We start from the raw sequence: 72,089 nt of genomic DNA on the forward strand, positions 1-72,089 counted from the left end.
TGGGGATGGGAGAAATGAAGTCAACCAAATTCGTTTCTTTCGTCCCATCATAGGAATTTTTAATTTGTAGTCCACAGGCTTCCAAGGGATCTCTGTACTTGAAGGCAAAAAAGATTGAATCTTTACTAACTTCTAATTGAAATGTAGCATTTCATTCCATAAGAGACCAGGTTACAAACCACAAGAGTATTAATAAAAACCACAAATTTGTCAACACCTTTTTGTATGATAGTGTAGTTATTGTAAATATATGAAGTGTTATTTACTTCATACATTATGTTATAGTCATACTTAATGTTCATTTCTATTCATCACTAATTTAAAATTAGGTAGTTTTAGATTTGGTGCTATATCTTGTTATTTAAAAAGAAGCACTATTATTACCTTATGAATATGTTTCAAAATATTTGGGTAACTATTTTAACATAATTCATTTTCTTTGTAATCATGTGTTTTATTTTGTGTCTAAACATCATTCTGACTAGAAGCCCATAGACTTTTATAGATGGGCTGAGGGTAAAATAGATGAGGAGTCCATGTTTTAGTTATATGTAATAAAATTCCTGGCTGGAGTCACCTCAAGAAGAGAAGAGGTAGCAATAAGGCAGTCCCTAGCTTTTCATTTGCAGCTCCTCCTCAGCTGGATGATTTGAGGATGTAACCTGACTCTGAGAGAATTTGACCTTCCGCACTCATTTCAGGCCCAGTGAACTGCAGGAGCTCAGCAGTTTGCCTATCTGCTGTGATCGTTTCCATCAGGAGCAGGGCTCTCTAGGTCTGGGGGCTGAGACTTCTCTGCAAGGTTTAGCTGATGACAGAATTGCCTCCCGTCTCTCCTGATGAGCTGCTGTCTAGATGACTTTCCACATCAATGAAATAGCTTTAAATCTGACATTCTGGCCTGCGGCCTCTTTTCCATTTAATCAGCACCAATTCCATCTCCAGTCTTGGAATCCATCACACTCAGGACACAGGGCCTGTATCATCTCCCTGGTCTCCATCTCCACCTCTGCCCTCGAGGTCCTCCTCCTCCTCCTCAGTCCATATTCTTTCCAGCTGTGGCAGGTGATGATGCCAGGAGACTGGAGGCTTCCAGCATCCCAGCCCTGCAAGACCCTGCTGAGACAAGCTATCAGCTTCCACTCTTTGACAAAAAGAGAATGGTAACAAAATCAAGCCCAAAGCAAAGGGCGTGCAGAGTTGGAGTCTCTGATCTTGTCATTCTTTGAGCACAAAATTCTCTGACCCAGAATGCTCTTTTTCTCAGACTAACCAAAGACAAAACTTTTTTTTGGTCTCTGTTATCTGAAAACATTTTATCGCATGCACCTCTGTTTCTCTGTTTAACCATAGTTAGGAGAACTAACGTTTCACAGTTTGTGAAGTGCTTTTTTTTTAGTTACGAATTCATTTAATAATCAGAGCAATTGTGTACCTCAAGTTTTCTTGTTTGAAAAATAAGATGTCTATCTAGGCCCAGAAAGGTTCAAGGCTAATTCCATAAATGTTCTAGAACTCAGAGCTAACCTGGGACCCCTGCCTCCAGGAGCAATGTTAGCTCTACTGCCCTGTGTTTCCTGCTATAGGAAGAGATAAATGGGCCAACACATAGGAGAGCGCTCAGTCTCGTGGCTTATACGCTTTTTGTGTTCTGCATGTAGGCTTTGTTTCTTTCAAACGGTGTTTTTAAATAATTTGTATAAGTTCTCAGGGTTTAAATATTTGAAAAATTTTGCAAAATATAGATGTCTGATCTTTCTCCACCTTCAAATGAAGCAGGCCTCCATGACCACAAAGCAGCCATTCGCTTGTGCTGAGGGTTGGTTCTCCTTTTAGATGGAGTGTGATTTTCTGACTCTGTAGTCCCCACCATTCTGTATTGCTCCCCACGTTGAGGCTGAGTGTTAGTTATCATTTGTTATTGTCTCTGTGCCGTTGTTTTTCTTGTAGCAAAGTTAAAAGAGGAAAAAATAAAAACATGGAACATATTTCCATCTTCAAAGTGGGAAAATATCTAAACCTTATGATGGTTAATCTTAGGTGTCTACTTGACTTGATTGAGAAATCTTTAGAAACCTGGAAATGCATTACTTTGGGTGTGTCTGTGAAGGTGTTGCCAGAGGAGATTAGAAGTAGGAGAGAAAGATTCTCCCTCAAAACGGGTGGGCACCATCCAGTTGGCCAGGCAACAGAATAAATACAGAAAGTAAATCAGTACCTCCCCCTGAGAGCAGGGCATTCTCATGTCTTGCCTTGGAAAGGAGAACTCCAGGCTTACTGGCCTTTGGACTCTGGGTTTTATACCACCGCCATCCTACTCTCCCAGGTGCTTGGAGTTTTGGCCTCAAATTGAGTTACGCCATTCGTTTTCCTGGTTTTGTACCCTATTTAGACTGGGACTGAGCCATGCTACTGGCATTCCAGGGTCTCCAACCTGCAGATGATCGGTTGTGGACTTCTCAGATGCCATAATTCTATAAACCAATGTCTCTAATAAATCTCCCCTCCTACATCTGGATACATACTTGATTGGTTCTATCTCCCTGGAGAACCCTATGACTAATTCAAACCTAGAGAACTTTGTGTTTATTATTTTTAGCCTGATTTGCCAGAGCCCTGTAGCAATCTGAATTTGTCGTTTCTTACAGAAGCAATTTATCTCTAATCTGGATGTTCACTGTTACCATTTGGGAAACTTGGAAAAATACAAGTCTCTGGGTTGTTACACAGATCCATTGAGTGATACTTTTCAGAAGTGGGCCCTAGTAATCTGTAATTTGAAAAACTCCCCATTTTATTCTGATCAGACAACCATTGATTTAACTTTCCTGGCTTCTTCTTTGGGATATCTCTTATGGAAGGCAGATTTAACTTTTCCCTGAGCCTCCTTCAACAACTCTGAGGTAGAAAACCCAAGTAAGCAGAAACTGACTGATGGATGGAGGCCGTCTGGTGGAAACAGCCCATCTGGAGTTTGTAATGGGTAGAACCTCACTTGCTTCACTGATTTGCCTCTTAGGTCACTAAGAAAAAAGGCATCAGGAGATCATATCAGTTCTGAATCTCATTAAGGAACATGCTTACTTACAGAAGCATGTCCTCAGTCATGCAGAAGGGGCTATGGCTTGATGGTGCCCTCCAAAATTCATAAGGTGGAAAATTAACCCATGATGCAGCATAAAGGGAGGTGGGGCATAAAGAGAGGTGTTTAGGTCACGTCCTCAGCAAGGATTAAAGCTACTGTAAAACGGGTTTTCAGGCCAGGCGTGGTGAGGGCTTGCAGGAGTAGGTTTGCCCCTCCTGCCTTCTGCCATCTGAGGGCACAGACTTCCTCCCATTCAGAAGACAAAGGTACAAGGCACCATCTTGGAGCCAGAGACCAAACTTGCCAGTATCTTAATCTTGGACATCCCAGCAACCAGAAATGTGAGAAATAAAATTTCTATTCTTTGTGAATTACCCAATCTATATAGTATTCTGTTGTAGCATCCCACAGTGGATTAAGACAGGGACCTAAAAAAGCATTCTGCACTTTGAAATATTACTTCTACTTACTGCCTTTAGCTTCTTCATCTGAAAAACTGAAGTGTAGGAAGAGATAGAAACAGTTAAACAAAGTCAGGACTTGAACAGTGTTTTCCTAAGCCCTAGACATTATTCTACCAATATGGATTTAATCTCATAGAACTGACCTTTTTTCTCTGAGATTTTTTTTTTAAACAAGATCATGATGGCTTAGGGGTGTGTGTGTGTGTGTGTGTGTGTTTCTGTGTGATTCGCCTCAAAGCAAAAAATAAAAAGTGGGACTTTCTTGTAATTTACTTGCTACCACTTTTTTATGTTAAAGATGAATTTGCTATAATGTTAAATATTTTGTTATCTGGGCCAACTGTTCAAGGGAATCAGAGATATGCTTTCTTTCAGCTTTTTTTTTTTTTAGGGAAATAAAATTGGTGTTAGTAGTCGTGGATATGCTTTATTGAGCATTAATTCTGTATTAGGCACTCTTATTCACTTTCTACTCATTACCTTATTTAATATTTATAATACCTTCTGCAGTAAGTCTTTACTCCCATAATTTACTTATGAGAAGTTAGAATGGAAGCTCTGAAAATAAAGTCAGTTTGTTTGCTATTTATTACTATTCATTGGGCAGCTATCATGCCGTAGCCACCTCGTCGTAAGAGCTAGGGTTTGAATCTCATATTCTGATTTGCAAACCCACGGAAACTTTGTTTTTCAGGGCATTTCCCCATCTTTTCATTGGGTCCCCAATTGTTCTTTATTTCAATTTTGGTTCCCATAACATTTATTTTCTTCATATTAATCTCTCTGATTCAATACTGTATATATTCTATCCAGGTCAGGTCTCCTGAGGTTGGAACCAGTGTGTATGGTGAGGTGAATCGGAAGAGGACATGACCTGAGAACACTTGCCAGGAACAGTCAAAGGGAGGCTGCTGTGCTGGAGCCAGTGCCCCCGAGATGTCTTCACACTATCTGGATTTACCTCTTGAGAACAGTTAGGTGGGACCATGATGCCATAAATCTAGCAGGTCACTAGACAAGAAATACTTCCATTATTTGGAAATGAACTATAATGAGTGAAAAAATAAAGGTAAATATTAATTTATAATTAGTATTTTCATTACATCTTGAAGTTACTTTTCAAAGCATTTTCACATATATGATTTTATTGCATGCTCAGATAAATCCAGTAGCATAAACAGAGTCTGTACTTACAAAATCAGTCACAGCATATTGGTAACTATCAAAGTTATGCTCCCCTTATTGTCCGAGAACTGTGTTATCTCTGAGTAAAGCAAGACAAATAAACCATGTCCAGACTAGCACAATTCCTGAAACCAGTTGAGTAGAATACTTAAATTATGTATGCATCATGGTTTCTGGGTGGGAACAAGAGTGTTGTTGTATTTGACAATAGATAAACTATGGAACCAGGCTAGTTGTTCATCAATAGATGAATGGATTTAAAAAGTCATATATACACAATGAAATTTTTCTTTTCTTCTATTTTTAATTTTTAATTAATTAATTAGTTCTAATCAGTTATACATGACAGTAGAAAGTTGTTCAATTTATTGCACACAAATGGTGCAGAATTTTTTACTTCTCTGCTTGTACATGAAGTAGAGTCACACCATTCGTGCAATGATACATGTACCTGGAGTAATGATGTCCATCACATTCCACTGTCTTTTCTACCTGCTTTCCCCCACTCTTCCCCTTTGCCTCATTCAAAGTTTCTTCATTTATCCCATGCACCCCCCCATATGGATTAGTATCCACTAATCAGAGAAAAATTTTGGCCCCTGTTTTTTTTTTTTTTTTTTTTTTTTGAGATTGGCTTACACAATACAGTTTTATTCAACTATAAAGAAAAATGAAATTATGTCATTGCAGGAAAATAGATGTAACTTGACACCATTGTGTTCAGTGAAATGAACCAAACTCAGAAGGTCAAGGGTCATATGTTTTCTTTTATATGTGGAAGATAGAGAGAAAAAAGGAAAAGAAAGGGAGTGATCTCATGAAAATTGAAGGGAGATCAATAGAGTAAAAAAATAAAGGAACCAGGGAGAGGGAGGAAGGGGCAGGAATGAGAAATACTGGGGAAAGATATTGGCCAAATTGTACTGTTATAAATTTGTGTACACAAATATGTAACAACAAATCCCACCATTATGTACAACCATGATGCATCAATAAAAAAAAGGAGTGTTGCATTTAAAAATACAAATTTGGGCTGCCACTAGTTGGTGTAAGAATGGAAAGGCACTGAAATTATGGGAGACATTGCTAAACAAATGTAAAAAATAGTTGGAGCAAAAAATTTCAGTGATGTTGGAAAGAAAATAGTTGAAAAGGGATTTATTTATATGCCAATGAACAGGATATTGGAAAATAATCACCCAGATTATATTTCACAATATGATCCTTTGGGAAAACTTCATGTAATATAGCTTCTGTAGGTGTGGATAAACCTGAATCATTTTAATGAATTTTTGATAGAATACCAAGCTTAGAAGTGTCAGGGCTGTGCTTCTAGAAGAAGTAATTCTCTTTCCAATCCATTTTTCATTTTAATGTGCAATATGGTGTCCTGCTTATCACTCTTTTCTTTTTCATGTTCATCTTAAGTGCATTTTTCCAAAAACAAACCCCTAAAATCAACAACAAACAAACAAACAAAACTCAAAAACATAAAACAGTCACTGGCAACTCCAAAGCCACTGAGCTGATCTCTTACCCTGCAAGTGTTTCAGGTGATGCTGTCCTTAGTATTCTATGTCATCTTTCTTATGCTTTCATTTACTTTCTTGGCTGCCAAAAGTCTCCCATTTATCTGTCTCTTTCCTCTTCTGTCAGACCATTCTGAGAGGTAATTTTTCATCTTGTCTCTTTCCTTATCCCAATGGTCCATTCATTTCCTTCAACCTCCTTTTCCTTCTTCCTCTATACCCCCTTATGACAGCACTTTCTCTTGTAAAGTTTTAAAGCATTCAAAAGTTGACAGCTGAAGGTGGTAATTAGACTAGAAAGCAAAAGTGAGTTGACTTAATAACTATTCCAGGGTTTCAAATCTGTCAGTGCTCTTGGTTGCCAATGGTGGGGACTCAAGTGAGCTTAAGGAAAGGAGAATACATTGGTTGCTCAACAGAAAAGGACGTTGGGACAAAGCAGAACTGAAGGTAGAAAATAGGACCTCAGAAACTGAACCAAGATTCAGTGCTACCAGGTCACTGCCTCACTTTTCTCCCATTTTCTTCCTGATTCTTTTCAAGCTTATGGCCATGGACTTTCAGCTCCAGATTCAGAGCCTCTAGAAGGCAAAGGCCTTCCCACACCCCACTCTATAGATTACTCCAAGGAAGGGCATCTGATTGGTTTTGCCAGTCATGGTCATATGTTCTCTTCTGCGTCTTAGCCAGACCTGAATCATGAATTGGAATGGAAAAGATTTTAAGACATGGCACCATGTCTGACAATCCCACTGGAGCCATTGATCAGAGTGGCTTTCCCAAGGAAAGGATGCTAAAGAGAAAAAAAAACCAAAACAATGTATAAGTACTGCAGAATTTTAAAAAAAATATATTTTCCCCCCAGAAGTACACAGGAAGAAGTCTCTTTCTCAGGTGTTACACTGAATTATAGTGAAAAATTACTTTGAGGAAAATTATAATATAGGGGGTTCCCAAATATCTTTGTTAAACCATAACATTGTATCAGTTTCTTTTTTAAATGTCCACTATTATGCCCTTCAATGAATCCATTATAACTACTGCTTAAGTAGTTGCCTTTCATATTTTCTCTGGGCTTGGAAATTGAATTTACTTTGGCCATTGGGACAAATATGATGCAAAACAGTTGTGAAACGTGCTTGTGCATTGGATCTTGTTCTCTCCTGCTGCTCTTGACAACCTGGGCACACCTGTGTTAGCCTGCTAGATTTTAAGTAGCTCCTTGTGTGGTTATATCCATTGTCCTTGACAATAGCCACCCCAAACCAGGCATGTTAGTGAGGCCAGCAGCTGACAGCTGACCACAAACACAAGTGAGGGCTTAACTGTTTTCATATAAACATGGGTGGCACATTGTTGCTAAGTTCAAGGAGCCTCGGAGTGTGGTGTGATTGGAGGATTTGGGGAAAGTATTTAACATTAAGCATAGAAAGTACAAGGACTAGTCAAGGGATTGACCAATAGTGGTTTGGACTAGTGCTGAAGGTAGAAACCAATTCTCTGTGTGTGGCAATGAGGGGGTGAGTTTCTCATCGTCACTGATCATAAATGTTTATCTCCTCTCTCAGGAAAGTGAAGAGGAAGAGGAGAGAATGAAACTGTAGGACACCCTGTTGGTTGATATTTGTACAAATAGCTATTTGACCTGAAGATATGAAGATGGTACAAAAGAGTGCTTGCCAGATGTGATAAGGAAGAGGTTAGTCCAACTGCATGGAACCTAGGTGAAAGCCTTGAGCATGACCTTGGCATAGAGTGCCAGCCCTCTCAAGAACTTGATAGAGGGGATTTCAAATGGAGTTGTTCTTTGACAGTCAAATTATACAATTACAAATGGATAACTCTACAGAGGGGGTGGAATGGTTTCCTAAACCAAAGCAAGCTTTAGCTATCACCAGTTGATGATGATAATGTATTTGAAGAAAAAGCAGATCAAGTTGTCAGGAGAATTACTTCATTAGCCACAGAAGTGGGGAAAACTAACACTGGCAGTGGAGAATCAGTAGCCACAGTCTAGACTCTATGACAGGTACATCCTCATTACAAATGACGTCATTACAACATTTAATCAAATATTCATTTTCCCCTTGCTCAAATCCATGAACACTCAACACTTTTCTGAACACAGTTTGTATATGAAGTATATATTGTGTATAAATATATATATGTGTGTGTGTGTATATATATATATATATATATATATATATACCATACATAATATATAAACACAGTTTATATATATATACACCATATATATACATATATACCTCATATATATACACCTATACCATGTATGTGTGTGTGTGTGTGTGTATATATATATATATATATATATATATATATATATATATATATATATATATACATACATATATACACACACACACAATATATAGTAGTTGTAGAACATTCATTCAATTCATCCATTCAGGATAAAATACCAATTATTTACTTTGGTTTAGGTATTTTTTTTTTGTTTAGGTCTTAGAGATACAGACATGAATTAATGAAACAATCCCACTCCTCTATGGTTACTTGAGTTGTGGCTATGGAGAAAAATAAAGTAGAAGAGGGAGGGAGGAAATGCTGAGACTCTTCTGATTTTTTCTTTTTTTTATTGGTTGTTCAAAACATTACAAAGCTCTTGACATATCATATTTCATACATTTGATTCAAGTGGGTTATGAACTCCCATTTTTACCCCGTATACAGATTGCAGAATCACATCAGTTACACATCCACGTTTTTACATATTGTCATAATAGTGACTGTTGTATTTTGCTCTTTCCTATCCTCTACTATCCCCCCTCCCCTCCCCTCCCATCTTCTCTCTCTACCCCATCTACTGTAATTCATTTCTCTCCCTTGATTGATTTTTTCTTATGGTGGTCAGGCAAAGCATCTTTGAGAAAGTTGGTGTAAGTGAAGATTTGAAGCAGGTAAAGGAGTGAAATTTATGATTATCTGAGAGAAGACCATTGCAGGCAAAGGAAGTAGCTCATAGAATATTCTGGAAGTAGAATGGCCTTGGCTTATTCCAAGTATGACAAAGAGGCCAGAGTGAGTGGAGTGAGCAAGAGGGAGGGAAGGAGGAAATGTGTTCAGAGTGGTAATGGTGGGTAAGGGTGGAATGGGTAGCCTGGGACTTTACAGGCCTTGGTCATGACTGTGGTTTACTGTGAGTGAGGTGGGAAGCAACTGGAAGGTTTTGAACAGAGAAGTAATGTGATCTGACGAAGGTTTTAACACGATCACTCTGGCTTCCATATTGGGACAAGTTAAATGGAGAGGAGTGGGCTGGTGGAAAGGGAGACCAGTTGGGAGTTATTGCAATGATCTAAAGAAAGAGATGGAGAGATAGGGACTTGAACTTGGATAGTAGCAAATAAAGGTGGTAAAAGTGGCTGAATTCTGGCTATATTTTGGAGGCAAACACCAGGATATGTTCAAAAGTATGAAACGCTCTGTGTGAGAGAAATTGATGAGTCAAGAATGATTCGGTGTTTGTGAGTCTGAGCAACTGGTAGGATGGATTCTCACTCTGACAGTGAAGCTGAAGGACTCATTTGTGGGTGAGCTCTAGTCAAAGCTATTAGACATCCCAGTCTAACAGACAAACTGGCAGCCGGGGGTTCAAGAGAAAACCACAGCTGGAGGGAGACATAATGTTGAGAGTCGTCAACATGTAGATGGCATTCAAAGTCATGAGACTAGAAGACCTTATCATGGAATGTAGAAATAGAAAAGGGAAAGTTCATGGACAAGCCTCAGAGGCATACTAATATTAAAAAGTGGGAGAGGAAGAGGATTCGCAGAGGGTATCTTGGGAATGAGTTTCTAGTAAAGTAGGAAAAATAAACATCAGAGAGTAAGACCAAGATCCGCTGCCAGATGCCACATTAAGAATTGGTTTCAAAGATGAATAAGAGGTCAGTTGTATTAGCCAAAAATATGCTAATTAGGACAATAAAATCATTATGGGCCATGTGACAATCAGAGTTATCATTATAAATTAATAAGTAAGATTTGTAATTTAAGTCTTCTGTGGGCTAGACCCAGAGAAATGAATCTGCTTTGGGCTTGCTGACCAGATTGGCCAAGCCTGAGCACCTGGACCAAAGTTAATCCATGTCACCTCGTGAAGCTGTTTGGCAACTACTCTGTACTCTGGTTTTAGTGACATCTAGGCTTTGTCACATGCAGAGTCTGAGTGGGAATACAGTCTGTACATCTGCCTGTAACCAGCCTGCCTTGTCAGAGCTAATCCATCAGCTATCTTAAGAGTCATCCCCTCTTGGATTGGTCTTTCATGGATTCACCATCGTGGATGGTGAAGTAGAAACTATGGACTTTGGTCCCAGAATTGAATTTGTGTAGCATGAAGAAGCCTTGCCTAGGAACTGGAGAATTTTGTTCTTGGTCCAGGTCACTTAACTGAATCTATAACTTAGGGTAAATTATTAAACTTCTCAAGGCTTCTATGTGTTATCAGGGTAGGGTAGGTAACACAGAAGTCATAAAAATCGACACTGAAATCTTAGGGGCTTAACGCGGTGCACAGTACACAATCTCTTGGTGCTGGTGTAGCTACCCCAGGCCTGTGAGAAGGCTCTGCTCCTGGCAGTCACTCAGGGACCCAGCCTGATCTGATGGAGGTTGTGCTATCTGGTAGTTTCTATGGCACCCCTATCATCCTTTATTACTGGAGGGGAGAGAGAGAGAGAGAGAGAGAGAGAGAGAGAGAGAGAGAGAGAGAGAGAGAAAGAGAGAGACTTACACCTGGGTTTTTCATTACCTTTATTCAGAAGAACTGTGCTTCACTTCTCAGAGTCCATTGGTCAGAACCAGTCACATGGCCTCATCTAATTATAGTCCATTGGTGAGATGTAGAGGAACAAATTGTCATCTTCAATGACAATTATACTCTAGGTCATATAAAATTTCCACATTAATAAAGTTACTGCTGCTGATGCTAATAATAATAATAATAATAATAAAAGTTACCTCATAGAGATGTTGGGAGGATTAAATGAGATAAAGTATATGACGTGCTTAATTTTAAAGCCTGGTCTATAGAAAGTGTATCACAGATTTTAGCCATGACAAATGTTAAGTGGGCAACAAATTACAGTGTTATCATTATGTGATTCTCCTAGGAGCACAAAAACTGGGGCTAAGCTTTTTAAAATTCATTTTTAGTGACACATAATAACTGTACATATTTATGAGGTACATTGTGATGATTGGATGTGTATATACATGATGTAATGAACAAATCAGGGTAATTGGCATATTCATCACCTCATCCATTTATCTTTTTTTTTTTTGCAATGAGACCATTCAAAAACTTCTAGCTATTTTGGAATATGCAATATATTATTGTTGATGATAGTTACCTTCTTATGAGATTAGAACACTAGGACTTATTCCTATGGACTTGTAACTTTATACCCATTGACCAATCTTTCTCCATCCTCTTCTTTTCCCTCTCCACCTTCCCAGTTCCCTAGTAATCACCTCTCTGCTCTCTACTTCTGTGTGGACAACTTTCCACATATAAGTGATATCATATAGTATGTGTCTTTATCTGATTTATTTCACTTCCACTATAATGTCCTCCAGGTCCAAACATGTTGTCACAAATGAAAGAAATTTGGCCTTTTTTTTTATGGTTGAACATTATTCCGTTGTGTATATACATCACATTTTCTTTATTCATTCATCTGTTCTTGGACATTTAGATTATTGTGAATATGAATCCCTTAAGCATTTGGGTCATTCCAAAGGCATTCTGCTAAAAGCTTCAGCTCCAGGGCCATTGAGAAAGAATTCCAGGAAAACTAATCGTTAAGCCAGCTGCTCTTCCCTCACCCTCTTGGTTTACCCATTTTGCCGGTACTCCTGGCCAAAGGTGCCTCTGAAGCAGCTCAGCAAAGAGTCTGAGGACATTAGAAGCCTCCAGCTCATTCTTCTGAATGGTTTTTCAGGGCCCAGTGTTCTTCCCATGCTCCCAGGCTATTAGAGCATGAGACCCTGCTGTGGTCTTGAGAATCATGTTGGAGCAGCTCAGTTTTCCTGGCAGTAAGTAACCAGAGCGTTTATAAAAATGGTCCTGCTCAAACAGCAGACTTTTCTGGGTTTTTTTTTTTATTTTTTAGCTTTCTATTCTCTGTTTGGTTTGTTGAGATAATAAAGACCCCATGTAACCTGATGAAGAGCAGAAATCAGAAAATAATGATGGAGGAGAGGCCATATTTGTTGGTGGACATGAAAATATACAACAGATTATGCTAAAGAAAAAGCTAGGTGGCCTTTGAGTCTAAGATTTGTAGAGAATCCAAAGAGAGTGCTGAAGCCTGAGAGCTGGTTCCGTCCTCTCTCTGCCCCCTTGGCTTTTCTCCCTCAGAAGCAGGCTTACAAATCCTCCTGTTCCTCACCACATCCATTCCTTTGCCTATGTTCTTTCTCCAGGATCCCTCCACCCTCCCTCTCCTCTAGTCCACCTGTTGAGTGAGATCTTGCTCATTCTTCAAGCTCTAGCTTAAATGTCACTCACTGCTTCCTCATGGTCTTCCAAGGTCTGATTGCAAAATTAAGCCTTCGTAGGATGTTGGCACCCAGCATCGTGTCGGTGCTCAGTAAATGTTGAGTGGAAATCCCTGTCTCCTTTATTAATTTTATTCTTTTGGGTACGTTTATGGAGATTGTCAACCATGACAAAATTTTGTGGAAAGTTGCTTCTGCCCCCCAGGGTCCCTTCAAGAAGTCTTAAGTGCTGAAATTTTCTAAAACTTTTAACCTCATATTTCTTGAAATAGTTCCCAAAACTCAACCTTAACTAAATTGCATCCTCTTACCTTGCTGAAATTGACTTTCAAGTCAGGCCTGCCATCCTCACCATCTAAGTGACTTCTTCCAGGGGAAATCTAAGCTACTGCTGTTGGAACTACATGGGGAGCTTCCCAGGTTGCAAAGCCCATGAACACACATGGCCTTGTTCAGAAGGAAGCATGATGACAAGGTTGGTAAAGCAGGGGACAATCTGAAGTGCTGCTGAGGTTGAAGTGTTGGCGAGGATGTGGGGAAAAAAGCAGTCTTACATTGTTGGTGGGATTGCAAATTGGTGCAACTAATCTAAAAACGCAGTATGGAGATTCCTTGGAAAACTTGGAATGGAACCACCATTTGACCTAGCTATCCCACTCCTTGGTTTATACTAATAGGACTTAAAAACAGCATACTACACTGAGGCAGCCACATCAATGTTTATAGCAGCACAATTCACAATAGCTAAATTGTGGAACCAACATAGATGCCCTTCAATAGATGAATGGATAAAGAAACAGTGGTATATATACAGGATGGAAATATTACTCAGCAATAAAAGAGAATAAAATCATGGAATTTGCAGGCAAATGGATGGGATTGGAGAATATAATGCTAAGTGAAGTAAGCCAATCTCCAAAAACCAAAGGCTGAGTGTTTTCTCTGATTTGTGGATGCTGATTCATAATGGGGGTGGAGGAAGCACGGAGGAATGGAGGAAATTTGCATAGGGCAAAGGGGAGGAAGGGGTAGGGAGGGGGCATGGGGGTAGGAAAGATGGTGGAATGAGATGGACATCATCACCCTAGGTACATGTATTAAGACATGAATTGTGTGACTCTACTTTGTGTACAACCAGAGAAATGAAAAATTGTGCTCCATTTGTGTACTATGAACTGAAATGCATTCTGCTGTCATGTATAACAAATCAGAAAAAATTTAAAAAAAAAGAGTGTGGAATGTAAAAAAAAAACAAAACAACGATTTAAGGCCTGAAGAAGAGCTAAAGGGCATAAAGTCTCTACCACGGCCACACACTGTGCTTGAGTGCTTCCTTTGTGCCTGGGCCTTCCACAGAGGAACCTTGGAAGCTTCCTCCAGGGAGAACAAGACTGGTTTCTAGTTAGAGGCAGAGCTGACAGTGAACTCACCTCCCTCTTATTCCAGCCCCATGTTCTCAAACACAAGGCCAAGCCCACTGGATGAAGAGAGGCTATGCCCAGGCTGTTCTGACGTCCACTGTGGTTGTACGGCTGTTGTCCATTTGTTGGTGCCCTTACTCATTTTCATAGCATAAAGAAACTGTCAGCCTTGGGATCATTAGAACGGGACATGAGGACCCCTTTGGCATGATGCCATCTAGAAATAACGCTGTACCAGTTTGCCTAACCTGGAAAGCTTCATGCCATCCTTGAATAGTATTAGAATTTCCCGCTGAACAGCTGTCGGCCAATTGAGAAGTAATTAGTCCTAGAGCATAAGTAGTAGCTGATCACAGAGGGCACTTCCTCCCACCAGCTGGGGCTCCAGATGCTGGCCCCGTATTTCAAACAACCACTTGGAGGATACGGCTCAATTCCGGCGTGTGAACATGCCCTGTCAGAATTGGCTGCCTCAGAAGTATAAAAGTGCTTGTGGGCAGCGCGGATTCCTGGGCCAACCTCAGTCTTCCACTTGCCTCTTGTGGTCACTGACATCTGAGAATCCCTGCATTATTTGGCTCTGGAGATTTGAGGAGACTTTGGACTCTAGGTTAATCTTTCTCGAGTCCTGTTTCTCAGTGGGTCCAGAATGCTTATTCAACAGTTATCACACAAAGTTTTAGCAGGGCATGAATGAAATCAGGTAAGCATTCTTTCAGGGGTCTGGAGAATCAAATAAAAGCCTTGGAAGAAATTTGGATGGTGTTCTTAAAGAGGAAGCAGTCAGCCTGTGGCCTTTGACGCAGTGACTGAGGAAAGGGCCCGGGCAGCCTTGCTTCAGTGTCATTAATTGCTTTCCTTATAGTCCTCATAGTTGACTCAACAGAAGCCACAGACATGAGGAATGTTGGACCTGTCTGCAGATGGGTGTGGCCTGTGTGGTGTTGAAAACAATTTTTGAATCACACAACACATTTAAAAATCAGGAAATCATGAGTATTTACATAAAAATCAGAATCCCCGAAGTCTGTTTTTCTCTCTTCTCTATTTTATATTCTTTGTCAAAAAGAAACTCTGCTCAATATGTTCACTAAACTCATCGAAACAGTTCAATAGCAAAACCAATGAGTTTTAAATTGTCTTATTTTATCTTTAAACAATTTTTAATTTTTAATTGACATAGTAATCATCCATATTTACAGGGCACATTGTTTTAATACATTATTTCAATACATGTATACAATGTCCAGTGATCAGTTCAGGGTAATTGGCATATCTGTCACCTCCAATATTTATCATTTCTTTTATTGGAAGTATTCAAGATCCTCTCCACTAGCTATTGTGAAACATTCAATTAATTATTGTCCTTGCTAGTTATCCTTTTTCATATGACATTAAAGTTACTCCTGCGTCCCTGCACCCATTAACTATTCTTTTTCCATTCATCCCTCTTCTACACCCTTCTCAGGATCTGGTAATGATTATTCTGTTCTGTACTTACTTTGAGATCAACCTTTTAGCTTCCACATGAGAATGAGAACATGAAATATGTGACTTTCTGTGCTTTATTTCACTTAATATCCTCCAAGTTCTAAGTTGCTACAAATAATAGGATTTCATCCTTGTATGGCTAATATTCCATTGTGTATTTATAACACTTTTTCTCTATCCATTTGTTTCCCAAGGGACATCTAGGCTGATTCCACATACTGTGAATAGTGTGCTACAATAAAACATGGCAGTGCAGATGTCTCTTCAACCCTGATTTCATTTCCTTTGGACATATGCCCATTGGTGGGATATTTGGGTCATAAGGTAGATCTATTTTAGATTTTTGAGGATCTTCCTTACTATTTTCCACAATGGTTGTACTAATTTCTGTTCTCACCCATAGAGAATTCTTTTTTTTCTCCTCTGTATCCTCACCTAGCATCTCTTGATAAACTCTATAATGTGGTAGTGTGTGATCTCCTTTTCTGAACCAGCAGTTGAAATTTTAGCAGATGCTGGTGTTTGCTCTTCACCCTTCTATCCAGTTCACCCTTTCCTCTTGTACACCTGGCCACTTATTTCCATTACCTTCTCAGTCTGTCTACACATTTGACTTATAAACTGAAGCACAACTGAAAAGGCAGGAGGAGGAATACAAGATGGGAGCATCTTCTTGAAATAACCTTCCTATTCCCAATAGCCAAGACTTTGAATTGACCTAAATGTCCATCAACACTTAGATGGATGAAGAAAATATGGTGTGTGTATACACAATGGACTAATATTTAGCCATAAAGAAGGATGAAATTGTCATTTGTGGCAGCATAAATGAAGCTATAAGACATTAAGTGAAATAAGCCAGGTGCAGAAAGACAAATTACCCATGATTCCACTTGTATATGGAATCTAAAGAAGCTGATCTTACAGGAGACAGTAGAATAAGAGTGGGGGTTGGAAAGTAATTAATTAAATTATAGGTAAATGGGAAGAATACACTGGATTTCTATTGCCCAGCAGAATGACTATACAATATTGTTATATTGTATTGAATATTTCAAAATGGCTAGGGAGACAAGGATTTTCAATGTTTTCACCACAAAGTGTTAAATGTATGTGAAGATGTATTAAAAACTCTGAATTGATAATTATTCAGTGTGTATATGTGTATATTTATATACACATATATGTATGCATACAAAAACTCATAATAGCACTGTATCCATAAATAGGAAGCACTATGTGTTAACTAATAACAAAAAACCCTTCCTGACCTCCCACCGATTTAGAATTCCCTTTGCAAACTTGTCATTTGACTATAAAGTTAAGAATGCTTGGAGTGTGAAGGCAGGACTGAGACAGGAAAAGGAAGGCAAAAGTGGCTCCTTTTTTTTCAAAGAAGTGCCACAAATGCAGTGGCACCCAGCTCTATTTGGGAGACTGCTCAGGATTGCTTCTTGTCCTTAGAGAACACGGAAGCTTCCCCATATATGACACCTAGATTCCAGATTTTAGAAAAGATGAGTTGTAACAAATATCCTTATAGGATTTAGATACTACTTGTTTAGATATTGTGACTATAATGAAAAAAGAAGCAAGCTAAGGGATGCAGCTACCAATTCCCCAGCACCTACCTTTTTAGAGCCCACTCACTCCATCCTGTTGTTTTCATACAGATTTAATACAATTCTCCCACAATGTTGGTCTTGCTATTCAATTTTATGGATAGAAAACAGGGGTGAAGAGAAGAGGTCTGATTAGGACACACCAGAGATGTAATAAAAGTGAGTTTTAACACAAAGTGTGCCTGCTATAACATCAGTGACCTTTTTTAACAGAAGATCTAATTTGATATCCTATTTAAAAAAAACATGATTTCAAGCAGCACATTATAAAGATGATATATATGTATATATAAAATAAAATACATATATAAAATGCCACCATTGTATTTAACTAATATATCATTGAACAGGGTGTTTTCCAGTGGTACAGATGTTCTACCTGCCTTTGGGCTAGGATCTTCTCACAGGTAGCTACTGAGGGACCCCTTCTAAGAATTTGTGACAATTTTCCATTTACTTTGCACTATTAACTTTTAAAAGATGTTTTCCAATCAGAAACTCTTTCCTAAGATGGTGTGAAAGTATTGACAATTACCTCTTAAGCCATTTATTATTTATATGAGGGAGCTCTAAGAACATTTAATCAGAAAACCTGACTCCAGTGTGGAATGAAGTGTTGACCAGCAGAATTTTCCTTGAGGAATTTACACTTCATCTGTAATCTAAAAGGTAAGTAGGACTTGGCTGAGTAGGAGGTGAGCAAAGGGCTCTACGAACAGGGAACATACTTGTCCTGAAAGGGAGATACTCTCTAGAGGGAGATGATTCCTTAGGCTTCTTCTGGCATTTCATTAAGATTCCCCAGTATCCATAAATTTAATCTCTTCTCTATATATCATCCCACTCTAAGTTCCTATTTTGAAAACCCCACTTTTCCATTATGAATCTCTCGATTTAAACATCCATACAATAGCCACCATTAAGTGCCCGCTTTTCTAGGCATTTAACATGCACCCTTCATTTCGCACAGTCTTCACAGGGCTCAGCAAAACGGGGAAAACTGAGACCCACGGCCACATTAATGGTAAGAGTGAAGCTTCAAATGCTGGTCCATTTAACTACAAATACTAGACATCTTTCCAGTTGACCTGTCCTTGTCAAATTCAGGTAATGGTGGCATTATGCCAGGGATTTTTCTTCATCACATAGTATACGTAATTTATTAGTATCAACGTTACGCAAAGGTTGTGGCAGAAGAACTGTGATCTTTATAATTCCTTCCCTCCATTTAACCATTGTGGTTATAAGGCAAACAATAAACCATAGGGACATTTCACAGGGTGTGGGGCCCAGACATAAGTATCTTTTGAAGCTCCCTGGGTTGGCTGCATAGGCAACAATGCTGAGAATCCATTGGGACCTGATCTGGCTTGTAATATCTCTCACTGCATCTCCTATTACCATTGCCTTGACCAGTCACACTGGTTTTGCTTTATCAACAAGCCGAGCATACCTTTCCTCTAGCAGGCCAGGCCCCTCTGAAACATCTGGGCCCTATATACATCCATTTGTCTAACCATTCTTTTTTTTATTTTTAAAAATTTATGACAGCAGAATGCATTACAATTCATATTACATATTACACATATAGGGCACAAATTTTTCGTATCTCTGGTTGTATACAAAGTATATTCACACCAATTGGTGTCTTCATATATATATGTACTTTGGATAATGATGTCCATCACATTCCACAATCATTTCTAACCCCATGCCTCCTCCCTTCCCCTCTGCCCTATCTATTCCTCCCATTCTCCCCCCTCCTACCCCACTATGAATCAGCCTTTCTGTATCAGAGAAAACATTCTGCATTTGTTTTATTGGGATTGGCTAATAGTATTCTCTAACTCCATCCATTTACCTGCAAATGCCATGTTTTTATTCTTTTATTGCTGAGTAATATTCTATTGTGTATATATGTCACTTTTTTTAATCCATTCATCTGCTGAAGGGCATCTACATTGGTTCCACAGCTATTGTGAATTGTGCTGCTATAAACATAGATGTGGCTGTGTCCCTGTAGTATGCTGTTTTTAATTCCTCTGGGTATAGACCAAGGAGAGGGATAACTGGGTCAAATGGTGGTTCCATTGCTACTTCTCAGAAGGTGATATACAATCAATCAACAAATATCTGAAAAAATGCTCATCATCACTAGCAATTAGAGAAACACAAATCAAAAAAACTCTTTTTAAGATTTCATCTCACTCGAGTCAGAACTGCAGCTATTATGAAGACAATAAATGTTGGCAAGGATGTGGGGAAAAAGGTACACTCATACATTGCTAGTGGGACTGCAAACTGGTACAGCCAATATGGAAAGAGATATGGAGATTCCTTGTCTAACCATTCTTCAAGTCTTTGCTTAGAACCTCACCTTTGCTAAGTAGCCTTCCCTGATCATCCTAGTAATACTGAACACTATTCTAGATTTCTGACTTAAGTTGTTATTTATCTCCATGCCAGGATGTAAACTCTTTGAAGGCAGAGAACCTTGTGTATTTATGGATTCTAAATACCCTGCCAAGATTTAGAATTGCCATAAGACTGTATACACTTTTAATGCCATAGGAGAGCTGTGTGGTCTGATATAGTAGCCAGTAGTCAATCACGTGTAGCTACTGACCTTTCAAAACCCACTTAATTTGCATGAGAAATTATTCTAGATAAGATGAACAATACGGCATTTGGTCATGTTAACTTTTTTAGACAATGTTTTCCTGGGAAACCAAATGAACTAAATAACTGAATACTCCAATTTACAGCTTATGACACAACTTTTATTAGAAAAGTTATACATAACATAGCATCAACTATTTTCAAGAACAATATTAAACCCGATAAGCAACAAAAACCAGACTAACAAAATGTGTAACAAGAAACTAATGACCTTTCTATAATCAAACATTCAATTATCTACAATGTCTTTTTACAGAGGGGGAAAAATCCATGGTTTACAGGCACATTATATTGAAAATAAAACGGCAATAGCAATTTTATACAATTACCATTCTCAAGAAACTGAATCATTAAAACAGTAATTACGAGTTTACAAATTTAAAACATTTCACATAATTTTAAATTACTGGGTATACACTGAAGTCTGAGTTTTGAAAGTGAGTCTTTTTTTCCCACAAAAGTGCCAACACTTAAACTAGAACTTTCAGTGTAATTTTTCCCTAAAAAGTTAAGACAAGTTTTGATAATCATAATAGTCACATAATTTCTGGTACTATCTGGTCTGTTAATATTAAAGCCTTTATTTGAATGCTTTTCTTCATTTAAATTATAGGAAACCGGATATAGGATTTCAGTTGCAAAGCTATTAAAAGTTCCAACACAGGAGTGTGCAGCATTGGAAAAAGAGATCAGTACTAACATTTATAATAAATATCAGAGAAGCCATTAGTTTTTACAGCATTGTCTGCTTAAAGGTTAAGTCAATCTGGTGTATAATTTCCCATCAGTCTGCCCTTTTAGTAGGGAGGGGAATTTCTATTTTCATGATCTGAACACTCAAATATATCCAACCACATTTTAAAACTCTGATTTATAGCTCCTGGAAGTCACAAATGTTTTTAATAGTCATTCCATTTTAATAAGTCTATTTCTGTTCATTTTGGAGCTGCACTAAAACAACAGAACTCAGGACAGCAAAGTTCTTCATAAAGACTCAGATGGAATGATTTACAAAGTAGACTGCTTTAAACCAAGCCAGTCCTCTTGTTGTAGCTGACGGGGATCAGTCACAACACAAATTCACATACATTTGCTCATTATGGAATTATGCTTTCAAGAAGATGATCTCTGATGCAGGTACCACTGCTAAGTACAGTGTTTAACCAGATTGCCAGTTTTACTGATGAGAAGACATTTTCTTTCCTGTCAGAGACATTATACCATAGTTCTTAATTAAACTGTCAGGCATTTTCCTAGACAGGTTTTCCTTTTCAACACAGTGATGGAGAACTAAGATAAAAATATGACTTGTCGACAGTTATTCAACATTATTACATGCACCAATATTGCACACATCTGTCCTGAACTGTTAAAATAATCTTCTGGGTCCTTGGGGGTGCTCTTTTCTCCATCAGAACACAAATACAACTCATATAAGCAATTTCCCTTAAAGATGAAATGGACATATTTAAAATACTGGGGAAAAAAATGAAGAAAAAAAAGGTAGAGATTTTGGATAGACAAGAACCTAAAATTTTTCTTAAAGGGTTTTTTTGTGTGCCCTACACATGGGGGCAATTTGTATGTACTAGTGAATGAACACTAGCTATAATGCTTCTAGCTCTTCAAATAATATGGAACCTTGGTCCAGGTGTTGCAATGATGTCACTGTATGGTTCTTCCTGTGTCAGCTCAATAGCTTGCTGCTTTTTGAGAACCAAGAAGCTGTAGAACTTTGCTGCAGCCTGTTTTCTGTTTGTGTTTCGACATAATTCAAGCAAACTGATGGATTCAGCTCCAGTTTTGGCAAGAGCTCGCTGAAATAAAACAACAAAAGTGAATTGAAGTAACACACACTATATAGTAGTCATTTAAAAAGGATGCCAATTTTGGTACTGGAAAAAGTGTTGTTCTTTTGGGGGCTAGGGTTGGAAAGGTATGTGAGTGATTCTCATGTTAAGCTGGAAAGTAAAGGGCGAAAACATATAGTACTGTTAAACTCAAAAGCCCAAGGAACAAAGTTGGCCCAGTATATATTATTAAAATAATGTTTTTATTTCGACATCTAATATGGTAATAACAGTAAAATCTAGTACTTAAAAAGTGAGAAAATAGTTTTAAATGTCGGCCTTTAAAAAAAAAATCTATTCTAGGAAATTATAAGCAACACACATGGTATTTCATAGATGCTCAAAACGTCTTATCTGTACCTGGTACATTTAAGTCCCAATGGCAATTGACATTGTGACATCTAATGCCACAAAATGGGAAAATATTCTTCTGAATACTTTCCAGGCTTACTCTTGGCCCAACAATTTGTTTTTAACGAAAATATTTTAAATAATGAGGTTCTCAAAAAAGGTTCACAAAGCTAAGTTTTCTGGTTATAACATGAAACTTTATTTTTGAAGGAACAATGCTAAAAGTATTTGATACAGAATTTTCTTCTAAAATGACATTGGCATACCTGAAGACCATGAAGCATCTGCTGAGTCCTTTTGTTCCATCTCCTTTCTTCTTGATCCTGATCACCCCCTGAAGCATCTTCATCCTGAATGAAAATAACCACCCAAAAAGCTAACAACACTGCTCTGCTGAAAAAGGAATTATTTCCATAGCTCCTGGATGATCTTAAGTTAACTTGGACCATGTAATCTAACAGAAAACTCTACTAGATGCTAAAAAAAAAAAAAAAAAAAAATCACTTGGCACTAGTATCAACTTTGAAGTTTGTCTACTTAAGTTACAAAAGAAAGCCCTCTGTATGTGCAGGCAAACATTTAGCTGAATATAAGGTTTTATATTGCTCATGAGGGTGTGGTGTACTGCAGTGTGGTCCATAGACTGCTGCAGGTCATCGGTTTTTGGTTATTGGTACTCCTGTCAAGGAACTTTGGTAATGATATAAATCAACTATGCCATTAACTAGGACATTTATTTCAAGTAAATGTGTGAAATGTGTGTGTGTGTGTGTGTGTGTGTTTGTATTTGGTAGCATAATTCTAGGTGATTTATATTCTGGCATTTTACCATCATACTATCATGGACCAATACCAAAGGACCTGCAGACTGCTGAGTAATTAGTATTGATCTATATGGTGTATTAAAAAATGATCTACAATCCTTATTATGTTTTACTTTAAGACTGATGTCTAGCCAGGCGTGGTGGTATACAACTGTAATCTTAGCAACTTGGAGGCTGAGGTAGAAGGATTGCAAGTTCAAGCCCAGCCTCAGCAACTCAGCAAGACCCTGTCTCAAAATAAAAAAAAAAAAAATTACAAAGGGATGGGGATGTAGCTTTAGTGGTTGAACACCCTTGGGTTCAGTCTTCAATTAAAAAAAAGTCTGCTGCCTAAACAACTTCTTGAATTCATTCTAAAGTTGGTGTGAATGTGGGGAAGCAGTTGTGATATTCTCTGGGTACTTTAGCACATAGGCTGGAGTAGCTATGAAACTAAATTTTGGCTTTAAAATAATGTATTTATATTAAAGATAAGCATAACTGCTATGACTGACATAATGATAAATTATAAATATAAATAAATACCAGTAAAGCCATATTCAATCCATAAACCATTTGTCTTGGAAGAAATTTTTTGAATAGTTTCAATGCTACCTGAAAAACGTCTTAAACTTAACATTTAAGGAAATTAAATTCTAAAGTACCTGTTTTTTAAAACATAAAAGTTCCCTAAAATCTTTATTCAGACTACTTTAGCTGAGTCATTTCCTGCCCTGATCTATTTAAAATAAAATAAAAACACAGCCAAATGGAAGATGTTTGGTTATTTAATTTCTAGGCCACAGACAGAGAAGAGGTTATACCAGAGGCAGATGATAACAGAAGAAAGAATTGACCACTGATCACAAGAAAATGAAAAGCAACTGACAAGCAATTTAGAAGTCAAGCAAGAAGTCAGTGTAGGGACAGTCCATGTCCTTCAAAAGCCCATGAGGGAGCCCATGAATTATAGCACATCAGAACATTTGATATACCTAATGATAAATCTATGCCACTAAGAATTTGTTAGTTGAATTCTGACTCTATTTTTCATCACTTTGATGCCCACTATATGAATTGAAGACAAAATATACAAGAAGGTGAAGACTTTTGCTAAATTTGGAATGAATGGGAATTTATACACCAGATATCTCTTTTATAATTTTCTTACCTCTTCCTCTTCATCATCCTCTTTCTCCTTCTCTTTCTCCTTTTCTTTTTCTGGCAGAAGTTCTAACTCTGGTATTAGCTGACAAATATTTGGAGGTTCTTCTGGGGGCAGCTCTACAGGTGGTATTTCCATCTGTTCTACCTGCTGTGGCTTAAAGCAATAAAACATTAAGGCATTTTAAGATACACATTTTAAGAATAGCATTTTAAAACATTCAAATATAGTTAAGGTTTTCCAGATGGAAAGATTATATCTCCCCACTTTCCTACTATCAAAATTGATCTGCTTCTTTAAAATTACAAAGTGACAACATTAAATTAGCTTTAAAAAGAAATTAGCCTTTACCCTAAAATGCAAGTGTTTATTTTTTGTACTTTTTAGGAGTCATGGTTAAAAAGTCTATATGAGAAATTTAAAGCCAAGAAAAAATCATAGGCGTTAAAAATAAAATAAAGCAAAACCCATTTTCCAAAAAACCACATATGGACTCCATGGCAAAATAAAAAGTTAATTATCCCAGGACTATCAAAGGTTACTGCATGAAATCCTTAATGGTAGCAGACAGCAATAAGGAGACCTTTTCTGGGTCTGTTTCCTGTATTTCCTTCCTTTTAGGCTTACTGTAAAAGCTGAGAAACATTAAAAACAAAGTCTTTAAGAAACCAAAGAACTATCAGAAGGACAGTGATACTAGAGTCACATACCCACTACTGAGCTCATTCTGAGCTCCCATTCTGAGCTCATAAAACTGGCAGTTTCTACTACCAATACCTCTTAATGGAGGCTGAACTAGGAATCCAAGGTTACCAAAAAAGGACCCCTTTACTCAATTTATCCTATAACTTGAGAAGCCTAAATCAGACCCCTCTATACTTTGTTTTCCTGTCCTAACTGAACTTAATGGTAGCTAAGTATGAATGAAGTTGCCAGTTGCTTTAATTTTTTTGGAAAACTATATGCTGATAACTTAATAAGACACCTTAAAACTGCCCAGTATTGGGAGACTGCCAGGAAATGTTTGCTGAAGAATAAACCAGAATCAAAGTTCAGAGTCAAGGATTCCACACTGGCCAAGGTTTTGCTCACTTTGGACCTCTTTGAAGCAAGACTATTCAAAAGGAGTCAGGCAGATTCTGTAGACTCCCAGAACATCTTCTCCCACTTAAGGCAGACTACATTCATATCTTCAGCTCCCATCCCTTTCCATTTTCTGTCTAACCCAAGATAATTCAAAAGGACTCCTTAAATACCACTTGCTATGGACTATAAACATCTTCTAATGATGTGCTTACTTACAGGTATCACAGGCTCTGGATCAACTTGTCCAGCTTTTCGCTTAACCCCCTGAGGTGGTGGTGGGGGCATGGCCGACTCATCCAGGTTTGTTCTGCTGGCCTCCATCACTGACTCTTGGAGGCGGCTGGGCTCCTCCAAAATAGGCTCATCTGCAATTAATCATATGAAAAGACTTAAGCCATATAGTTCTGAATAGCATTTTGAGTAATTTACTTTCAAAATTGGTACACTTAGGCACAGGCATAGTTACTCTCAAATTAAGATAGCAGAGGTAAACTTTTCTCTGCTTAAGACTACTTAGTTTATAACATATATGTAAGGGGGGAAAAGGTCTTAAAAATCCAAATCTCAGTCCTGAGGACAATCCTTTAGCAGACAATCAAGTCAATTCAGACAAGTCATAACCCTTACACCTTTCTGAACCCAAAGCTTCATATCTAATAAGGTAAATGAGATCCAGTGCACTTCCTGTTCAAAAAATAAAGGTAAATTCTGGCATTTAAATTTCTGAGAACTATCCCAAAAGAACAGACCAATAACATCTCGCTGTTGATGCTGCTGCTGCTGGTCCTCTCTAGGAACCTCTGGATTTTCAAATTCTTTGAGGAACTCATCCAAATTATCTGCCTCTCCTCCTTTTCTCCTTTTTCTAAGATCTTCTGGTACAAGTGGTGTAAGACAGCGTGTAAAGAGCTATAAAAGAAAGAAAAAGTAAATATAAAATAAATCACACCAATGAAAACAGATTGACATTTCTAATATTCATTAATGCTTTAATAGTTGTAATCAGTATGCCATACCATTTTTTTTTACCTAGCATTATATTTACACTCTAGTCTACCTTAAAATGACTCCAACGTCAGTTCTCAAATTGTCAACTAAAGCATTCTTCAGAAAAACTGAAAGTAATTTATCCGCTCCCACCCCTTGAGGTTTTAAATTTAAATATTTGTCTATAGTTTATTTTCACATTCATAAAGTGAAAATTCAATCCAACTTTTACCATAATAGTTTTCCATTATGCTTTTCACTTAACATATAGAATAATCTTAACTATCATTTAACTATTTTTAATGGTTATAATATTCCTGTGTTTGTGTGAGAGAGGATGTTTCTACCTGAAGAATACTATTTCATATTTACTGTATTAATATTTTAGGTGACGAACACCTGTAATCCCAGCGGATTGGGTGGCTGAGGCAGGAGAATTCCAAGTTCAAAGCCAGCCTCAGCAACTTAGCAAGGCCCTAAGTAACTCAGTGAGAACCTGTCTCTAAATAAAATATAAATAAGAGCTGGGGATGTGGGTTCAGTGATTACCCCTGGGGTTCAGTTCCTGGTACCAAAAAAGGTTTTACCATAAATTTCCTACACTGGAGTATTTTATAGACTCAATCCCAGTGACTTGGGAAACTGAGGCAGTAGGATCACAAGTTCAAGGTCAGTCTCAGAAACTTGGTAAGAACAGCAACCTAGCAAGACCATGTCTCAAAAAGGACTATGGATATAGCTCAGTGGTAAAGCACCTCTGGGTTCAAGGCCCAGAATCACTAAAAAACAAAAACTTTATTTTGGAAAGAGCTTGAAATCAGCAGAGGCAGAGAATATTATATTGGTTAGGAAAAAAAAATTCTCTTAAAGTCAAAACTTTCTACTGTAGCAAAAATTAGAACTATCTCATGGTTTACTCAGAAAATAAAGAATGCAGACTTAGGCACAATACAAATTAAGGCATTATAACTAACAGTTTCTTTTAGGAAGCTGAAAAGAGAACTATTATTAAAAATGTCAGTGGCTTTTTCATATCAGAAACATTCTATATCTATCTTTTAGAAATGCTGGTGTCACTCATCACTATTTCAGATGAGGTCATGGTCAGTATATTGTGATTTATGGATGAAAATCAAGAAAGATGCCATGTTGTTGAAAAATATTTGATCAAAAATGATTCAGAGGTTTAAAACATTTTTTAAAAAAATATTTATCTGTTAGTTTTAGGTAGACACAATATCTTTATTTTATTTTTATGTGGTGCTGAGAATCAAATTCAAACCCAGTGCTTCACGCATGCTAGGCAAGCACGCTACCACTTGAGCCACATCCCCAGCTCTAAAATATTTTCTCCCTAAAAAAAAAAAAAAAAAACCCCAGCAGAAAATATATATAAATAAAAAATTCCATATTACCTTCAGTAGTCTGTTATTCCATAAAGGCTGAGCAGGTAAAGAGAAAAGTTTTTCCACTCCTCCTGTTTCTTTCCACATCATCAATTTCTTGGTAGGTGGTGCCAGATCCAAAGTAGTAACAATATCAGAATAATCACTAAGTTGGGCTCTAATTGTCTTGCTATCCAACTCTTTGACACTGTCAACAATTAGCTTCCTCTTCCTCTTGGCTTTTGTTTCTTTGACTAGAATAAAATATAGTCATTTTCTTCAGAGGCAAGGATAGAATACACCGCAACTAGACTTGGCATGACTATATCCTTCTTTTCTATGCACAGGGCCCTCGTAGGAAAATTAAGCCTCATGAAGGCAAATGTTTTAACTAAGATTCTCTAAGCACTATTTAGAACAAAGGATGGCATATACTAGGTGTTCAATAAAATCCTGCTGAATGAAAATAATATGCACTGAGTTTTAGCATAAACAGTAAAATAATGCAAGGGATAATACACTTTAACCCATATAGCTTTATGCTAAAACACTGAATGTACTACACTGGATTCAAAGTTGGGCTCAAGTCTTAGGTTCTGAAATTTCTTAGTTTCTGAACCTGGAAAAATGATTAACTTCAGCTTGCTTAAGTTGTCTTCTTTTTTTAAAAATCTGAAATAAGGCCAACCATTTACAGAAGTTGTAAAATAGCATTGCACAAATGGTTATAAATATTATTTTTATTGGAAAAGTTCTAATTTATATATATGGCAGTTGTATAAGCTGCTTGATAAAGTGAACCAAGTCCAAGCCAAGTGACATGGACCTGAAACTCCATCTTAAATAAATATTTTTTCTGTGTGTTTATTTCTTACAACTATGCAAAACAGGCAAAATTATCTACACTTAAGAAGCTCGTGGGATTAAATTTCTCAAGATTTTACCCTGCCAGATGTTATACTGCATAACTTTTTATATATAGAACATTTATGAGGTTCAAATAAAAAAAATGTAAATATAAGTGATAGTCTGTTACCTGTCCTTCAGGTACTGAATTCCCCTTCTTAAAAGTAAAAGTTCAAGATCTTATAATTATCCATGTTTCCCTAATTAGCATTAGAATCCCATGAAAATAAAGACTTTTCACCTTTATAGCTTAGTTCTTAAATAGAACTAAGTGAAATGTCCTAAAAGATCTGGAAATGATTTCAAGTATACTTGCCCTACCATCTCCATAAGTCATCAATAAGTTTCACATCCGAACTATGCATCTTAAATTGCCTCTGTTACTCAGGAGCGGTTCTCCAAGAAAATATTGTTGCCCAATGTTTCTCAATGAGCACTAAATTCAGAAAACTGATTTTACAGAGTAGCTGTTATTTTCACTATTTTTTTAAAGAGTACTTTCAGGTTGTTCTAGATCGTAGCCCAAATGTACAGAATCTAGAACTTTGGAAGATAAATCGTCAATCTTGTACTTTATTGCAAAATGTCCTGCAATGTTTTCTAATTGTTACACACAATTAGAAAGCTAATATCTTGGGAATTCTATGACACCAAAATATACACAATAGAAGAAAGCTTGATCTATATTTTCATACTTCCAGTAACCTGTATAGGTAATTCTACAAAATACTCAAACTATAATTGGATAGAATAAAGACTGTGATACTGACTACGCCAAAGAAGAAAGAAACTTAGTTATCTTCAACACAGGCAGCAGATGATCAGCAGGCAGACAAGAGCCAGAAATAAGATCTTACACATTCTACATGACCGTAAATATCTGAAGGTTTGCTCACCAGTTATATCAATGGGTTCCAAAGCAAATGCTTCTTCCTCATTTGGAACAAGTGTTGTCTGATCAGTCATAGTTGGCATTGGTTCAACAGGATCCACTGAATCAGGACTGTCAGGCCCACCCACTACAAAAACAAATATGGTTACAATAGGCTTGGGTATAATAATATATATCCCTACAAACAGAAAAAGAAATGTCTCTTTGAAACTAAAAGAAACCCCACTAGTACTAAAATACTTTTTCATTTATGAGGCAGTTCCTCCAGAGCTGAACTGCAGTGGACAAGAAAGGGGAGGGACACAGGGTTAAACACATGAAAATTAGAACTAGTCATCAACCGTAAGTACTATATTCAAAGACATTTATGGTTCACTGAAAACTAAACCTTTTGGTGTGGTCTATGTTAAATTATCTTTTGGATGTCATATAATCACCCCAAGAATCACTGCTGAACATGAAATGCTTACTTGATACATTATCGTCTTCATCCATATCATCGTGTGCAGGCTGCTCTGGCAACATCACCCCTGCCTCAGAGAGGGCGGGGGGATCATCAAAGATACCGCCATCATTATTACTAATAAGTTTGTCATCTGAAATAGGGAATGTAATTTAGCTAAAATTTGAAAAGGAAATGCTACAAGAATAGTCAATCACTGGAAAAAGAAAAATTATGTTAAAGTAGATGAAATTTGGGGTATTAAACCTGAAATACATTTATATGTGTTTCTCAAGGTTCTTTGTAAGCATATAAAATGTTCAGTATACCAAGAATTTGTCATTTATTTTTTAAATTAAGTATCTATTTCAAAATGTTCACTTAACATATATATCAATATAAATAGAGCAGTTTAAAGAAATAGCAAAATTTAGAATTTTTAGATAAACATCTTTTAAAATTGAGTTATTTTTACATTTTAGGCTCATTGTACAGAACTTTTACTGAATCCATTGATCAAATTAACATATGTACCTAGCTGCTCAAGCAGAATTTTCAACTGCTTCAAAACATCAGTGAATACAGAAATTAGAATAGCCAACTTTCAGTGACCTACCTAATATTCCACCATCATTTCCTTCTCCAAAATTATCATCTTTATATTGGTCTTCATATTCTAAATGGTTAATTTTCTCATTCAGATTGCTGGTGCTCTGTTCAGGTTCTAGGAGTAGGTTAGAAGCACTCGTGCTTACTAACATGTCATCATCCTCAAATGCACTGCCTTCTCTCATTATCTCACGATCATCCATTCCAAAGTCACCTAAACAAATTTTGGTAAAGCATTAAATGAGAAAGGTTGGAAACACCACTGTTAAAAAGACAACAACTGATTTATTAGAATTATGTTACACTTGTTTACTGAAATCTTTGAATATTAAAACATAATTTTTCTTTTTTAAAAAACTAACCCTAGGGGACATGACTAGAACAAAATCAGATTTACATCCAAATTTAGGTTACCCTAAATATGTCAGGTAAACCCAAATATATATTATATGTTAGGGTTCATTAACATTCAGACTTAAACTTTACAATGTTTTTTCATCAATAAAATGTGGCTTGTTATCAGTTTTGAATACCTAAGTTTTGGACAGTGGTTACAAATACAATAAATTGTTCCAAAATGATTATTTTAAAAGTGAGCATTAGTTCAACACTGGATCTTTTCACACAAATCAAAACATAGCTTCTTTTGTGTATGAGGAGCAGGAGCAGGCAAAGAGTGAACTCTCTAATAAACTGATGTGTTAATGGAATGAAGCTTAATATGCCAACAGGAAGGCAAATTCTTTTCTTGATGAAAATGAATTAGATGAAACTTCAAGTCTTTGTCAGCATGAATGTAATATTAAGTACATTTTTAAAATTGCTAGCAGTGTCACAACATAATTATAATATTATAACTAATAGCAATTTTTTTCTTTTACCAAAATCATTTTCTTGTAGTATACTGATGTTCCCAACTTCCTCTCTCATGGTTATCTCTTCCACTCTACTCTGGTTCAGGCTGAACTGCTGGGCTACATCAATGTCACTTTAAAAGAAGTTCAAATACATGTTAGATTCAAGTCTCATAATAATGTATTTATAAGGGAAATATATACCCCAATTCTCCCTATAAATACAAACTATCTAGTTTTAGAAGTCTGATATTTAAAACTCAGCATTATTTCAAAATAATTCATGCATGACGAGATCTAAGTTGTATTTAAAGATTTTAAATCACTGATGACCAGCAAGCAAAATATGCTGAAATCACTATCTAAGGCAATCTAAGGCAATTTGCATATACTCTTAGATGAAAAAATTAGAAATGATGGGCTACATAGGATGGGTTTTCATCAGGGCCCCACAACTTATTACTACCTGTGAGAACTCTGAAGTTCTTTGGCTTTTCTGAGACTCAATTTCTCTATCAAAAAATAACCACCTCATGTAGTTTAAAAATATAAAAAGTATGTAATGTTCACCAATCTGAGATACTTCTGGCCAAATCTAGATCATAAACAATTTACACAAATGACTGTTTGCTTAGTAAATAAACAGGATGCAAACATAAAAGGGATGCAAGATTCCTTAGAATCTTAACATTTGTGGGACATATTAACCAAATGCAGTCTGTAGACTTTGTGTAATCTCAAACTGAAAAGAAAAATAAACAAACACACCCAAAGAGGAGAAGGATAAGAAAAAGTCTATGTGTCAACTGAGGACATTAAATTCTGACTGGATAGTTCATTTCGGAATTACTACTGTTTATGAGGTGTGAAGTCACAGGTATGTTTTAAACATCCCTTATCTTTAAATCCAGAAAAATTGAAATATTAGCAATGAAGTTAGATTATCTTATTTAATTTAAAATAATCTAGTGGGAGTGGGAGGTGAACTTGAAAAATATAGATGAAAAAAATAAAACTGGCAAAATATTGATAAAGAAGCTATACATGAGGTATATAATAGTAATTTATTAGTTGTTCAAAAAATTGCACAAGATTTTTTTTTTTTTTTAAATAAAGGTATAAGGAGTGGGGGGAGGCCGAATAAGTGTTCAGCATAACAAACACACATACAAAATGAAAACAGATCAAAAAATGTACTCAAATTAGGAGTCACAGATCATTTCAAACACCAGATAAATCTGTTATAAAGTGGTATGGAGGGGTTTCTTGATTAGAAAACCGGTCACATACTCCACATCAAGGTAAAATAACTGCATTTTAAGGACCTGAGAAAAGGGAAACATTATACCACAGGCCTCTGCTATATATAACAGCCACCTCTATGTAACTTTCCCTGTTAAGAGCAATTTTCTTGCTCTTCATAGAAAATTATGTTTATTTAAAAAAAAAAAAAAATGTGGATCTGAGAATAGTTTGGCCAAGAAGATGATCAGTAGGTGACTTTTATACCTCTGAAAAAATTGATATCATTATATAAAAGTACACCCCTGGACAACTGTTTAGTTTAAACAAGTTTTGGCCTTGTACAAGTACATCAGAATTCTCATGTCTTGGTTGTGTAAAAGTTCATGTCCATGAAATTCTTATAGAAGAAGCACTTTCTAGTTTATATATTTCATATGTATACACAATCCTAAATGAAGCATATTCATTTTATCTAGATGTTAACTCAATGCTGAAACATTCCAAGGAAAACTATGCATGTGGAAGCCAATAACATGCTTCTTTTATAAGCCAAGCTAACAATAAAAAAAAAAAAAAAAGAAAGAAAGAAAAAGAGGGGGTAGTACATACTCTAAGTCTGGCAGTGGTTGATCAAAGTCATGAAATTCTTCAGGTAAAGTAATGGCATTATAGGCTGCCTCCCGATTTTCTTCAGGCAGGTCAACAACACCTAGAAAAGAAATACTAAGTTTCAAGGCCTAGCTATATCACAGAGTGGATCAAAGAGAAGTGGAAATAATTTCCTGAGGTTATATTCCAAAAAGGTTGATAACATGCAAAGCAATTTGAAGAACAAGTAAGTTTTTATATTATCATAAACACAGTACTATTACAAAAAAAGGTTAAAGCACCAATTATACATTAAGCTAATAGGCCTACAGAAATGATTACAAAAGAATACAATAAACGTTTAAAAGGAGTTTTGGTTCTTTTTGGGACAATAAGAATAAATAATTTTAGCTAAGCTTAAAAATTTTCATGATAAAAAAATTCAAATAAAATGACAGGCATAAGCAGAGAAAAAAACCAAAAGTTACCTACAATAAACACACATTACTTTAAAAGAAAAACAAAACTGCTGGGCACAGTGTCACACACTTGTAATCCCAGTGGCTTGGGAGGCTGAGGCAGGAGGATTGCAAGTTCAAAGCCAGCCTCAGCAATTCAGTGAGACCCTGTCTCAAAATTAAAAACAAGACAAAAAACAAAACAACAACATGCGGGTGTTGCGGGGTGCTGGGGATGTGTGGTTCAGTGGTTAGACATCCCTGGGTTCAAGCCCAGCACCAAAAACAAACAAACAAACAAATGAAAGACAAAACTAAAAAACATGTTGTTTCAACAAAATGCACACAGTGGCCACATGTTAGAAACTCAAGCATCACAGAATTTGCTTAAATACTTTAAATAAAATCTGAAATCTCAAACATTTATTGTTAATGTAGTAAAATGATATACTAGAATATAACCTCAGTAGAAACTATTCACAAATCACCTGTTTTTTACATTTGGATTATTTCAAATAGAATAAAAATTTCATCAATGCTCAAAAAGTTACAGAATTATTTATTCACAGAAATACTATGGTAAATTGGTATTAAGATTATTTGGGAAAAATTTAAAATCTTAAAATTATCTTTTCTCAGTTATCTTTAAGAAGCAAATCATCACATAATAATTAATTTTCAAAATTTCAACCTCTGATGACAGTTTTATGTATACTGTTGAAAAAAAGGATAAAAGAATTACTCTACAGACAAGACAGATGAAGTAAAATAAGTTTCCTTTGAAGCAGTGCCTCCCCAAACCTTGTGCTATCTTTGAAAGGTTCTTGTATTGCAATAAAAATAAAACATGCTGACCTAGAATGTTTAGCAGTTTTCTTCACAAAACATGGTAAATTCCAAAGTTTAAAAAAAAGCAATAATACCTGGCCGAAAAGCCATCTTTATCTTAATGAATGCTTCATTACAGTCTGCAAGCAGATATTTGGCTTTCCTGTGATAGATTCGAACTACTCCCAGTAAGAGATGTCCTGATGTTCGCAGTGCCATCTTCACCTTCAAATGAAACATTAATATTAATCTAATTTATAGTTAATTCTATAGTTTTAGAGATAACAATGCTTTGAAGTTTGTACTTTGTTATGTACAGGGAATTTTTACTTTCTCTTTATACCTTTTATCATTTAAAGTTGCCTCAAAATCTCCTGATTTTATTTTTTACTGTCTTGACCTATAAATTTCTTCAATGTACCCCAAAGTTAGATTAGACAGATGAATAGTAGTAATTTATAATTTAACATAGACATGAAGATAGTTATGAAACAGGAACCATATCATGCCACAGACTATGTCATTAGCACAGTTTTGGCAATTACGAATAGGTTTTTGTACAAATGCAAGTTTTGGACTGCTTAAATACCAAGAAGCCTGACTGTTGTACAGATTCATATGAAATTATCAAACTGTCTTATTTCATCTTACTGGTCCTGGGGACTGAAACCAGGGGCACTTAATCACTGAACCACATCTCCAATCCCATTTTTTACATTTTATTTAGAGACAGCATCTTGCTAAGTTGCTTAGAGCCTTGCTAAGTTACTGAGGCTGCCTCAACCACTAGAGCTGCTGGGATTACAAATGTGCCCTAGCTATCAAACTGTCTGTACAACATCTGTACAACATCAAATCCCAAGGAAAATGAATGAGATTTTTTTGTTGCTCCACATCCTGACCACCATTTGGTGTTATCAGGGTTTTGAATTTTGGCTATTCTAATAGTGGTATCTTGTTTTAATGTGCATTTTCTTGATAACATGATATGGCAAATATACTGGTTTTCTGTGCATTTTCTTTGGTAAGCTGTTAAAAGTTTTCAACCCTTTCTGAAATAATTTTTTTCCCTATTGTTGAGTTTTAGGAGTTCTTTGTACATTTTGAATAATAGTCCTTTAACATATATTTTTACAAAGATTTTCTTTCTTTCTTCTTCTTTTTTTTTTTTTGTTCAAGGAACTGAACCCAAGGCACTTAACCACTGAGCCATAGCCCCAACCCTTTTTATTTTGAGACAGGGTCTGACTAAGTCCTTAGGGCCTCACTAAATTGCTGTGGCTGTTCTTGATCCTCCTGCCTCAGTCTCCTGGGTCACTGGGATTACAGGTGTGAGCCACCCTGCTGGCTTTTTTTCTCTATCAGGATTTCATTCTCTTGACAGTATCTTTGAAAACAGCAGGTTTTTTTTTTTTTTTTTGGTTAGGAATTGGACCCAGCAACTCAAATCGATAAGCACAATGCTTTATCTGAGCTTCACACCCAGATTCCAGAAATTTGAATGTTAATGAAGTGTAGAGAATAAATTCTTTCTTTGATGGATTATGCCTTCAGTGCTGTATCTTAAAAGCTATCATCAAATTCAAGATCATTTAGATTTTCTACTATGTTCATTTCTAGGAGTATTATATTTAGTATTTTACATTTAAGTCTATGCCCCACTTTGAGCTTTTTTTGGGGGAAAGGAGTAAGGCCCTATGTCTAGGTTCACTTTTTTTGCATGTTGATGCTCAGTTGTTCCTATTCTTTTTTTTTTTTTCTTGAGAGAGAGAGAGAGAGAGAGAGAGAATTTCAATATTTATTTTTCAGTTTTCAGCGAACACAACATCTTTGTTTGTATGTGGTGCTGAGGATCGAACCTGGGTCGCATGCATGCCAGGCGAGCGCGCTACCGCTTGAGCCACATCCCCAGCCCATGTTTCTATTCTTTGAAAAAACTTTTTTCTCCACCATTTCATTCTTTAATGGTTGCACTGCATAAGACCAGAAATAAATTTCAAAAATTAAAAATAATGTAAACTACTCAAAACAAAAAGAAAAAGGTTAAATAAATCATGTACAAACAAAATAATAATTTATGGGTCCATAATTCCTTATCTAAAGTCCTAGGGGCCAAGTGTGTTTTAGGATTCAGAATATTAAAGGTAATACAGTATATATGCCATATATTACAAAATTCCCAGGAGGGTCTAGAACAGCCCCCATGATCACAAATAGTAGTTCTTTCTACAGTGAACTTATAAATACTTAAGTTACTTCACCTTAGCTGAGGTCAAGTCTGTTTCAAATTCTGCATTTAAGTTCTTTGTATATAAGACTAAGACACTATAAATCACAAGCATTAAATGAGGTAGAACTATGAACATATCTGTTCCTGAATGCAGTATAATTACAGAACAACATAATTCAGTTTGTTTGTAAGGTTTTCATTTCACTAAAATTTTCAAATTAATACTGTCTTGAAACATAGGAATGTCGAATGTCTTTAACACTAATAAATCCCACAGCTACAACTCTAAAGCCAGATAAAATTCCATATACAGAAAATAAAATATGTATTTTCACAATTTTTCAGAGTAAGTCCATATACAGACACTTTAATTCTAAGCACAAACTTTCACTTCTCCCACTTAAAAATATGTATTTTTTCTTTGCAACCTACACCTCAGATACAGCCTTTATCTCTAAGATGTATAAAGAAATAAAAAAAAAAAAACACCAAAAATCAAAACAAAAACAAAAAACCCAAATAACCCAATCAATAAATGAGCAAAGGAACTGAAGAGACACTTCACAGAAGAAATATGATCAGTCAACAAATATATAGAAAAAATGTTCAACATGTCTAGCACTCTAGCAATTAGAGAAATGGAAAATTAAAACTACAATGAGATTTCACCTCACTTCAGTTAGAATGGCAATTACCAAAAAATACAAGTAACTATAAATGTTGGGAAGGATGTGGGGAAAAGGTATACTCATATATTGTTGGTGGGACTGCAAAATGGTGTAACCACTCTGGAGAGTAATAGATTTCTAAGAAAACTTGAATTGGAACTACCATTTGATCCAGTTATCCCACTCCTTCGTCTATACCCAAAGGAGTATCAGCATACAATAGTGACACAGCCATATCAATGTTTGTAGCAGCTCAATGCACAATAGTTAAGTTATAGAACCAACCTAGGTACCCTTCAACAGAGGAATGGATAAAGAAAGTGTGGTACATATACTCAGCCATAAAGAATGAAATTATGGTATTTGCTAGTATATGGATGTTACTATCATGTTAAGTGAAATAAGCCAATCCCCAAAATCCAAAGGTCAACTGTTTTCTCGGATATATGGATTCTAACTCACATTGGGTTAGCAGAGGAAGGTTTATGGAATTGAAGGGTGGGTAGTGGGGCAAAAGGAGGGAGGGATGGGAATAGAAATATAAATATGTGACCAATATAAGTCCACATATCATGTATAACCACAAAAATGGAAAGTTATACTCCATGTGTGTATGACATGACATTTACATATTCATTCAAGTATATATGACAATCTACTGTCATATATAACTATAAAGGACAACAATAAAGATTAGTTTCCCTCACCAGACCATGAACAACTTGAGAATGGAGCTGTGTCCTCTCATTTCTGAGGAGTTTACAGTTTCTGGCATTCTGTATTCTCATACCAGAAATAAGTAGTTAATGTATGAAAGTTAAAAAAATAAAAATATGTATTTTTCACAACTTTTCAGAGTAAGTCTCTGCTACACCCTTGGCTTTTCCCCTAAGATTTGCTCTTCTGGCAATAAAGAACTACTCTTTACTTAATACATTATGCCAACACTGTCTCAACTGTCATTCCTAAAAACAATATTTCAGAATGCTTGTCTATACTGCTATGATACAGAAGGTTTTTACTACATAGGAAAGTTGGTGCATACATTTTGTCCATATGTACATATAAATATGAGGTACAAAACAGGACCTCTAACACACAAATATAAATAGATAAATTACTTAGAACTCTTCATGTTTTTTAAGTCCACATATCTGTTCTTCATTGAAATAATTATGATGTGATGGTAAGTGCACCTCTTGTGCTTTAAAAGTTCCTTTCTTGATATAGTACCAATTCCATATTACTTTAAGTTGTACTGTTTGTGAAATAGAAATGTGGGTATTACTGTTTCAGGCACTTTTAGAGGGTGTTAATAAGAGCTCCTCAAGGAACAGATCAATAAACAATACAAAGAAAGTAAAGGACATTCACAAGGCTTACATCCTAGTGAGAGACAGAAAGTAATTAAGGAAGGGAGCAAATAGTCCATGGAATTGTGTCACTTGAAAAGGGCACAGCAGGTATAAATATCCTATGATGAAGAAAAAGCTTAGTTAGTATCTTTAAGAAACACCAAGTAGGTCTGTGAGGTTGAGGTAAAGTAAGTTGTGTATACAGTATTTACTGGGTAGATAAGATAAATCTGGCCCTGAAAATCTTTTAAATTAGTGAGTCCTTTATTTTGAATATTTTGAAAATTCCTAAATCAGGAACATTTACATACTTATTTATATATCTAGAACGTTAAATATAAAATATTTGGATAATGCCCTCATCTTATGCTTATATACCACTAGAATAAGCAAATGAAATATCAGTGTACTTACAAAACTTTTAAAGACAATATTGAACTGTGATCATACTAATCAGATAAAAAGACAAAAAGATAAAGGAATACTGGAAAATCTATGGAATTTCCTTGTCTCTGATATACATAGATAGATGATTACCTAATAAGTTCTTTTTAAAGTTCTATTTCACATATCAATAAACAAAGTGGATAAAAATATCAACATCAAACATACCTTCGGTGAGATGATACTCTCCACGCTGCTCTCTAAATTACACTCAAACACATGGGCTTTGGTTAGCTTCTTATCCCAATGGGCCGCTAGCCAAATTTTGGCCAGAGGCCCTCTTTTACTGAGAACAAAATGTGCGTAGAACATTGTTCTGGTTGCCTATGAACTGCGAGAAAATCTGAAGAGAAAAAAATTTAATGTAAGTACCATAAAAGAATTGAAATATTTCTTAAAACAAAGAAATAATAATAATAATTAAAAAACCACACCATCCAAGTTTCTTATTTTTAATATGAGATACAAAAGGTTTGAAAGCATAACATGCATTTCACAAAACATCTTATTGTTTTAATTCAGAGGGTAAAAAAGATCCCAAAATATTAAGAGCTAAAATGAAAAGGGACAAATGAGTCAAATTGCTTTTATACTTTGTTATCTTAAAAATGGTCACCAGAAAACTCTTTTCAAAAGTTCTATCAATTTCTAACTTGATTATTAACAGTGGCAATAGTTTGCTTATTGCACCAAAACTACAAACTTTATTTTTCATGGCAAGAAAAAATGTCTAAGAGATATTCAGGCACAGATACTAATGTGGAAATGTCCATTTCTAGGACCCCATTAAAAACTTGAGATTCTCAGCGAATGTTCTGTGTAATAATTACTACTTCGTCACACAGCATTGTGCCTTTTGAATTTCCATAGCCAGCCAAGCAAAACTAAGTAGGTGGGTGCTCTCATTTTACAGGTGGGTATTTTAGAAAAATTGAGGCTCAAAAAAGTATTATTTATATAGTTTTCTTAATTCAGGACTTTGAAAAATACTTGTCCGATCAAAATTACAAGCGTGTCATTGATAATTTTCTTCAGCAAGCTAATGTATTAATATATAAGAAAAGCAGCCCCCAAACTTGGGCCTGGTGGAGTACTGTGCAAAGTGATATTTCCCTTATTTAATTTCCCTCTTTCATAGATTACAAAAAAAAAAAAAATCTATTTTGACCCCCCAAAATCTGTCTTTGTCTAAAATGTCCAATTGTTCATGATTAGCAAGATGCCTTCCTTTTTCCATAATGGCAAGCACACCAATAATACACAAAAAGTACTTACCAATTTTAACTTTAATTTTGAAATATAGATTCACAGATAGTTATAAAAATAGTAGAGATGACCCAATACCTTTTATCCTATGTGCCCCCAGTGGCACTATCTCATGTAACTATAATACAGTATCAAAACCAAGACAATGATATTGGTTCAGAGTGTTATGTGTAGTTCTATGCCATTGTATCACATGTAGATTTGTGCAATCACCACTGTAAATAAGATACAGGATCATTCCATCACCACAAAACTCTTCACACCCATCCCTTGCTCCTCACCATTCCTAAGCCCTACAACTATACTGTTCTCTACATTTCTGTCATTTTGAATATGTTACTTGTTGCATTTACCAATAGTATATTTCCTTTTATTGCTGAGTATCATTCTGTGGGATAAATAATATACAACAACTTTCTTAGCTGTTCACCTCTTGAAGGAGGCTATTGGCTATTTACTTTTGGGCTATTACTCATAAAGCTACTATAAATATTGTGTGTAGATCCTAAGTTTTCTCTACAATAAATGTCCTAAAGTGTAAGAGCTAGGGACTATGACAAGTATATGTTTAGTTTTAGTGAAATTTTAATGCAACTACCAAAATTATTGTGAGATTTTCTTCTTACAACTATAGACAATATTATTCTAAAATTTATATCACGAGACAAAGAAACTAGAAAAGATAAAACTATTTCAAAGATGGAGAATAAAATGGAAAAAATTAGTCCACATGATTTTAAGATTTATCGCTACAACAGTCAACATTGTGATGCTGGTAGAAACAAACTCACAGATCAATGGAACAGAATAGCGAACTCAGAAACAGACACAAATAAGCCTGATATTTTACAAAGATACAAAAGCAACTCAAAGGAATAAAGGATAGATTCAACAAATGGCGTTGAAATGATTGAATGTCATCTATAGTAAAACAAACATAAACACCCAAACCTCAAATATCATCAAAATTAATTTGAATTAGATCACAGACTTAAAATTAGGAAACATTTAGGGGGAAACAAAACAAAACCACCTCCGGTACCTAAAGCCTGGCAAGAATATTTTAGATAAAAAAGCATATCAAATTCCATGATGGAAAAGTATTCAATAAACTGTTTTTCATCAAGTTATAAACTTTTGCTCTACAAAAGACTCCATATAAGGGTATGCAAAAACAAACTACAGACTGTATTTGACTAGAACTTGGATCTGGAATATGTAGAGTTCTCAAAGCTCAAGAACAAAAAGAAAAACCAATCAAAAAGAACAAAAGAAATGAAAAAATTCACAGAAAAGGATATAAGAACACGAAAATATTACTAGCCATTAGACAAATGCAAATTAGAGCCCAGTGAGTTAGCATCATACACTTATTACAGAAGCTAAAATAAAAAACAGAAGTTAACATTGAATGTTGGGAGAGTGCAAAGAAGCAGCATGATCTCTCTTATGCTGCCTTAAAAAAAAGATTCAGAGAAGATCTTGTAAATTTTAAAATGAAAAGTAACTTATTATATTTTTCAATTAAAAATGTGCCCATTCTTTCCTTATAAAGAAAATCTTACAGTGAAACACATCACAGGAAGAGATTTCACATATGTCAAAAATACCTGAGAGGATTGGGCATGGTGGTCAAAGAGTAACATAGTCAGTTTTACCTCATCTCCCATTTTCTATCTTTAATAACAAAGGGTCCTGAAATTCTCATTCTCTGAGCCTAATGCTCCCAGAGGATCATTAATCACTGCAGGCAAATTTTCTCTAAAGGAAATAAACAGGCTTTATCAATTCCTAATAGTGTAATCTTTTTCTCTCAAATTTGAAGTTAAGAACTAAGGAATACTATATCAGGAAGAATTCAGAGCAAATGCTCTAAAACGTTTCTCAGAGTAAAACGAAAGCCTCCCATACAAGTATTATAAATAAAACCTAGAGAAATTTATAGTATCCAATATGTCAGCAATGTTTTTAGAAATGTAGTCACTGTCATGAAGCCCCAAGTTCCACTATGGAAGCAAAACACTGTGTAACAACAAGAACAAAAAACTTCTAAAATGCTGTCTTAACATGTGACAATTACTAAATACATATTTAATGAATAAGTAAATGAGGTACACCAAGTGATCTCATAGTTGACATATATAAAAGTCATGGAGCTTTTAGAAATTAGAACTACTGGCACTTTTCAACAGGTGTCAGTAGTTTACAGCCAACATTTCAGCTGCTGGTCAGAGCACCATCTCTAAACTATCCCAGCTATGCAGAGGCAGTGATTCCTAAATAGATGCCTTCTTGGCATGGGACAGGGGAGGAGCCATACTAAAATTAATCTGGAAAACAATTAGCAAGAGGAAATCACCCTATTAACTAAAGGAAGCAAAAGGAACAGTGGTAGAGCTGCTACCAACTTATATCTGAAATGAATAGAAAATTTAATTACTGCTACTTTTTAAAATCAATTTTATCTTGGTAATACCAAACTTAAAAAAAGAAAAAAGTTGGTTAATCTGTATAGGTTTTGAAGATTTTAAAATTTGGTAATCCTTTACAAAAGACCTTAGCAGAAAAGACAGCATTTGACAGCAGAGCAGAGAAAGGAAAAAAAAAAAAAAGAAAAAAGGTAATTTTCTTAAGATTATTTCAAAAAGCAAAGTCAAACTGAAGCTCATGTTTCTTCTATTATGTCAGTGATCACCAACACTTCACTCATCTATTAGGATAGTGGCAGTGTAAACAGTACCACGCCTTTTAAGGACAATTTGACAACACCTCCAGTAATCGATGTAAAAGATGTATCTAGAAACTATCAACCACACACACAAAAACACATTAAAAAAAATTACTATGCCCCAAGTATTTTATGTAACCAACTTCTAATAACTAATACGCATAACAAATACTAGCCCATTTTACATATGAGAAAATAGAGCAAAGGGAAGAGAATAAATGTCACTAGTATTTCATGTAAGTGGAATCTGAACTTCAGTGCCCACACATCTAACTACAACACTACTGCCTTGCAGCATAACTTTCAATAACATAATAATAGAAGTAACCTACCTAGCCATCAATAAGTATCTTGAAAATTAATACAACCATATAACAGAATACAGTGCAACTTTAAGCAATAATATATAATTTGTATTAACAAGGAAAATCTCCAGAATAAGCTCAGGATACTCGGTGGAGGGGGCAAGAGAACCCTGTGATGTGTGTGTTTATGTGTGTGCGCATGTGTGTTTATAACCATTTATATTTTCAGATTCACATCCTCAGATTCAACCAACTGCAGATCAAAAATATTTTTTAACAAAATATGTCTGTCCAGTAGATTGGGAGGGGAAAAGGGGTCACTGGGAACTGAAACGGAGCAAATTAAATTTCACGCAGTATAATCATATACAAATGGAACCAACTATTATGCACAACATACATAAGTATAACATACTAATAAATGCATAAAATGACTGTATTGAACATATACAAACTTTTCCCCCCTTGTCATTATTCCCTTAACAACACAGGATGACTCTTTACATATCATTACATTGTACTATGTATCACAAGTAATCCAGAAATGACACTGTATGTGGAGGTTGTGAGTAGATTACATGCAAATAGCATACTGTTATATAAAGGACTTGAACATCCACAGATTTTAGTATCCTGGAGGTGGGGCCTGGAACCAATCTTTTGGATATCAAAAAATGATGGGCTCTCCCAATTTTTATTTAAACACACGTATACAGATATTGTGGGGTTGATTCTAGATTACTGCAATAGAGTCAACAAGTTTTTTGGTTTCAAGGTACACAGGAATGTTATGTTTATAAAACACTGTAGTCTACTAAGTGTGCACTAGCATAAAGTCTAAGAATCTTAAACAATTAGGTGTCTTAATTTAAAAAATGTTTTGTTAAAAATGCTAATGATAATCTGAGCTCTGGAAAATAGTGCCTATTGACCTGCTCAACACAGGGTTGTCACAAATCTTCAACAGGATTAAAAAAAAAAAAAAAAAGCAGTACTATGAAGCGCAATAAAATGATGTATGGCTATCTTTTTGACCTGTGGTTGACAGAATCCATTTATGTGGAATCCAAGGATGCAGAGGCCAACTATATACATTTCCAAGCACCTGAGTAAGCAAAAAGTATCTGTGGGATATACATGAAACTGGTGACAACAGTTACCTCTGGAAAGAAGATTTGAAGGGAAAGTCCTATGCTTTTGTATATGTGTTTGTCCATACATACACATGTATATACATTAACTTATTTATACATAAACATTGCCTATTTAAAGTAGAAACTACCACTCTGGGAGTTCAGACATAATCCAGCTTTGCCATTAACCAGTAAGTTAAGTTAACCTCTATGTAGCTCTGTTTCATTACTATAAGAATGCAACTATCTCCTTGGGAAGTGGAGGGTGGAGGGAGGCATTTCCATCCAACCTTGCACACTAGAGCTCTGTCCCTTTTGATTCTAACATTGACCTAGGGTTTTACAGTAAGAATAGTCCTAAATTCAAATTCAACTAATAGTCCTAAATTCAAATTCAACTCCCTCCTCACTTAGTTGTTTTGCAACAGCGAAAAAGTTATTTAACATCTAAGTTTTAGTTTTCTCAACTATACGGTGAGGATAATATTCACCAAAACGATGAATAAAAATTAAACACATCAGCATACCTAACACAATGCACCACAGTAGATGCAAAGAGTGACTTTTAAAAACCATCTTGTAGCAAAAGATTAACCAGTCAGCATGATTATGCCTAACTATGACAATTAAAATATTATAATTTTTACTCCTCAAAAACTGGAAAATTTCCCAATTTACTAAATTATAAGATTTATCAGAATCTGTTCTGCTAAATAGGAATTCATGAGAAAAGATATTCTCAACCGAATGAGTAATCATACACCACTCTAAAGGGGAAAGTTTAATTCTAGAGAATGCTAATGTACTGCCTTTATAAACACAGAAAGGTAAAGGTTATGCTCTACTAAAATTCCGACTTGTATATACAACGCACTATTAGTTATGCATTGCTGTCACCTCAACTATGCAAGCTCTTACTAATTTAATCACTGGATATGGCATACGTTCTCATCAATGCTTTCTCCAAAATAATTATATGTTTCCAATATTAGTGGTATTTTTAATGAATCCAACTTATGAAAGCTCAGTCGGTTTCCAAAATTCTTTAGATTCACACAGTTGGCAATTATTCTCATATTAAGAAACTGGGATGCTTTTGAAAACAAATTCTACCCAATCTAATGAGAGCAAACATTAACTTTCGCTCGTAGAGAGATGATGAGCAAACCTTTACCAGAAACCCTTCAAACACCGACGTGCTTTAGAACGCTTAAGACAGCCTAACAAATCAGAGTGACCAAACAAACCCTCCAGGGTTTCCTTCTTACGAATTTGAAGAAGGCCGCCTAAGTCTGGCAGTACAACCTGAGAGTGTCACTCCAGAACATCACAGATCATTCGCAAAGCCTCTCAGCGAGACGAAGAAGGCATCAAAGTGTCTCCCAATCACCCGATATAATTAAACATTTTAAGAAAGCGTTCAGAAAAGTTAAGGGGGAAACCAATTACGCTCACGTCCCAACAATCGGAAGCAACTTCCCTTCGTCGCGCTTTCTACTGGTCGGTCCAGTTTTTAACATCCCCGACGGGGGGGGGGAAACCTAAAGGGGGAGGCAGTGGCTGGCGAGGGCCCCACCGCCCTGAAGTCCACCGTGCAGCAACGGCAGGGCCCGCACGTCCCCGATCCACATCGCAGCTCGGCGGACCGCGCTGCCCCTCCGAGCTGGCAGCCTGGACCCGGGCCTGCCACGCCTGCTCACGCCCCAATCCCGCGTCTGCCCAGACAGCCATTTTCACCGAGGAGTAGGCGGCCCGGTCCGAGAGCGCGCTGGTTCAAACCTCCTGCCCTCCCTCAGCGGCCCAGGCTTCCTCTGCTACTCAGCTAGAAGAGAGGGGCCGGCCCCACCAGGGACGCGCGGAATAACGGCTTTTGTAGTTTCAGAATGGAACCAAACCATTTGTTACCGAACAGGCGATGATGCGGGCGGGGGCTGTGCGGGTCCCGGCCAAGAGCAAGCCCGGAGCTGAGATGCCTGGGCGGGCGGGGGGTCGGGGGCACGGCGGGGCCAGCACGCAGGGGCACCGCAGGCGCTGCCTGGTGCCTAACTCTCCCGCCCACCCGAGTCCCGCTCCCCGAAGGCAGCACGGAGGGGAAGGGGTGGGGGGGAGGGAGCCGAAGGACAAGAGTCGGCCAAGCCTCTTACCTTTGCTCTCCGCTGGGAGCTGGGCGGTCTGGGTGGCCTGGGGAGGGGAAAAGGGTTGGGGGAGGGGGCGGGGAAAGGGGGGAGCCCTAGCGAGGTGTAGCTTCGGAGCAGCTCCCGCCCGCAGCCACAGCCGCCGCCTCCTTTCCGATTCACTCAAACAAACAAGATGGCTGCCGTTACACCGCGGCTCTTCCTGCCGCCCAAATCCTCGGTTCAAATCGGCAGGATGTTTACGGTCAAAATGGTCCCAGTGCGCCTGCGCAACCAGCCTGCGACTCTGAAAGAGCGACGCAGGCGCAGCAACCATTTCCTTTTCTTTGGAACCCGCCCCCTGGCTGTGGAGCCCGGAACTGAGCAGGCGCAAAGGTGATTCTCTAGCGACGGGGATCGCCATTGACTTGGCAAACTGCGCACGCGCAGGGCTGCCCAGTAAGTTGAATGTTTGAAATCAGGTTGATTCTTGCGCTTGTTTTAAAGAAAGGGTGTGCAGTTTTGTGTGCGCCCTACCCCAGAATATATTTTAATGGTCTTATAGCAGCGAGGGTAACATGAAAACTTTGAACTAGCTCTGTAAAATATAAGGGCTCATTCATTCATTCAACCTACATTTATAGGTTTGTCAAAGAGTGCTAGCTTGGCTCTGGGATATGAATATAACGAAAACCTCCGAGCTAGTATGTATCTGCCCAAGTGAAGCCCGTGGTATAGCTAGTGAGGACGCTTATTAAACTTTTTACAAATACTTTTTTGTATCATGAAGAACAAATACAGACGGAGGAATAATTTATTTTTGTTCCAGTTTTAGGGTGTACTCATTTTACACTCAACTCTCAACCACTAGCCCACCTTCCCCTTCATGAATTTTCATAATTTCTTCACATATTGTACAACCCTAGTCCCCTAAACTTGCTGGGTTTGATTATTTTGAACAAGGTAAAGGTTCTGTTCTGTTCAGGGTGCCGCTGTATTAACACATTCATCTTGAACTAAAATGTCAAGTTAAATTTCTTTTTGCAGGAGTTATCTGCGAAGAGTATCTTCTCTGCCTAGAAATACTTATTGACAAATGGGGATTTATCAATTTTAGTAATTGTGAATTTGTTTGAAATCCTGAGAGGGCAGATTTTAATTGCAGATTTGGTCTTCATTCGAAAATGATTTTTTCCTTTTGTGATGACTCAGTTGATGACGTGTATGGTTTGGGATAATCACTGTCTGAGAAACTATGTTGCCAATGTCTCGAGTGTGTCTAGGAAAGTAGCTGTGTTCTATGTCTTACTATTTTCCATGATGACACATGCGCAGCCAAGATTTTTTTGTGTGTGTAAGATAAAGACTGCCATAGAAATAATAGGAAACAGACTATAAGTGAGATAAAAATTGTTATAGAGATGATAAGTCTTTCAGTACCAGAGTTGAATTACAACTTTGTAGGCTTTTACTCTGAACTAACAAAGCTTTTAAATCAGGATTTGCTATTATAATATTGAAAAATTATAGCAGGGGGGTTAGATTAAGAGGAATAAGGCAAAAAGATTTCAGTACATCAATGTTAGTAACGAGTGGGCATTAGATATGTTGTACCAGAACTTTAAAATTTTGTATTTAAATGAAGAAAAAAGTATGAAATATTTGTTTGAGGATTCTAAAGTTGATTGAAGAAAAATTCAGAAAGAGTGAATAACCTCTTTTACGTTTTGTATTAGAGAAAAATGGACTGAAAATGACTGGGAAAAAAACCCAATATCTTGTTTATCCTAAAAGATCAAAAAGGGAATGTATTCTATGATGAAATTCATAGTAAAATTACTCTTACCAGGTACAGAAATTATAGGAGAAGCAGAGGAATTGAGAACAAAAGTTATTTGAAATATTAATTTTTAATATACTAGATATTAAGTTAGTGATAATGTGTATGCTCACACTTGTGGAGGGGTTGTAAGACTAGGGGTTGTAAGCGCTAGAATTAATTCACAGTTACGTCTTCAGCTTCAGGCAAGAGTTGTGAGTTCTGAGTGGTTTCCAGAGAGTTGCTGCACAATCTGTCAAGGCTGGGCTAAGGGTATACTCAGGTAGGTAGGTATCAGCAAAGAACAATTACCAGGGCCCAGGAATGATGGAGGGCTGGTCTCTGGACCAGCTGTGAATGTGGGCTTGTCAAGGGTTGAGATGGAGACTAGAGAAAACCTGATGCAGAAGCTGGATCACAGTTTATGTTAATCACTTGGATTTTTTTCAGAAAATTTCATTATGCTAACAGTATTTCAGTACTGGGAGCATTTTTAACACTTTTATTATTTCCTCTATTTTCATGCCCATCACTCTTATATAATAGTGCTGAACCTTTAAGAATAATGGGTGCTTAATAAAAGCAAATGGATAGTGTTGCCCTGAAACCCTCTAGGCATTTATTCCAGAATTCTGGTGTTTTATTGTTTTAATATAGTATATACATTATTCCTTTCATTTTGCAAAGTGGTTTAGAAAAATTATTAGGCAAACTGGGGGAAAATAGGGTTGGTGTATAGCTCTTACAACCAGTGCAACTAACAAAATACTAACGATCCTAACAAAAATCATTGCAAAGTTTAACAAAAGTTTTAAACAATCCCCAATCGAGGAAATAATATAGCAAATATAGTACTTTAATTTCAAAGAAAGTGAAGGTGTTTGATGATAGGGGTGTAAGGAAATGTAGAAGCTGCCAAATTGTAAAAACGAAAAAAATGTAGAGGTGCTAGAAATTTTTATAGTGAGCACTTCAAAAAACACAGAAGAGGGCTAAACTGAGCCAGGAGCTGACTTGAAAAGTGAACGAACATCACACACAGTACAGTACTTGGTTCTGTTTGGCTTGATGGGAGCAAAAAGTTCACATCCTGTGGAAAAAAAATCACAGTTGAATCAGTGTAGTTTCTATGTTATTTGAAAATCATTCCTCTATTTCCTGATTGTGTATGAGGAATTAGCATTATTACAAAAACTTGCACTGTAACATAACAGATTGAAATTCTTTCCCTAAGACTAAAGTTGCTATATTATTATCAGTGGGGTTGGATATATTCATGGCAGGTGTCTGAAATAGTGATACTTTCCCAATTTTAATGGGTTTTCTACTTATGTTAGGATCTTGTTTTAAGTGAGTTTGAATCCAGTATTTGGGTGGGGTCTGAGAATCTGCTTTTCTAAAGTAGCTTCTGTGTAATTAATTCTAAAGCTTCTGGCATGTGGACCACATTTTTTGAAAATAGACATTGAGGGGGTTGGGGGTAGTATTCAGTTGATAGATTGCTTGCCTCTCATGCACAAGACCCTGGGTTCAATCTCCAGCACCACCACCACCAAAAAAAAAAAAAAAAAAAAAAGACTTTGGCACCATCTAGACCTCGGTTTGCATTATGGCTCTTTCATTAATTAGCTGCATGACCTTGTACAAGTTGTCCAAATTGCTGTGTTTTCTCATCTATAAAATCAGGCTAATTTTACCTATTAGTGCTGCAATGCTCATTACATGTGATAATGTATACAAAACATCTAGCTTAGTGTGTGGCACATTGTTTGAGCTCAGTTAATAATAGTTGTTATTTTAATATTATCGTGGTTACTGTTATTGGTGTTTGGACATCTACTTATTTTCCTTCATTATTTTTATTTTATCTTAAGTTCTATAGTAAAAGCTGAGAATTGCCTTGAAACATCTTTGCCTTTTTCTTTTGTTTGTCATGTGGCACCTGGCTTAAAGATGGTGTTGCTCTACCTCCTGTGCATCTAAGTGTGGTCAAGCAGATACATTTTATTTGCACATTTCTAAAAGATTTATGAAAAGAGCAGCTCATTCTCTCTTCCTGTTTGGAACATAGATGTGATAGCCTGTGCTCCAGCAGTTATCTTGGGACAATCAAAATAAAGGTTAAACCATGGATACAAAAGCAGTCAGATGGATAAGCCTAAGTCCATGAAAACTTTGTACAGTTGTCATTTAAGCCTTCAATTGCTTACTTTCAGACTTATTTTTTAATAAATGAGAAAGTCCTGTCTTGATATTATTTTTGTTGCACTTAATGGTGCAAGTACTTTACAAGATACAGGGGATACAAAAATTAATGTCCGATCTCTAATTTTTTTTTGTATTGAGGATTGAACCTAGAGGGCGTAACCACCAAGCAACACATCCCCAGGGCCCTTCCCCCCACCCCATTTGGGGGTACTGGGTATTGAACCCAGGGACACTCAACCATTGAGCCACATCCCCAGCCCTACTTTGTATTTTGTATGTAGAAACAGGGTCTCATTGAGTTGCTGAGCTCCTTGCTGTTGCTGAGGCTAGCTTTGAAGTTATGATCCTCCTGCCTCAGCCTCCTGAGCCTCTAGGATTACAGGCATGAGCCAACATGTGCGGCTTCCCCAGCCCTTTTGTATATTTTAATTTGAGACAGAGTCTTACTGAGTGGCTTAGGGCCTCGCTAAGTTGCTGAGGCTAGCTTCAAACTCACAATCCTCCTTCCTCAGCCTCCAAAGCTTCTGGGATTACTTGTGTCACCAAGCCCAGCTGATCTCTAAATTCAAGTAGTTCAATTATCCATATCTTTATCAGTTGTCTTCCATAGAGTACTGTTTTTATAATTTAGTTAGGGGGATTTTCTCTTCTATCAATTTCACTTTCAAGGATCCCTCTATTTTTGATCATGTTGGTAAGTCTCCTGCCAAATGTATTCTTCCAAGTTTTTGTGGTACATTCTATTCTTTAAAAATATAACATTTTAAACCAGAATGGGAAAATCAAGACCTGTAAAACAATACTTATATAGCCAACTTATCCAGTTTCTTTTACTTCCAGAGTCACTACCTTCACAGTGAAGAATTAAATTTGCAAGTTTAATCCCCAAATTTGCAGTTCCCCATTCTAGACTTCAGGCTACCTGATAATAGTCTATAGCCTTACCTTGAAGGCAGCATTTCACATCATCTGTAACAGTATTTAATGGATTTTATGAGTCCCGGAAGGCTCTATATTATGTCTTTCTCTAAGATACTACCTTTGATCCCAAATAGCTTGTTTCTTTAGTTATGTCAAGTTGATATAAGGAGGTCTCTACACAGCCCAGTAAAATTGTTTCTAGTGATTACCTTTTTCTCTTTAGCATACTGTTGAGCAGAGGTAATAGAGTTGCTGCTTTGGATGATTCAGAATCAACTACTCTTCACTGCCAAAGTTTTGTCTTCTATAAGATTCTTTTCTCATGTACTGTGTGCTTCTTGTCTGGAAGTAATTGGGTTCAATTCATGTTAGGATTTTACTTCAATCACTGATCAAATTTTAAGTTGCAGAATAAATTATTTTACACTGGCCAAATTTTTTGTAGATTTGATAGTGGAAGGTCAGTTTAAATAGAATTATATTTAGGAATTATTACTTATTTTTCATGTGAAAATGATATTGTAGCTGTAAAGAATAGACTTATCTCTTAGAGACACATACTAAATTATTTGCAGGTAAAATGGTATACTCTCTGGATTTACTTCAAAATAATCTCCAAGAAGCAAGAGGAGGAAGAGGTGCACTATCTCACTAGAAGAAGACAAATCTGAGTTTTTAAGCTAGTATTATCTAGTCTGTTTTTTCTTTTTCTTAGTATTATCTAGTCTATTTTATATTGCTGTCCTTTGCCATCATTTATTCTTTGTCACAGTAAGAACATGAGTGTCAATGGAAGAGGTGGATCATGATATTATTATTGGTTAGAGAAGTAACCAATTTAGTGGCAATCTTCATCTATTCATCCTGAGGTGAACTCAGACACTCTTATGTCTTGTGGATCTATACATCTATTCTCAAGCATTTATTTAAAATTATTAGACAATAGCACTATTTTCATTATTTTAAAATTTTTCTTTCATTCCACATCCACTACCCCATGTCTCCACTTCTCTTGAAAAAATTGACTTCTTGAAAGAATTTTTCATGATTTCCATCTTTAATTCTTCTCCCCTATGATACATCTTGTTATTGTAGTAAACATAAGACAATTTTACCACATAATTTAAAATTGCATTATTTAGTAGCATTTAATACATACACCATGTTGTATGATGTAACAGTCACCATTGTCTAGTTCCAGAACATTTTCATTATCCCCAAAGGAAACTCTCTACCTGTTAAACAGTCTTTCCTATTGCCCACTTCTGGCTGCCCAGGACAGCCCCTTCTCTATAGATTTTCCTATTTTGTATATTTCATATGAATTCGTACAATATGTGGCTCCTTTTTTTGGTACTAGAAATTGAACCCAGGGGTGCTTTACCCCAGCTCTTTTTTTTTTAAATTTGAGGCAGGATCTTACTAAGTTGCTTAGGGTCTCACTAAATTACTGAGTCAGTCTGGCCTTGAACATGAGATCCTCCTGTCTCAGCCTCCCGAGTTGCTGGGATTACAGGCATGAGCCACTGCACCCAGGTAATATGTGGCTTTTTGTGTCTGGGTTTTTTCACTTAGCATAGTATTTTTCAGGTTCATCCATATTGTAATACATACCTATGTATTATTCCATTTTTTATAATTAATATTCCTTTGTATGAATCTACCACATTTTGTTTATCCATTCATTAGTTGCTATTCATTCAGTTGTTTACACATTTTGGCTATTATGCATAGTGTTGCTATGAACATTTGTGTGCAGGTTTTTATTTGAATATTTGTTTTTAGTTGTTTGAGATGTATACCTAGGAGTGCAGTTTTTGGGTCATCTGGTAATTCTTGCTGAGAAACAGCCTAGCTTGTATCCATTGCGGCTGTAACATTATACATTCCCTTCAGCAATGTATCATGGTTCTAATTTTCCACATCCTACTGACATTTTTTATTTTTCTGTTTTTTTTTATTCTATCCATCTGAGTGGGTATGAAATGATATTGTGATTTTAATTTGCATTTTCTGAATGACTAAATAATAATTTGCATCTTTTTGTATATTTTTTGCCCATTTGTCTATTTTGGAAGAGCTGTTCATTCCTTGTATACTTTTTTGGACCAATTCCTAAAAACTTATAGGAAAAATGTCCATTGAAGTCTTTTGGCTCTTTTCTTTTTCTTTTTATTATTTTAGTACTAGGGATTGATTTCAGGAATGCTTAACCATTGAGCCACATTCTCAGCCCTTTTTTATATTTTAATTTTGAGACAGCGTCTTGCTAAGTTCCTAATTTGAACTTGGAATCCTTCTGCCTCAGCCTCCTAAGCCATTGGGATTACAGATGTGCACCATCACACCCAGCTCTTTGGTCAGTTTAAATTGAGTTCTTTTTATTATTGTATTGTATGAGTTCTTACTGTATTCTGCATCCTGGACCCTTATCAAATATATTATTTGCAGATAACCATGAGAAAGAAGAGCATGAATCTTAAAAATGTAAAATATTCTGATATTAATTTAGGTGGGTTGAAAGTATAGTTTAAAAAACTGGTTTGCCTATGAATTTACTATTAGTAGAAGTAAAAAATATCCCAAATTCCTTAGTTATAGGCAATCACTGAGTCCATTTCTAATCCTTGAACACTTCCCTAAACATAGAAATTTTAGATGTGTAATTTAGTTCTTAGATTGACATTATAATCTTATCTTGGAACCAAATATAAATGTTATGGGCTGGTGGGGTATAGCTCAATGAATAAGGCTTTGGCTAGCATGAATAAGGATTTGGGTTTGATCCTTAGCAACACAAATAAAAGTAAATAAAGGTTAACAATCATGCAGAATTCCTGTGAACCACCTAGAAACTGTCAGTCAGGGTCTACTCAGGAGACAGAACCACTCAGTAATTTGAACGGAACATTTTAATATAAAAAACCATTTTATAGTAAGCTAATCAATAACTAAAATAAGGATTAACTACTAAAGAACAAATAGTTATTAATAATTCACTAATAACAGGAATTTACTTAAGAACTCTGTGGAATGCAAGAAGAGCAGATATAATGAACACCTACTATTTCTATAACTGAGGCTAAGTTGTCATGAATGAAAAAAAAAAACTCAGAAGGGGGCCAACATTGATATCACAATACCCTTGGACAGGGTGTGGCCATGATCTACTCAGAAAAATCTGCTGAGGCACCACAGGTCCCAAATGGCTGGAAATTGTAGGGACACTAGGAACGAAGTTGGAAATCAACCCTCTGGGATGCTGGTAAAACTTGCTGGAAGCTGCTGTCTGTGGTGCTCATAGACTGTGCAGTGGTGCTGGCAAAACTTGCAGGAGCATGAATGCCCCTGGGTGTCCCACTTGCTGCTTGTTGTCAAGAGCTGAGGGAGCAAAATGACACACAGAAATGAGGAAGAGAAGCCCCTTCCTCCTGACATGTCCCTCTTCACCCACTGCTAATAAAGCTAACATTGCATTTGCCAATGAAAGGGTAATGTTCACATAGTCCAGTTTGGGCCTCACAAGGCAAGACAAAGGTGGATTTGGAACTGAGAGGAAATAATATTGGTAACTGGCACAAATGATCATTTGTGACTATTTGGGGGAAGAATCCAGAGAAAATATTATATTTTAAGAAAATATTCAGAAGTGGTTATTTATGCAATATAGGATAGTGGTGTTGCTTTCTTTGATGACAAAAGCTTCTAAATGATTGAATGAAGAAATTTGTAAAAATTGAAAAATAGGTATGCTGAGAATTATCTGAAGCTGTGTCTAAGTCTGCTTTTTTGCTGCTGTGACCTTAAATTTAACAATAATTTTAAGGAGAAAAAGTTTATTTTGGGTTTGATGGTTTCAGAGATCTTAGTCCATAGACAGCCGGCTCCATTCCTCAGGTGAGGCAGAAGATCGTGGCACAAGAGTGTAGCAGGGGGAAGCGGCTCACATGATGATCAGAAAGTAGAGACTACACTCACCAGATATATATCCCAAAGGCAAGGCCTCAGTGACTTACCTCTTCCATCTACACCCTATCTGCCCTCAGTTACCATTTAGTTAATCCCTAACAGGGAATTAATTCACTGAGTTAGGGCTTTCACCTCTCAATGTTCTTACATTATCTCATGCATGAGCTTTTGGGGTATACCTAATATCTAAATCATAAAGTGTGTATCCCAAATTCCCATAATAGGAAGTTATATCTTGGAGCAGACCCAAGGACAACGCCACAAGTAGGTGCTGTGTAGCCCAGTATGAGTGGATACACATGCTCTAGATAAGTGTTCTATTACATGAAGATGCCTGAAGCAGGTGCTTGGTTTGCTTGTTTTGTCTTGAGTGTGCTGCAGAGGAGGAACTTTCAAACCAGACTTGGCCTATTTTTGAGGATCTTGAAAAAATAGAAATTCTTCTTTTAGAGGTATGTGAATTAAGAGTGCTTTTTGCTTCAAGGAATAAATGGCCTAAATAACAGCAGTTTCAGAAATAAAGGATAAAGACATTTAATAATCTCATGTACCCAAACATCTGGAGGAAGCAGCTTGTTAATAACTTCAAATATGTCTTTTGCATCTTTCTGTTCTGTTGTCCTTAGAATGTTGGCTTGTCATGTTTAGAAGATGGTACTTCTTATTCTAGGCAACATTTTACCATTTAGACAAGAAGAAGAAAGAAAGGAGTTGACATGTGCACCTGTATTTAGCAGATATTGTTGGAATCAAACCACCAATAAGTGTAGGCAATGAGTCATATCATGGAATTTAATAGTTAGTGAATAATAATGTATAATCTGGGCTCTTCAGCAAATCCTGCAGATCCAAATATTAGACTTTTTAAAGTTTCTACCTTATAACATGCCTTACTGCACAGAGCAGGGGCTTTCTCCAATCCCCACACACTCAAAATTCTGCCTTGATCTTCCTGGTAATTCTGGGAATTATCCTCTTTATTTATGCTTATTATATAATATATTTAGGATAACATTTTATTTAACAGTGTATTTTTTTGCTAAAATTCTCTGTTCTAAAATCCCTTTTAAGATATAATTTCTATGGATGGTAGCAAAGATTTTATTCTTTTTCTCTCTGCCTTTCCCCTAATTGTAGTAAACTATTATGTTAAATAATGTGAAACTGCCTTTTTAAAGTGACATCTCTGTGTTGTTAGAGTTTGGATTTCATTTGAAAAGTGAGAAATTTAATGTTGACTTTGATTGCAAAGAGAATTTCTTTTATTTTAATAATTTCTAAGAAACTTAGAACTTTGGAAGAGCTATCCATACTTTTTTGGACCAATTCCTAAAAACTTATGGGATAACTCATAAATTATAAAAATATAGTGTGATAAAAGTACAATGTAATTAATCCATGTTATTTGGTAACTCTGTACCTCTAACTTTCAAATATTCCTGGAAAAAAATATGCTGGTCCTTCATCCTCTAAAACCTCTGAACTCATTGGCTTTCTCTATTGTGGAATTTCTTGTACTTCAGGAAGGGAGCTTGTTTTTGGCTTGTCTATAATTTAATGTTATTTAAATAATGGAAAAGATTTCTCACTATGATGTTTTCCTGAGATGGTGTTTCTCTAAAAAATGTTTTCAGTTTCAAAGGCAAAATCTACAAATCCACAAAAAAATAACTAAACATGAAAAAAAGAGATTAGCTACTTCAACAGAATGTAAAAAAGACAGGAAGCAACAGCCAAATTCTTAACTTCTGATTGTCTCAAATCACACAAGTGATCAACTGAGTAATCTCAAAAAAGGAAAACAAGCCATTTTTTTGGCTGAAAGATTTGTGTTCAGTATGTATGGTAAACCCACAATGAATGTTTTATAATCAAGCAGTCAATTTTTGTGACTTAATTTGAGTTTCCCAGTGCAACATTTCTTGAAAAATTCCTTAAATATGGTTCATGATACATTATGCAAAACACTTCGCTACTTAGATGCAACATTTTCTTGTCTTTTGGGAGCACCCTTAACAAGCATTGGTAACGGGTGCAAATATTCCAGAAAGAAGACTGGGCATATTTATTAATTAGTTTCAGAAATCCATGCTTCTGAGGGACTAGAAGGGAATTTCTTTGATTGAGTAGGATTTAACTACTCTGAGGTTTTGGAAGATGAATCTAGAATTGCTCTGCAATGTTTTGAAATATAAATTTGGTCTTTGTCCCCATTTCCTGACAGAACTCCTAAAATTCTTGGAATCTCCCAAGTGATGGTTTTTTTATTTTGGTTTTTTTTTTTTTTTTTTTTTTTTTGTACTAATGAGATGACTGGTGGCTGAGGTCCAGTAGATAGCTTCAGAACAAGGACTGGTCACCTGAAAGAGGAAGGCATGATTACTGGGTTAGAATTTTCAGTCCTACCCCTAAGACCCGAAAAGAAAAGAGAGGCTAAGAGGTTAAGTTGGTCACCAGTGACTGATTATGCCAGTGTAATGAAGCCTCCATAAACCCCTCCAACTGCACAGTGTTGAGAAAGACTTCTGGATTGTTGAACATGTGGGAGTTATTGGAGGGTGGCAATCGAGAGACGACATTGGAACTCTGAGCTCTTTCCCATGTATCTTGCCCCCAGGATAGCTTCCATCTGATTATTCATCTGTATCCTACAGTTCATTTTGTTTAGTGGGTCATGTAAACTTGGGCTTGCTATACCATTGTCATTTACTGTTCCTGATATTTTGTTTTAGGAGCTGAGGGCCCACTTATAGATAAGAGGAAACTTTTGAATAATCTGAGAAGAAATTGGTTGATCATGGAGAAAGCTAGCTCTTGACTGTGTTTCCAATGTTCAGGCTATCAACTAAGAACTGGCTCACCAAAGGAAGGTCTCCCTCTGCAACCTTCATGGAGCTAAATAATTAGGAAGGTACTTTTCCAAACTCTTTGGTTCCAGCTACCTTAACTGTGGACTGTAGTAAAAAGCTGTCACCAGCATTATAGGCCACACTGTACCTGCTAACTCCATTGCAGCAAAGTGGATGTCACTGAGAGGTAAAGATACCTTTAATTTACGAATTAATGCAATACATGTTTACTGAATACTTGCTACAATAAATACATAAAATATGTAGTACATTTGAAGGTGTAAGTGAAATGGAGAAAATAGCAGAGTAGTGAGTTTTGAGTGGGTCAAGATGGCCTCCCTTAAAAGGTGATGTTTAAGTGAAAATTTGTTAGGGCATTTGGGGGAGGAGTGTCTGGAAGACGGAAGAGAATATGTGAAGGTTCTGAGATAGGAGTTTCCCTGGAAGGACCAAGCAGCAGTAAGGAGGCTAGCATGGTTGGAGCAGAGAGACTGAGGGAATGAGCTCTCTGGCAGAGATCTACACTTATTCCAAAGTAGAAATTTCCTAAGTAATCCAATGTTTGGTTTTCTATATAAACAGTGTGTATAGATTTTAAACTAAGATATTAAAGATTCTGATAGAATTCAAACAAATATATGATCCTTAAAATGCCAGGACACATCTACTAATACCACTATATTTAAAACGACTAGGCATACTTTCAAATAATTATTTGGCTACCAACAATGTCACTACCTGGTTTAGTGTTTTTTTTCTTTTAAGAAAGATTTTGTTATTATAAAAATTAAAACACATTATGTCTTTAATGTAACTTTTTGTGTAGAATTAATGAGTTATATAATTTATTTCTATCTTTTGGAGAATTCTCACAACAGGCTTTATCTTTAAAACTATATGGTGATTGCAACTGAAGAGAATTTGATTTTAAGTTGTCAGATTTATCACTGAAACATGTCTTAAAGAGAGGATAAAATAAATAGGCTGATTATGACATACTCCCCCTTTTCAAAGGAAGGTTAAATGTGAAAAAATCATTTCTGTAAGAAATAGTAACTTACATATATTTTTCTTTGATAAAATTCTCCACTCTTATAAATGATACACATATTTTAAGAATACCAGTTTTTGTCTGAGACAAAGTGATCTTGAAAAAAATAATCATTTTGTAATCACAATCATAGGTCTAAGAATTAAGTGGAATGCAGAGGGCAGTGGAGGAGAAAACCATACAAAAGACTGGCTCAGAAACAAAGCTCTCTCACCCTGCCAGGCCTGGCAATGATCTAGAGCAACAGAAATATCTTCCCTGTCTTAGTTAATTTGCCTTCTTGCTATTCCTCTCAGTCTCTCTGTGCTTGCTGTTCCATCTGTTTGGGATGCTTTTCCTCCTGACATCTTCAAGACCCACCTACTCACCCTCTTGAGGTCTTACTCAAATGTCATCTTTTCAAAGAGACTTTTCTAACCACTGTGTTTAATAAAATAACTTATTTCCTCTTAGATACTACTTATTTTCCTTATCTTACTTAAAGAAATTAGGGTAGCTGTATTACCATCTGACACATTGTGTTTATATGTTTAGTGTCTTTGTTTATATGTTTAGTGTCTGTTCTCACCCTTCCCCTCTATACACATTAGCAAATGTGTATACTACTATATCCTCAGGGCCTATAACAGTAGGAAGCACTCAATAAATACAGAAAGAATAATGAAAAAACACTATCTTTATAATATAGGATTTAAAGAGCTGGTTTTGAAGTAGCATTGCCTAGATTTGAATCCTGGCTGTAACATTGGATTTAATAGTGTAGGAGGATAATTAACTTCTGTGTACTTCATTTTTCCCTCTATTTTCTACAAATGGCTATAATATAAAATATCATAAGATTGTGAAAGAATAAAATAAATTCATGCATTTAAAGAGCTTAGGACAGTGCCTGGTACATAATTCTTGCTCTGTTAATATTGGCTATTGCTCTCTCCTCTCTCTCTATATATATATTGATTATATCTACTATAATAGATATAATCAATTATATCTATTGATTTGGTAATGTGGCTGAAAAGTGCAGTTATTGGAAATGTGGATGTATAAATACCTTATATCTAGATGACAGAAGGGAAGAGACTATTAGGGCCAGAGAAGGAGTGAGGAACTGTAGTTTGCATGTAGTTTGTCTACAAGAATGGCCATTATTCAATTTATATATATTTCTCCATATCTATATCTATATATATGCATGCTGTTGCATGATCAAGAGATAAGTCTATTTCTACCCTTGCCTTGAATTTGGGCTGGCCAAGAGTGCAGTGAAAGTGATGTTCTGGAAATTCCAAGGAAGATCATAACAAACTTTTGAGGATACTATTGGGTCATTTGGAATTTCTCTGAAGTTGCCATTATGTAGTAAAGCTCTTGCTAGCTATGTAGTAAGACCATGTAGAGGGAGAGTGAAGTGGACAAGCCCCTGGACATTCTAGCCATTCCAACTGAGAAACCAGGTGAGTAAGAAGTCATCTTGCATAGTCAAACCCCAGCACTCACCATATGAAAAAGAGTGAAGACCGCTGAGACAGGCTCCAATCTATCCACCTCATTCATCTTCCACCATTTATACCACTCCATATGAGGCCTCAGGTTTGGTGGAGTAGATGTCAGTTATTCTCACTTTTCCCCAACCCATTGTCTCATACAAAAAAGTCTGAGCCTAAGACATTTTTTTTTCATGCAACTGAACTTTAGGGTGGTTTGTTATACATCAGCATACAGTGGAAACCAACCATTTAGTTTGCAGAAATTAGGAAAACTTTAAATTTTTTAACGTTATGATAAAAATGATCATAATAATGACAATGATAGGCATATTTTATTAAAAATATAGTATTTCTCAGGTTTTCTGATTTCTAAATTTACTTCTGCATTTGAATTGTGTATGTTAGATAAATTCCCTTCTAACCAGACTCATTCGTTTCTCTCCCTACCACCCAAACATGAAAAGTCTTGTAAAACATGTCAAGGATTTTAGACTTTATCTTAAAAGCAACGAGAAATAGTTGAAGGAAGCCGAGCATGTTGCTGATGTTATCATTTTAGAACATTTAGACATTTGGGCTGCAGTGGGGAGAAATGCTATGGTCTAGAAGTGATGGGTTTGGTACTAGGATGGAGAGAACAGAGATGAGAAAAGGGAATAGAGTTGACAGACAGAGGTGGGTAAGAACTGAAAAGATTGTACCCAGGGCAAATGGATGGATGGATTTGAGGTTACCCTCTAAGTTTTTATTCACATGGTCCTGGAAAAGTCACATGCTCTGTTCCATCTGACCTGACTTGGGCAATTACATAAAATTTAATTTCTCTTAATATCATTTTAAGAGGTAAATTTAACTTCAGTTTATTTGGAAACAGGAAAGGGAGAAACCTTGATTCTTTCCCATTTATCCAAAACAGAGCTTAACTGTTGTGGGAGGGGGTGGGAGGAGGTGTTTGTTTATAGGTTCATATTCTTGCCTGGATATGTGATGACAGCTGTGATGATTAGTGTCCCTTGCAACAGAAAAGGAAGATACAAATAGTTCAACTCCTGGGTGAAATCAGAGTAATGGAGGGGGAAGCTTGTTGAAACTTTGTGTTTTGGGGAGGGAATGGTGATTGTGAAATTCGGGGTAGGGTGGTGGGAGGCTCCTTTCCTCAACCACGAATTTGTTCCCATCCTCATGGCCTACACTACAGTATGTAGCTAGGATTAATAGCCTTTGAGTTAGTTTCAAGCCATGAATTCCCCAAAATGGTACTTTGATAGTTTTCCTTGTTTGATTCAGAGGTACGTGGATTAAGTTGCATTTGATCTTGAATTTTTCTAACTTAATATTACTGCTTATAGTTTCAGTTGACATTAACATAATACTTTTTATGTGCTAGGCACTATTCTAAACACTCTTCATGTATTAATTTAACTACCATATAAAACCTTATGAGGCAAATGCTATCATTATCCCCATTTACACGCAAGAAAACTGAAAGCCAAGAAGCTTCATAACTTACCTGAGATCACTAGAAAGTGGTGGAACTTAAAATTTCAAGTAGTAAATAAAAGTGGAAATGGATACTATTTAGTTTCTAGAATGAAATACAATATTATGTATATGTATAATATATTATTTATTCTGATATTAGTATCATTTTATCATTTTACAAATGAGGAGACTTTGGGAGGTTTAAGTGTCTCCTAGTAAGTAGAAGAGTCCCTCTTTTAATTGAGGTCTGTCTGACTATATAACCATAGGCTTGACTATCATTTAATACCTAAATAGCTTTTGGGAATTTGAATGGCCAGTGGTCTCTGCTGCTTCCTACAGATATTTCCAAATACTATCAGGATCTCTTGGGAATAAAACAACTTTGCCTGAAGCCCAAAGATGAGATCAAAAGCCAATATCACTTTTCAATTGTGCAATTATAGCACTTCTTGTGTGGTTTTTACAACTCACTCCAGACTGCATTTATTACTATCATCACTTGTTCCAAATACAGGCCATGGAACAAGTAGTTTGCTTTGTGAAATATGGGATAGCATGAGCAATCTTTTGGTTTTCTAATGTGGAGGTAGAGGATGCCAGCCATAACTTCCAATGTTTCCATTAAGATATATTATTAGTGCTTGCATTCATATAGTTGAATCCATAAATTTACAGGAAATTATAGTAATTTTCTTCATCCCAGTAGTCAAAAGTGTTAAAGTAGGAAAGCAAATTGACTTTCATGTAATTTTCTTAGTTCATTTATGCCAGGGAAGCTTTTACTATGTGAGGTATTCTGAGTGTAGCTCAGAGGCAAATGAATCTTTCACTTTAAATGGTATGAAACATCTGGGAGTTAGTTCTTACCTGTTAAATTAATAGTTCATAGAACTCCAGTTTTGCAGAGTTTGTACTAAATTTAGGACAGAATGAAAGTTCTTTTCCCTAAAGGACCAAAACCTTTGCTGCTAGACCAAGATTTATTTTGATAAAGATTGCAATTTGCTCATTGGTTTAATTAACTTATTCTCATTCTATTTTACTTTGAGATGTTGTCTTTAATGGGATTCAATGAATGTTTTTTTAACAAAGAGATGGTGCAAGCAAGAACTAGTTATTAGCTCACATCACAGATAGTTGATGTAGTTATTATGCTGTCAGGCTGAAGTGACATGAAATGATGAGGCAATTTTTCAAGAGTATTTGTCAGATGGAAAAAATTGTATTGTGTTCCATATAAGCACTTTTGTTTATAGCAATAACTTCACATTTTAGTGTTCAAAACAAACAGTAAACATGAAATTTTCTATTAAACAATTGTTATAATGAGTACCCTATTAAACATTTTCTGTGGAGAATTGCAAGCCCAAACAAAACTGTTCTCTTTTGTTCTAAATAGAGCACTGTTTCCCAAATGGGGGTCTAACTTGCACAAAATAGAATTAATTGATCCCTTTTCTCATCCTAAGCCTTTAAGGATGAAGGAAGACCCAAAACCAGTACAAAGTAATCACTTACTGAATATTAATTGCATATGAAGATAGGATGAGTTTATATTAATTTTTTTCTGTGTTAGCCTATTTTTAAGCTTACTATCAATCAAAGCCCCTCAAATTTTACCTGGCACTGCCAAGTCACACCGACCCTGTATTTGTAAATTTTTTCTTACATTTATATTTAGTTAACTTCTTCTTGATGCATATTTGGCTTATCTTCTTGGCTTATGGCTTTTTAGTTTTGATTTTGTCAACATTGTCATCTGAAAATTTTTTGGCTATAGTTTTATCCGAGTCATTAACAATAAGCAAGGCAGACAAGATGGTGGCAGCACAGAGCAGGAGAAATGGTGGTGGCAGAAGCATTAGTGGGACTGGTCATGGCCCCAGCTGCAGGACAGGTAGCATCCGCAGTAGCTTCTTAGATAAATGGGAAATTGACAATAAGCCTGTAAAAATTGACAAATGGGATGGATCAGCTGTGAAAACTCTCTGGATGATTCTGCCCCAAAGGAGAAGAGCATCTTTCTTGTGGCTCACAGGAAGGATCCTACTGGAATGGATCCTGATGATATTTCAACTGTCCTCCAGTCTCAAAAGGCTTAATGACAAATATACCCTGAAGCTGACTTTCATCAGTGGGAGAATAAAGCAGCAGCAGGAAGCTGAATTCACCAAGTCCATCACCAAGTTTTTTGACCACAGAGGGACACTGGTTCTGGATGCACACGAGCCTGAAATATCCAGGGTCCTTGACAGTCTTGCCACAGAAAGAAAAATAAAATAGCGAAGTCTAAAAGCAGACCTCTTTCTGCTGGACCATGCTGAATTACTGGATGGGTGGGGAAAGAAAAAGAACTTAAAATGAGTAAAGTAAGAAATGTCCAAAATGTTCCTTTTTTGTCCTGAAATTTTAGTCCTTTCTGGAAAAATAGGATTTTCTAGCACAGATATGAGAATCTGTAGCTCCTAGGTCTAGCTGTAGTTTCCTTGGTCTGCTGATTGTGTTGTGTTACTAATTGTGTTGTGTTACTTGCTTTGGAAAAGCATTCTTGCGTTTTTTTTTTTTGTTTGTTTGTTTGTTTTTACTATTACAAGACTTTTTTCTTCTGTACTTAGTAGTTCTTTCTATAGTATAGCTTTGTGCCATGAAGCATTTGAAGATTTCAATGCTTCAATAACTTTGAAAAATTAACTTCTATAACTTTGAAAAATTGTTAACCTAATGCTGACTTTGTGTTAATTCCTATTTCAATAATTGTTTCCCTGAAGAATTCTGGATACAACTTCTTGCGTATTACAGCTTCCAGCTTCCTTCACACACCATTTTTTTTTGTGTGGGTGACTTGGGGGAAAAAAAAAACAACAACAGCCAGAAAACAAAAATATAGCTTTTAAATTTGCTTAAAACAGACCAGCCTGTTACATTTTATGTTCTTAACCAATTGAAGAAGCCAGTGACATTTTTATTTTTATATTGTCTGTTTTCCACTAGTATATCTCTGTTGGTTTGTTTGTGCTTTAGTAACTGCCATTTTCTAATTTTTTTTTCAATCAAAGGAAAAAAATGTAAAACACACACACACACAAAAAAAAAAAGAAAGAAAAGGTATAATAATTAGATAGCACCAGAGACAGAATCAAAAGTAGCTGGAAAAAAAAAGTAGCTGACTAATTCTGGTACTATGTAGCTGTGTACTTAACTTTAGCATTAAAGTACAATTCTCTAACTTAAAAAGACTATTTTGAAGAGAAAATGGTATATTAGAAGAAGTATGTACTTTCAAGTTGCTTCACAGCTCAAGATTCAAGCAGCAGGCATATTGCTGAGGGAATCCACTGGAATTCAGTACTGGTCAGTAAAATAATCATAGAGACAGAAATCCAGAATCTTTGAACATAGAACAAGAAAGACATTTGAGACTCACCAGCTTTGCTGGTGGCAGTAGTGTCAGCACTGCCAGTTCACTCCAGAGGGGATTTTTAATATGGGCAGAAAGAGAGAAAAGCATTGCAGATAAATTTGTCACAAGAGAACCTGTGGGGCAGTGAGGGTGGCTGATCTTAACTGACTCAGAGACAGTGGGACAAGCTGATGACTAAAAAGGCTCATAGTCTCTCAGTGGGTGAGCATAGAGTTTCATGGGGAACCATTTGCAAGTGGTCACAGGGCAGCTTGCAGTGGTGGGAGATTGGGAGATCATAGAGGGCTTTGCCAGCTTGTCCCAGAAGATGCCTGTCATGGGGTCCAAGAGTGTGACTAGGCTAGCATGACTGCAATAGGTAGAGAGAGGACTGAACCCAGGGTGATCCAGGCAGAAAATAATGAGGCTCTCAAGTTCCCTTTGTCTCTGGTCACTCATACAATCAGTTGGGGAAAGGCCAGAAATTGGTCAGACAGACATGCCCGCACTCTTTATGCCCTGAAAAATTGAAGGTTAATCCATACTGGCATATTTTAGAATATTCAAGAAAAGAAATAATTACTTTTAATACCAACCTTTTAAATTTCATGAAGATTTTGGTAGGAATAATGGTATATACTATAAGCATTGACAAAACTGAAAATTTCTTTCTATGAAATATAAAATGCTCAGTATCTAAATCCAAGTTGGGTGTGGTATATCAGTGTTAACTTTGGATGTTTTGTGTTTTTATATTTATGTTGCAGGGTTCAAGATGCAAATATAAAATTTAATATTTGTCATGCTTTTACAAAAGTAAATCCTAAATTATTAAGCTTTGTCCATATGTACTTATACTTTTGAAATTACTTGTCATATATTAAAAATTCCCTTAACCCATCCCCCCCAAAAAATATTGTAAAGCTCCCAAGTCGAAGAGGTTCTCTGGAAGAGCAATGAAGCAAATGAAAATTAAGATCCAAGCAAATTCAGGAAACAAACCAAAATGACAAGAAATAACAAAACATCTACCCATAATAACACTGAATTTAAATGTTCTCAATAAAGAATAGGTTGTCAGAATGGATTAAATAACAAGATACAACTATATGTTGTTTGTAAGAAACTCATCTCATAGGCAAAGGCATCCACAGGCTGAAAGTAAAAGGATGGAAAAAATATTTCATGCAAATTATTCTATGCAAAAGGAGTCTGAAAACAAACAAGACAAAGCCAATTTATATTGTCTGTTTTCCACTAGTATGACAAAGCCAATTTCAAGCAAAAATTAATCAGAATTAAAAAAATAAATAAATAAAGTTATGAAGTACTAGTAAAAGGATTAATCCAACAAAATATGATAGTAAATATTTATGCCCCAAATGTCAGTGTGTGCACCCAATCATATGAAACAAATAATTCTTGACATTAATTCTCAGACAGACCCCAATAAAACAATAGTGAGTGATTCAACATACCCCTTTCACCAACAGACAGGTCATCCAGATAAAAATTTAACAAAAATACTTCCAACCTAAATAATGCTATAAATCAAATGGATCTAATAGACATCTACAGAATATTTCATCCTAAAATAGCAGAATTCACTTTCTTCTCAGCAGTTCATGGAACCTTTTCCTTAATACACCATGTCAAAATACACAATGTCTGTCTTAACAATTAAAAGAAATGATATAATCATGTGCATCTTATTAGATCATAATAGAATAAAATCAGAAATCAAATAACTTATAGAAAGCACATAAACACATGGAGATTGAATAATACTCTTTTAAATGAGGAATGGGACATAGAACACATGAAAGAAGAAATAATAAATTCTTAGAAACAAATGAGAACAGTGATATAACATTAAAAATTTCTAGGCAGTATGAAGGCAGTTCTAAGTAGAAAGTTTATAACATCGAGAGCCTACATTACAAAAATGAAAACAAAAGACAAAATAAAATAAAAAACAAAATAAAAGATAAAACAAAATAAAAAATAAAACAAAATAAAATAAAAACCAGAAAGATCCCAAATAAATAATGCTATGCCTCAAGGCCCTAGAAAAGGAAGAAAAAACTAATTTCAAAATCAATAGAAGATGGGAAATAATTAAGATCATAGCCAGAATTAATGAAATTAAGAATTAAAAAAACGGAAAGAATCAATATAACAAAAAGTTGATTCTTTGTAAAGAAAAACAAGATTGACAAACCATTAGCCAAACTACAAAATAAAAAGAGGGAAGACCCAAATTAACAAAATAATTTGAAAAAGGAGGCGGTATCACTGGCACTTCTGAAATCCAGAGGCTCATTAGAAACTATTTTGAAAAGTTATCTTCCAATAAACTAGAAAATCTAGAAGAAATTAAGAAATTTCTAGACACGACGACCTGCCCAAATTGAATCATGAAGACATAGAAAACACAAGTAGACCAATATCAAGAAATGAGATTGAAGCATAAATTAAAAGCATTTCAACAAAGAAAAACCCAGGACTAGATTGATTTTCAAATGAGTTCTACCAGACCTGTGAAGAAGTGTTAATGCCAGTCTTCCTCAAATTATTCCATGAAATAGAAAGGGAGAGAACACTCCCAAATTCTGTGAAGCCATTATCACCTTGTTAACAAAACCAGACAAAGACACATAATGGATGGAAAATTACCGACCAATATCTCTGATGGCCACAAATGTAAAGACCCTTAATAAAATTATTAAATGCATTCAAAAATACATTAAGAAGATGTGCATGCCTGTAATCCCAGCAGCTTGGGAGGCTGAGGCAGGAGGATCACAAGTTCAAAGCCAGCTCATAGTCAACTGGGTTTCATCCCAGGGATACAAGTTTGGTTCAATATATGCAAATCATTATAGGTAATTCATTACACAAATAGAATTAAGGACAAGACTCACATGATCATTTTAATAGATGTAAAAGAAAAAAGAAAAAGCCTTTAACAAAATCTAGAACCCACCCATGTTAAAAATGCTGGAGAAACTAGAGATAGAAGAAATTTACCCAAACATTATAAAGGCTACATAATACAGTCCAAAGCCAATATATTGGATGGAGAAAAACTGAAAACATTTCCTCTAAAATCAGGAACAGGACAAGAATGTCCATACTCACCACTCCTATTCAATATAGTTCTCAAAACTAGTCAGAGCAATCAGGCAAGAGAAGGAAATTAAATGAATTAAAGCAGGAAAAGAAGAAGCCAAATTATGTCTGATGATGACATGATTCTAAATGTAGAAGTCCCAATAAATGCCACCAGAAGACTTCTTGAGCTGATAACTTAATCAAAGTAACAGGATACAAGATCAACGTTCATAAGTCAATAGCTTTCCTATACTCCAATAATGAACCTGCTGAGAAAGAAATCAGTAAAACTATCCTGTTCACAATAACTTTAAAAAATGCTTGGAAATAAATATAATTAAGCAGGTGACAGACCACTACAATGAAAACTATAGAACATGGGAGAAAAAAATTGAAGAAGACCTTAAATGGAAACACCTCCCAGGTTCTTGTATAGGCAGAACTAATATTTTCAAAATGGCCATTCACCAACGTGTTATACAGGTTCAGTGCAATCCTCTTGAAAATACCAATGGCATTCTTCACAGAACTAGGAAAAAACAGCCCTAAAATTCATTTGCAAGAATAAAAGACATAGAATAGCCAAAGCAAAACCGAGCAAAAAAAGTGACACTGGAGGAATCATAATACCCGATCTCAAATTATACTACAGAGTTTTAGTAACAAGGACAGTATGGTTTTTGCATCAAAATAGATATGAAGATCAATGGAATAGAATAGAAGACATAGAGACAAACTCATAGTTACAGTCATCTGATTCTTGACCAATGCACCAAAAATACATGTTGGAGAAAAGATAGCCTTTTAAACAAATGATTCTGAGAATACTTGACACTCATATATAGAAGAATTAAACTAGATCCCTATCTTATACCCTGAACAAAAGTCAAATCAAAGTGGATCAAAGACCTAGGAATTAGACCAGAAACTCTGCAACTGTTAAAAGAAAACATAGGGTCAACACTCCAATATATTATCACAAGCATTAATTTCCTTAACAGGACTCCTAAAACTCAAGAAATAAAACCAAGATTCAATAAGTGTGATGAAATCATATTAAAAGCTTACACACAGCAAAGGAAATGATTTATAGCATGAAGCTTATAGAATGGGAGAGTATCATTGACAGCTACACCTCTGATGTGGGGTTAATATCCAGAATATATTAAAAAACTCAAAAAAATTAATTCCAAAATAATAACAACCACCACCCAATCAATAAATAAGCAAAAGAGTAAAACAGACATTTAAAAGGAGACATACAAATGACCAACAAATATAAGAAAATGTACAACATCACTAGCAATCAGGGAAATGCAAATAGAAACTACATTGAGATTTCATCTCATTCCAGTTAGAATGGCAATCATCAATAATACAAACAATAATAAATGTTGGTGATGTGGGGAGAAAAATACATTCATACATTATTGGTGGAACTGCAAATTAGCACAAGCACTCTGGAAAGCAGTATGGAGATTCCTCAAAAGACTAAATAAAGAGTGAAACACCTTATGACCCAGCTATCCAACTCCTTGACATTTATCCAAAATAAAGTAAACCCAGCATACTATAGTAATATAGTTGCATCAATGTTTATAACAGCATTATTCACAATTGCCAAGACATGTAAGCAGTTCAGGTGCCTGTTAACAGATGAATGGATAAATAAGATGTGAGATATATATATATATATATATATATATATATATATATATATATATGAGATGGAGTTTTACCTAGCCATAAAGAAAGATGAAATTATGACATTTGCCAGTAAATCAATGAAACGGAGAACATCATGCTAACTAAAATAAGCCAGACTGAGAAAGTCAGGGGTTAGATGATTTCTTTCATATGTGGAATATCAGCAAAGTAAGAAAAAGAAGAAGATGAAAGAAGAGGAAGAGAAGAAGAAGAAAAATATGGAGGAGGAAGAGGAGAAGTTGGATCTCATGAAAACAGAGGTGACATCAGTGTAGTATAAGGGGCTTGAGGGGGAGGGAAGAGGGGCAGGAAAAGAGGGGAACTGTGGAATGAAATAGAAAAAAATGCTATGTACATATGATATACCACAATGAATTCTACCTGTCTATATATTTGTAAATCACCAATTAAAAAAATAAATAGGGGGCTGGGGCTGTAGCTCAGTGGCAGAGCGCTTGCCTAGCATGCATGAGACACTGGGTTTGATCCTCAGTACCACATAAAAATAAACAAAATAAGGTACTATGTCCATATACAACTAATAAATAAATAAATATAAAGGAGACCAATAGAGTAGAGGAAAGGAAATGGGGGAGGGAGGCAGAGAGGGAAAGAGGAAGCACTGGGAACTGAAATGGAGCAAATTATTTTCCATGCCTGTATGATCATGTCAAAATGAACCCCACTATTATGTGTAATTACAATGCCCTAATAAAAACTTTAAAAAGACAGATTTATATGGCAAAATGCCAATGGATTGCTTTGTAACAGAAAGTTTATTATCACAATGTTGTCATTGTGTTGACCTGTTGGAATTCTATTATCAAGATACCCAAGACTCCAATTTGATAATCAGAAAGTTGATTGGTGAAAATGATCTTGGAAAATACAAAAGGAATATTTTCATCCTTTTGTATTTTCCATATAGATTTAGCAGGAAATCTCAGTTTAGCAATGAACTGTGTTTCAAATGTGAACCTGTGATCCTTTGTTTAGAATTTGTAGTAGTTTTTTTCCCTGCAGGAACAATGTTTCCATGATGATGAAATTCTCAGGCAATGCCATAAAAAGCTTATTTGAGCTTTCATGTGGATAAAAAAGTGTGCTTTTGAGCAAAAACCTATGGGAAATTGTAGCTATGTCAAAACTAATAATTAAAACAAAACATTGATTGAAAAGTAGTCCTTAAATACTACTTTTTATAATATTACAAGATTTCTTCCAATTTCAATTTCTTTTGTGTTAACCTGTGCCCTATGTGCTTTCAACCCTTTACCTCCATCTTCTTGGGGCACTGGGCATCCTTATTAAGTGGCATTTGCCACAGAGCACTGTACTTATTGACTTCCTTTTTCTGTCTTTTCT

At 36.0% G+C, this 72,089-nt stretch overlaps 1 protein-coding gene across 1 annotated transcript; it reads right to left on the minus strand.

Moving 5' to 3' along the window:
• Positions 1–20,101: 20,101 nt before the first annotated feature.
• Rad21 (RAD21 cohesin complex component) lies at positions 20,102–46,904 on the minus strand. The gene is made up of 14 exons (XM_046464788.2): positions 46,745–46,904; positions 39,337–39,511; positions 34,567–34,696; positions 33,207–33,306; positions 31,380–31,486; positions 30,506–30,712; positions 29,918–30,043; positions 29,452–29,574; positions 27,680–27,903; positions 26,027–26,186; positions 25,494–25,642; positions 24,198–24,347; positions 22,490–22,573; positions 20,102–21,839 (listed from the first exon to the last, which is right to left on the minus strand). The coding sequence occupies exons 2-14, from the start codon at positions 39,478–39,480 to the stop codon at positions 21,648–21,650; spliced, it is 1,896 nt and encodes a 631-aa protein (XP_046320744.1). The 5' UTR covers positions 39,481–39,511; positions 46,745–46,904; the 3' UTR covers positions 20,102–21,647.
• Positions 46,905–72,089: the final 25,185 nt, after the last annotated feature.

Source organism: Marmota monax, unplaced genomic scaffold (genome assembly GCF_021218885.2).
Source record: "Marmota monax isolate L192 unplaced genomic scaffold, Marmota_monax_Labrador192_F-V1.1 WCK01_AAM20220418_F8-fsc00003, whole genome shotgun sequence".
Classification (NCBI taxonomy): Eukaryota; Metazoa; Chordata; class Mammalia; order Rodentia; family Sciuridae; genus Marmota; species Marmota monax.

Bases quoted from the DNA above. Each gene is read 5' to 3' on its own strand.
- Rad21 (XM_046464788.2), bottom strand. From the start codon at position 39,480: ATGTTCTACGCACATTTTGTTCTCAGTAAAAGAGGGCCTCTGGCCAAA. The intron at 24,348-25,493 runs GTAAGTAAGCAC...TATTGCTTTAAG, and splicing joins ATCCAGAGCCTGTGATACCT to CCACAGCAGGTAGAACAGAT. The intron at 22,574-24,197 runs GTAAGAAAATTA...ATTTTCATTCAG, and splicing joins AGGATGATGAAGAGGAAGAG to GATGAAGATGCTTCAGGGGG.